Source organism: Doryrhamphus excisus, chromosome 17, assembly GCF_030265055.1.
Source record: "Doryrhamphus excisus isolate RoL2022-K1 chromosome 17, RoL_Dexc_1.0, whole genome shotgun sequence".
NCBI classification, from domain to species: Eukaryota; Metazoa; Chordata; class Actinopteri; order Syngnathiformes; family Syngnathidae; genus Doryrhamphus; species Doryrhamphus excisus.
In genome coordinates, this window is record NC_080482.1 from 3174547 (window position 1) to 3246635 (window position 72089).

General features: G+C 42.3%; 2 protein-coding genes across 4 annotated transcripts; one reads left to right on the forward strand and one right to left on the reverse strand.

The window, feature by feature from the left end:
* Positions 1-905: 905 nt before the first annotated feature.
* Positions 906-4575, reverse strand: LOC131105148 (prostaglandin reductase 3-like). Its single transcript, XM_058052976.1, has 2 exons — positions 3856-4575; positions 906-2095 (listed from the first exon to the last, which is right to left on the reverse strand). Exons 1-2 carry the CDS (start codon positions 4140-4142, stop codon positions 1165-1167), a joined length of 1218 nt encoding a protein of 405 aa, XP_057908959.1. The 5' UTR covers positions 4143-4575; the 3' UTR covers positions 906-1164.
* LOC131105147 (teashirt homolog 1-like) lies at positions 3547-39869 on the forward strand. 3 transcript variants are annotated; one of them, XM_058052972.1, is made up of 4 exons: positions 3547-3745; positions 5100-5279; positions 5433-5951; positions 35058-39869. In XM_058052972.1, exons 3-4 carry the CDS (start codon positions 5912-5914, stop codon positions 38591-38593), a joined length of 3576 nt encoding a protein of 1191 aa, XP_057908955.1. In that variant the 5' UTR covers positions 3547-3745; positions 5100-5279; positions 5433-5911; the 3' UTR covers positions 38594-39869. The 3 variants fall into 3 exon arrangements, with proteins under 3 accessions (XP_057908955.1, XP_057908956.1, XP_057908954.1); XM_058052973.1 differs by lacking the exon at positions 5100-5279; XM_058052971.1 differs by lacking the exon at positions 3547-3745 and having other exon boundaries at positions 3826-5279.
* The last annotated feature ends 32220 nt before the right edge of the window (positions 39870-72089 follow it).

The following is a 72089-nucleotide window of genomic DNA, read 5'->3' on the forward strand; positions in this document are numbered from 1 at the left end:
TGTTACAGAGGTGATTGCGATAATTAAATGATCACCTGCACTGTTGATCAAATAATCTTGTGTTTCTCCCTTAATTATACTCTTTAAACCAGTCAAAAAGGACATTTTTGACTTGATGGTAATTACGCACATGAAAGCTATTAGGGGCCTCAAGGACCCTGCAGTAACAATACTTAATTTTAATTAACCTCTCTTAGTATTTCCAGATTTTTTATTTTTTTTCCTCCACAAGTGCTGAAGCCATCTTGGCCAGGTGTGTTGGTTGATTTCCTGTCCCGTCTGGTGGTAGTCGCTGCCGTGCATGCTGGGTCACACCTATAATGTACATCACGCTGAGTTATATTGTGAGTGGCCACCTGGATGAGGAAATAACACGTGGATTGTACACAAAGTCTACATCCGTACTTGCCAGATAGGAAGTTTCATTCACTACTTCATGTAAAAAAAATATTTTCCTAAAAAAAAAAAAAATGTGGAAGCTCATTATACAATACAAATACACTAAGTGTCCTTTATGCAGCATTTAGTGTGGCTTGTATATGATAATGAAAATAACGTTAAAAAAAAAAACAATTCACAGTAATGTTCCTCAGCATTTTGAGTGCCAGTTAGGTGGACACATTATTTTTTTAATTATGTACAGCTTTGGGGCATGCGAAGGCAAAGATTGATGGTGTGGATTGTGTTCCTGTCAGCAACACACAGGCAATAAAATATAAGGCACACCTGGAGCAGTACTAACATTTGACATAACAACGTGAGCCCTTAAAAGACAAACAATGAAGTCTATAAAACATTTATAGTAGATAAAGTGCTGTAGAGTGCTAAAAGCAAGCAGAGTGAGGCATCTGCTCTGAAATGAGGGAAAGTGGGTATGAACATTAAGAAAATGTTGCATCATCCACTATAAAAAGATGTTAGCTCTATAAATTAATAGAACACTTTATCTATAATGCTAAATTGTGATTGATTGTGCAAAGAAAAGAAAAAAAATCTGACATTTACAAAATTTGACTCACTTTTTAATTGCAATTATATTCTCTGTATCACAGTCATTCAATCCTTGCATAGCTGTTATTAATATTGCAAAAATATATCTATTCTGATTTACATTATTAGATACCTTCTTAAAATCATTCATGATTTCAAAGTGAACGTTTAAATTTACAATTTACTTTGAGAATTAGAGGGAGGTGCCACTTCCACTACAACCTTGCCCAGGTTCTTCCCCGCGTACATGTAGTCTACTGCTCTGAAGACTGACTCCAGGCCAACAAACCTCCCCTCTTGAGCCAAATCCCCATAATCCACCTCACACACAAGCTTCCCCTTGGCAAACATCTGCATCATGCTAGCCAGAGCCTCCTTGTAGTCGCCGATGAAGTGGGGAAGGAAGAAACCTCGAATGCTGGCTGATTTCTGGAGAAGTTTTACAGGTAAAGTTGCTCCTCTGAACTGGGGGATCCCCGACGCAGACTGGTATCCTGAGATGAAGCCGATCACTATCAGCCGTCCTTTTTGAGCCAAACGGTTGACTGCGAGTTCAAAAACATTGCCTCCGACTGATTCATAAACCACGTCTATGCCTTTTGGGTACTCTGTCTTTAGGATCTTGGCCAGGTCTTCAGTTTTGTAGTTTATTGGCCTGTCGCACCCGATAGATTTAAGGAAGCCCGCTTTCTCATTGGATGAGCAGGTCCCGATCACGTGGCAACCGGCTTGTTTGGCAAACTGCACCGCAAACTGTCCCGTTCCTCCTGCAGCTGCCGTGACCAGAACTGTCTCACCTTTTGTGAGGTCACCCAAACGTTTCAAGGCAATGTAGGCCGTAGCGCTGCTAACCAGAAGGGTGAGGAACTCGGGCCTCACCGAGGGGACGGGCACGCTTAGCTTGGCGGGAACCACGGTGTACTCAGCAAAGGCGCCGTTGTTGAAGTAGGCCACCGCGTCCCCGACGGTGTACTGGGAGCTGGCACTGAGACCGAGGCCGACCACCTCGCCGATACCCTCAAATCCGGCATCGAAGGGAGGCTGCACAGACGGATCATAACGTCCTGCAGAATAATTAATATCGGAGGCGTTGATTCCCACAAAACTGAAAGACAATGACAGAAACAAAAAGCTTGGAATGAAAGATGAGACAGAAACCGTTGACGCGATGACCCGACTTGAGATACATCTGCACTTGGATTTGTTCTGGCAACGATCTGCTTTTTCTCTTGAAAAGAGTAGCAAACGCCACTGACAGGAAACGCTTGTATCACCGAATACAATGCATGAGATCGTGATTCATTGCCTTCAGACACCCACAAAAAACTGCACTTTGGAAACCATGCATAGTTGCCTCAACCCGAGGACTGTTTTCATCTTTGGCAACAAAAAAACATGTGAAAAGGAAAGTGTATAAATAAACAATTTACTGTCTTACATCAGCATTCAGATCTTATTATTGTGCATGTTGTATGTGCATTCGAGCCTGCAGATTACGCTCCTGCAGAGGAGACATGGGTCACAGTGGAAAAAACAACTTAAACATTGAAATAAATTTTATAAAACCATTACCATATTAAAACAGAAAATATAGACGTTAAATGAAACCAAATAGTTGTGACACTGTAACCACATTTATTGTAAACATTCGTGTCTCTTACAGCTTGAACACGAACCTGTTAAGACTTTATTGGTTGTCATTAAAACATACGCCATTCATCTATGTCGCTTATCCTCACTGGGGTCGCGGGTATGCTGGAGCCTATCCCAGCTGTCTTTGGAGCGAGAGGTGGGGTACATCCTGGTCTAGTCGTAACACATACACCACAAATGAAATTGTTTAATGTAAAAGTGTTGTTTATGGAAAAGTTCTTACCACAATTATTTTAACAGTTTATTTTGAGGCTTCACTGCGATATTTAGATTTTGTTTGGAATTTGGTGTGTCATCACAATGGTAAAAAAATAATGACTATACTCTCACAATGACATCATGCATTTAATATTAATTAGCCTCAATAAGAATTGTGCAAATGTTGATTCAATTTGATGTAAATACTTCCGGATTGCATCACTACTCGACCTCCTCGCTCCTTGCCTAATACCGTATCGTTGATACCAACAACGGCCAAGTAACCTGACGGTCAAAGGTCTTAGTTTACAAGCAAATAATCACAATCCTGCAAGGCTATATAATGTGATCTTCACTCAGACTGGTGCAAAACTACATTTTATTGGGCCGTAAATGCCACAATATAAAACCTAAGCGGATTGTGAAAGGCGTATTTAACATAAAACCCCAGGTCAAGCATGCATATCTAATAAAAAAGCAAAGGTAGGATATTGCTTTCAGCAGGATTTATCACTTCAATCCTACCAGTGTGTTTAGTGCCATCATCTTTTGACCTGAATTGTGAAAAAAATAGGTGCTTAAATTGGCTTCAGGCATATAACCAGTCTTCTGCCACTTTGAAAAGGAGAGAAGATGGTGCAGCATCTCCTTCCTCCCCCCATCATCTCATCTGCTGGTACTAGTGGGCCCCCCATGACTTTGTGTTTGCAGGTTGGTGACGTATACAGACATGAGGACAGAGAGAAAGGGTGGGAGGGAAGAGAGAGAAATGCCGAGATGGATTGATAGACAAATGCAGAGAGGGCGGAACTTGGAATTACAGTACAGCTCTTATTCCTCACGTATTTTTTGCCATCTTGTGATGAGGATGATTGCTGCTTCTGGCGGACATATCTGAATCGAGGTAAGTCAGGCTAAAAGCCCGATTCCTCCTCTACAACTTCTAAACAGCCACCTAGTCAGATGACATCATTAGGGTTTTTGTGTTTAAAATGTACAAATGTGAGAACTTACCGATTTCTGACGAGCAAGTCCGCGTCTCCGGGTGTAGGAACCGGAACAGTTTGCACCGACGCCGCCTCTCTAAAATTGGGACTCAGCTTGTTTACAACCACCTTTTTCATGCTGCTTGGTATGGAGGATCCTTTAAAATCAATGAAGTGCGCCGAGTAGGACATGTCGATGATAGGGCGCTTCGGAACCGGAAGAAGTCCACAAAGTGAATCGGTGCCTCTCCGTCTGGAACCGAGGGAAAACAACACCGCGCTCCTGGCGTTTCTTGCCCACATTGGACCGGACATTGCCCCCCGAAATGTGACAAAGTTCACGGCCAACTTGACGTGCTGTTAGCTTGCTAGAGGCTCGTCCTCTCCGGGCTTACATCATACAGGCCGCGGTCGTGTTCAAACAAGCCAATTATTGTTTTCTGCTTCGGATCGAAAATAAACGTGCTAATACCGATGGTTTGTAAACGAGTCCACGGTGCAGTGGAGATGGAGTTAAACCCTAAACGTTTGGTGGTGGTGAAGCCGCGGAGTAGAGCACATCAGCGCCACTGACTCGCTCGTCGTCGGTGTAGTCCTGTAAAGTCCCTCCCCCTTCCTCTTCTTCCCGGACACAACATTCACTTCCTAGTAAGGTGAAACAAACCACCTCCTCTCCCAAAAAAACAACAACAACGGGACTACCGTGCTTAATAATATAACACAATAAAGAAAACAACGTGTTTAAGTGACGTCTTGGAAGAGTTATGGGGCGTTCGCGGACCCATGTACCTGTAACCTTAGCTTGTATCGGTAATTGAATGAGCAGCTGTTAGCATGTTAGATTCACCCAACATATAAATATATGTGTTTTTATTCACATAGTAATATTGCATGTGTAATACAATGAACTCGGGCTTGGTCGCCGTTTTACTTTTCTGTTGTTTTCACGAATATGACGCGACTATTTGAATATGGTTGTGGTTGCTGTGCTGGCTTTTAATGGCTACAAGAGGATGTGCTGTGCTGCTATTGTCGGGGTTGATTTTTTTGCAGCAGGGAGAGAGAGAGAGGAGAGTGTTGGTTGGGTAAGGGGACAAGACAATTAAAAAGATTGACAGGTAGCCTCCTCTGTCAGGGCTGACGCTTGTGGAGAAGGGGAGGAGTAAAAAATGTAGCAGGAAAAGCCACTCGATGCGTCTGTCTATCAGTTGAGACGGTCTGAAACAGCTTCTGGATCCATTGCGTTTCCATTTTGACTTATTTTTTTTTTAGGAAGGGGGTTCGAGCTCGGATGTGTCCCCCCCTCCCTCCTTCCTTTTAAGAGACAAACGTGTTAGTAGTCCATGTCGCCAAAGCTTTGGATGCGTCTCAAGTGTTCCTTCTCACCGCATCAAACAGACTCCGTTCTCAAGATGCAGTGATATAATCATTCGTGCGGTTCCTTGAGCGTAGGTAAGAGATGTGTTTATATTTGGTATGTTTTTTTTTTAATCGGAGCGAAGCAAAGTCCGGACTAAGGGGGCTGAATCCGGGATGAGGTGGCGTAGTGGTGACTGGACTGACATTAACCCAACTAATGCCTGTGTGTCTTTTATCTCTTTTCAGGTTGCTGACTCTTATGGGGGGGCGAAACGGACTCGCTTCTTATCAAATTGGACTTATTTGTTTTGCGTGTAGTTATTTTTGAGTTTTGTTGCGCGTCAAAAGCGCAGAAAACTATCGCCCCTCAACAACTCCAAAGATTTTTTTTTTTAAATTCGAGCGGAAGTGAAGGGAAAACTTTGCCTTTTGAACTGTTTGTTCTTCTTTCCACGGGGGGAAAAATGAAGGAAGATGATATTTGATGGACATGAAGGTCCTCCGAGCTGCTCCAATCCCTTCGTAATTTTTCAGCTCCACGTCGCTGGAGCCGATCCAGCTATTAAGTCTAAAAATATCAACCAGTGTGAAGACAAGACTGACATTTTCAGCTCTGAGATCAAAACGTGCTCCCCCCCCCGTAAAGGGATGATTTTTCACCACTGACAGACTTCCAGTTCGTTGTAATTCCTGCATGAGAAGCACCGTGGAGGCTGACGGTCACTATGCCGAGGAGAAAGCAGCAAGAGCCGCGGCGATCAGCAGGTATAACCCGCCCCCTGCTCCAAAAATCATTCTCACCCCTTTAGCCGAGTTGCTTTTTATTATTCATTCATGTTGTCTATCTCTTCACACACTACTTTCTTTTGTTGTGCTGCATGCTTCAAATCATATGATTACGTGTGATTTACAGTTGTCTTACTCTAACTATGGCACTTGAACCTAACCTCTAGTTGTAATTGCAGAAATGACACACACACCCTGTAAGTTGATCCACGAAGAACATTCCCAAATTAAAATAACTGTTTTGTGAATTAAAGGGACCATTTGAGGTCCAGGAGTATGATGAGTGGGGAGGAAACTGGCGACAACATTTTTTTTTCTTTCGTATTATTTTATTAGAGGATTGCCGTCATTGATTTGACTGGTGATTGATCGCCTGTCGTGGGGACTCTCTGATCTGTTCATCCCTGATAAACTTCAATAAAGTCTGGCATCAATACTCTTGTCAGGTTTAGCACCCCCCCCCCCCCCCCCCCCCCCCCGTGATGTCTCAGCCAGGATGAGAAAAAGTTGGGTATTACAGTTGGAATTATTTTTTGTGGGGGAAATCATAGAAAAAGGATGGCGTGTGAATTCTACATTCTACTAAATACATTTTAGCAGATTTTTATTCTTATATTCTTCTGAATGTTGGGATCGTATGAGTGCATTCCCATCCAGATTCACCCCACATCCTTTCCAAGAATCAGTCTAGTATCGTAATCGATATCCAGTGCCGGAAGGGAGTCTAATATTTACTGTGTGGCCAGCTGATAAACCCAGGTGTTGGCAGAGGGCTGACACCATTGACTTCTAGTGGTTTGGATCTGGACTCCCCCCCTTTTTTTCCTCTCGTCTCCCTGCAGCCTTTAAACAAATGTAAATGAGTGACAGGGGTTTCTACCTCTGTGCTAATGAGGCCGACTCTTTGAAGTTAGGCATTAACAACTGGAGTGAACAAAAGACAGTTACAGAATTTTAAAGAGATTTTGAAATATGAGGTGCAAAGCGAGTCGAAGAGGAGGGCCAGCCGAGGAAGACTTTGAACTCGGCAGGTTTTTATCTTTAAGCGTGGTGCTGCTGGTGATGTTGAAGAGGAGGAGGAGGAGGAGGATGTGAAGGAGCAGAGAACATGCAACCAGTGCTCGCAGTTGACTTATTTTTCTCATGCCTTTCTAGCAAAAAGCTGTGCTCAAGTTCGAGTTTTTGGTCCGTATGGGAAGACTTTTTCCTTGCAGGGTGTATGCGTTGCATGTTGGAGTTTTGGTTGTTTCCATATACCAACCAGTCTGGAAAAGGTCACCCTGTTGGAATCGGAGTGACTCCCATTAGCCTTCTGCATGAAAACATGACATCTCTTTGACCCCTCCATTCCCCACCATCCTGCCCCCCCCCCCCTCCCATCCCTCCCTCTCTCATATCACACACCCCATTGATCCATCACATTGTCCACTCAGTGCCATCATATGTTACAGTGGTCTATCACAACTTAGCATACAGGATATGTTGTATTACGACAGTCAGACAGCGTCATTGATTTTTTTTTTCCTTTATGATCCCAGTATCTGCAAATAACCAGTACACACCAGTACTACTAATTTTCCCAATTGGAGGTGGTACTGACCTGTGGCTTCTTTTTAGTACATCGAAGACCGAGCTTAATGTATAGACAAAGATTCTAAGTCAGAGTTAAAAAGTACAAATTGTCACTATTTGTTAATGTATTTTAGCGATATTACTGTAAATATGCGTGTGTCAGAACTCCTAATGTATTTCAATTCAAGTGCTGCAGTGTTACATTTTAAATGAGTTCATTACCGGTATTATATTTAGTTTATCAACACGTCCATTTACTTGGTAAGAACTTGCTGGACAAATATAATCCTTCATTTACAGTAAATATTATTTTGAATTTTATTTTACAGGAAAATATTCTTACTGTAAAATAATACTCTACATAATAGTTGTTGCGTTTTCATATATTTGCAAAAATTGTCCAAAATAGAGCTATATTTTGTTGACGCTGTACTACTTTCTTGTCATTTAAACATTTTCCGCTATGAATTCAATATGATGAAAGTGCATCAACAAGTATGGCAAATAAAAACAAAAAAAATGCATTTATTTCCCAAACACGTGTGTGTGTGTGCTAACAAAATTATACACTCAGTGCATCCTTGAGCGACTTCACATTAATGAGAAGGCATAATGAATAAAACAAAATAGAAAGATTAGAGCATTGCTCTCTTGCACTAGGGGTCAGTTTGTTTTAAGGATGATAAATAGGAAGGTAAGAAGGACAGATAACACTTATTTCTGCGGAGCACGATGGTAATTATAAGACTGTGTGTGTGTGTGTGTGTACATTTGGAGTAGGGAGCGATTGGGGGTAAGGTTGCTTCCGTCGGCTTCATTAGAGAGAGCCCTAATTATCTGTGTGGCTGATGGATTTGTGACAGGGCCTAACGATTAATGCTGACAAATTCAGTAAGGTGTCAAGTCCGCAGCTGCCTTGATGTAATCAAGCTGATATTATACAGTCCCCATAGCCCCTAGTGCAGCACCAACTCAATTTGCCTGCGCAGGTGACAAATGGACTTTGCTACCTGACTAATCACGTCAAGAGACAATGCCAGTTAATGACCTTTAGTAAGCCCTCCCCACCCCCGCTGCCACCCCTCCTATAACCTTGTAATAAGCAAGCCGGTGCGACCTTAGCACAACACAGTGATCCTCTTGGATTTTGTACGGTTTTCCTTTAAGTGCTTCCATTTTCAAGGCATCTTTTCCAGTGTGTTTTCCTTTAATGAAGCGAATGTGGATGAACATTTCCAAAGGTTGCCAAAAGTTTTTTTTTTAATTTATTTTTGCTCTAATGACCACTCCAAACTTCTTGATGTATTCCGTGGACTGTTTTAAAAATACAAGCATTCTGTTGACGTGTTTACAGTTTTTGCATGTGTTGTCCTCCTCGGAGTAAATCACCACCCAAATCAAAACACGGCCGCCATGTACTTTGACTGCATGAAAGTAAAACTGTGTCCCGACTCAGTTCTGTTGCCGCCTTGCTGAAGGCCTCCTGTTTATTCCCAGCTGGAGGCTCGCTGTGCTCAGGGATTAATGATTTTGCATGCTTGGGGTGGCTAAGATTACACAGCGACCTTTATGCTCTTACTTGACGGTACTGTTATGTGATATTCTCCCCTTGAAATGATCAGCAATACCGGGATTTATGTACCCCCCACTTGTTTGTCTGCACCGGTTCCCCCGAAGAGCGTATCATCTATAGTGGTGCCTGTTCCTGTTGATAGTGAATATTATATTTATTGTTACATTAAAACGTACATTTTTAGCAAAAAAGCATGATGTGAGGTAATGTTTAAGGCTTTAAAACTTCTAAACGAAAAAGAGTGTCTTCAAATGAAATGCTAAACGTGTGTTTATGTGTATGAGAGTGTCCTTAGTCAGGTCTGGTGTTAGTTTTCCTGGAATGAATAACTTGATCGCGTGGAAAAAGGTAACCACACCGTGTTAGTTATCCTCTGCAGGAGGAACCGTTTTCAGAGTCATCCCTCCCCCCTTTTTTTGTTCTCCACCGGAACAAAAAAAAAAAAACAACCTCAAAGGGGACCTCCACTTATTTTACCTCCGACTGTCAAATCTGTTGACTCCTCCCAATCACGCGGGAGCTAGAACACGTATTGATCCGCTGCCGCCTGTTTTATTTCCCTGCTTTAGTCGTACAGTGTGTGTGTGTGTGTGTGTGTCCACAGTGGTCCGTCTGAGTGTGTGTGTGTGTGTGTGTGTGGCATTCAGACTCGGCTCGAGGTTACTATAATTGGAGCGGTCATGTTGTTAGCAGGTGGCATTGATCAGCCTCATCGATAGCCACTTTTCCTCCTGGGTCACCTCACAAATAAACTGTTACATTTACATTCGGGGCTCAGGCCATTCAAAGGTTAAACATTGTCTTACTTGTATATCACCACAAATGGGTAGTTTCATTTCTCTGCGCTCGCTGTGCCGCGCTAGTAAAAAATTATTAAAACTATAGTATTGATTATTAGTGACAAATGGTGAATATTACTGATTTTTGGTGTGTTTTTTTGTGGCTAAGGACATATATAATGCAAAATATTCAGTATAATACCCCTCCTTGTTTCACGGCATCCTTACCCAGAGCTGCCCCCAGGCCACTGCCACCACGGCTAGTAGTTGTGTTGCTTTTGCTGCACTTTACATACACAAAAACACACGCACACACACACACACACACTTCTACCTAAAGCTAAAGTGGAGCCGGCACATGTCTGTGGGGGGTCATAACGGAGGTGGGTTAGTATGACGGCAAATTGTATCATTAAAGTCGCCAGATGTGCTTTGTAGCCTGCCTTGCAGCGCACAAAAACACCACCGAGTCATGAGATCCTAAAAAAAGCTGAGAAAATCAAGTTTAAAACAGATATAAAACTGGCCTCTGGGCAGGCTGTAGTCAGGAGTCAGTCAGGAGTAAGGCGGCTTGTCAGCCTTACTTGACTGCCATAAAAAAACAATTTCTTCCTGAATAAAAAAATTATATATTTTTTTTACTTTTCAATGTTGCTGCAGCAGAACTAAACTTTTTTTTTTAACTTTAGTGAAATTAAGCTTGGATGGAAACCTTTGATACATGATCCATGCTTGCTGTCATCTCTTCTTTATTAATGGTTACTCTTTTTACTTCATATCAACAGCAGAAGTGTTAAGATTTAAGTTTCTTTAGAAAATGTTGATACGCTATGTGTTTCCACCCCCTTTGGCTTCTAATTTAAGACATGAGCGAGATAAGAGGGGAAGCGTTCAAGAGAAGTAGTCATGCAACATTTAAGGCGCAAAAAATGACATCTCAAATTTTCTTAAGTAAAGTATTACATATTTGTAGCCAGGGTACATTTGCCGTCTTGATCAGCGCTTTGGCCCCTCAAGAGGCTACGTGGAAGACAGCTAGAGCCAAATTTAACATGTTGCTTCTATCAATAAAATATGAGCAATTACAGAATATTTTGTCTAATAAGTATTTGAATTCCTCAGCGCAAGCAAAAAAAAAAAAAAAAACATGTAGCTTACCCACTCATTACATCAGTGAGCAGGGGGAGTGAGAGGCAGCGCTTTGATGCCAACAAACAAACAAGACAAACAAGACTGGCCCTCTACAGAAGAGTCCTATCCAGGGACACCCAAACCCTGCTCACTCCTCCGTCTCTTGATCCTCTAATGCTGCTCTGCCTCTCCATCTCTCTTTCCACCTCTCATCTCTTCTTTTTCCTCTGCACTTCCCGCTCCCTTTTTATTCCTCGCTCTTTTCCACTCTCCTGCATGATTTTCCTCTTACATCCCTCACCCTGCCGGATAAATACTTGTTTTCCGACACTCAAAATCAGACAAAATAGTCACCAGGCAGCCAGAGCTTGGGCTAATTGAAATACTGAGATTTACATTGAAAATTTTTTAACTTTAAAAAAGCGGCCCTTTGCTGTATATGATATGGTTATGCGGTTATTGTTTGCTTCTTTCGACTTTTTGATCCGCATACCAATTTTTGGCTTGAGCCCTTTATATTCCGGATGCCCATCCTGATATATACCATCCTGATGAATACCGATGATGCTTACTAGTGGAGATTCAAACCCGAGGCATCCGCTCCACAGTCCAGAACACAAATACTACACCACGGTGGGCACTATGGTTATATGGTTATTGTTGGGGTTTATTTTAATACTACCAAATATATGTCATGAAATAGTTAATCTTCTAAACAGTGTTCTCATGTATACAACAGTTAAACATTTCTTAATTTAACATTACTGTTTATAGAAGGGATGCAAGATTTATGATGGCAGATAGCGTCAAGCAGGAGCATCATGGATGGCTTGTGGTTGGATGCCATTGAAAAGGGTGGGGATGGGGGGGCAGCTTTTAGGATGGGTATTATCTCTGACAGATGAATGAGACGATGGACAAATTCTCCCCCAACAGCTGGGACCGCCACCATTATCTTGACAGGTGTCAATTAAGAATTACTGCTGGCCAAATGCCTCCACCCCACCAACTCCTTCGCCGCACACATACACACATGTAAGTCCCGTCATCCCAGCAACACGAGCGCCACACACAAACACACACACACACACAATGTCCAGCTGTCGACGTGCGAGAGAAATAACATTTTACCCTTGTCAGCGTTGTCACAGACCCCGAAGCCTACTCCTATTCCTATTTGAAGCAGCAGCCAGTGGCAGACGCTCGCTGATCAATAGCTCAGTTTGCTTGTGATCATGAGGATGGTTTTGTCAGTCTCTGGAGGCGGGGGGGGGTGTCCACTTTTTTTGACCCATCATGGCCAAAGTCTTCCTCTGTGTCACTCTGCTTACGTCGCCAGAACTAGGCAAATATGCAAGAACTCTGGTTAGTGTCGTTAGTCTGTTCCCATAGGTGCGACTCTAACCAAAACATACTTTAACCAAACCAACTCTTCCAATAATTACAGTTAATCTGGACTGGCAAAAATGTTAACACAAAACTTTTCAATACTTTAACGATTACAATTTTACATGCTTTTAGATGCATGTAAATAAATGAAAATAAAAATTAATTGATGGAACATTATGATCACCCTCATATTTTCAAACGCATACTGTAGTCCAGGTACACCAACAATCTTTCAGGCTCACATTCACACCTACGGGTAATTTAGAGTCCTAAACATGCTTGGTTTCGGGCTGTGGGAGGAAAACAGGCATACCCCAAAAAATCCCACACAAGCTCAAAAAGAACATGTCTGCCATATTCTGCCCATGTGGTCATAATTGTTGTACCAAGAAGTCTATGTTTTTGATATACGGTATACTGCATGTATGAAAATCAACTTACAACAAGACCTGAGCTGAAGGCCAGTCTTCATTGCTGCAAATAATAAATAGTTGTTAAGCTCATGTATTCCTAATCTACAGCTTTAGAGAAACAGAGAAGCCACATGGATGCTGCAAGTTTGCATTCTCCATATAGCATTCTACATTTCCAAGTTTTAGTTTCTGCTGTGGAAGAGGACTTAATGATGCCTTGCTTTATCAAAGTGCAGTGATTGTACAGTAAAACTCACAGATGATTGACTATTGTGGTTGTCTTCTGCGTAGCAGATACACATTATATTTACTGAAATAACCACATTTCTAATTATAGACCATATCAAACAGACCTTTTTAGTCTTATATGAACTTTTGGCACACTGATTTTGGTGCTGGAGTTCTGTAATTTATGCTGTATACTTCCAATGCAGACTAAGGATGAGGCTGCTTTGTAGAAAAAACAAAGTGAAAGAGAGTGACAGTGAAGGAGTGACACGAGGACATTATGTGGATTTGCATGTTCACTTGGGAGTTTTGGATTTCCGCTTTAGAAATAATGATCTTCAGATAAGATAGTATTGCTGTTATTTTTGCTTATTCTACTCAGTTTGCACATAGAAGGCTTTAAAGGGGCCGCACGGTGGAAAAAGTGGTTAGGAGATTGGGAAGACCTGGGTTCGATTCTCCGCTTGGGCATCACTGTATGGAGTTTGCATGTTCTCCCTGTGCATGGGTTTCTTCCCACATTCCAAAAACATGTTAGGTTAATTAGTGACTCCATATTGTCCATAGGTATGAGTGTGAGTGTGAATGGTTGTTTGTCTATATGTGCCCTGCGATTGGCTGGCAACCAGTCCAGGTTGTACCCCGCCTCTTGCCCTAAGTCAGCTGGGATAGGCTCCAGCAAACCCGTAACTCCAGTGAGGATAGAGCATAGAAAACGGATGGATGGATGGAAGCCCTAAAATGGAAATTTGGAGTTCCCTGTCTTTGCCCCCTTAGAACACACCAAACCATGTCCTTCCATTTCTTTGAATTATTTCTTTAAGACTATCTCTTCTGTCTCAAACTGGCTATGGCCTGCTCTGGGTGATTCTCAGACCTGAAAATATTCAGGCTGAAAATATTCTCCATCTCCATGCAAATCACTTAGCATGCATGCACTCTTATCATTCTTGCTTTGCTCCCGTTCACCCTAAACGTTGTGTGTGTAATCAAAGTAAACAGCGGCTAAAGCTAAAAGGGAAATGCTCTTTGTGGAGATGGATGGAGGGATTAAATATTAACCGGATGCGGCTGACTTAAGGCAAGTGTTTTACATAGCTGCTCTTGCCGCAGATGCCGTGCATTGATTCCATCTTTCTGGCGCCCTTACCCATTTGGCTTCTCGCCATTCATTTTTCACTATCATGGTACTGGCTAGGCTTTTAGAACAGAAAGGGAAACCAATGACTGGTTCACTCGTCCACCTCGAATCCCCCCCCCCCCACACTTCATTGTGTAGGGGCAGGTGAGATGGATGATAGCAATTTGAAATTTTGTTTGTGCGTGTCATCATGGAGATTGTTTTTGGTATTACCATGGTGTAACAATCCCGGTGATTAATAGAGGTGAATGTGCTCAAGTGGGAGAAGAGAAATAAGGGGCGACTTGATGCTCACAAGTTCTCTGTTTTCCCCGGCTCTTGACTTGTGAATGTGTTGTTTATCAGCTGACCTTGAGGGCTGACACTGCTGCCTCTGGCCTTGCAAACTACCGCACACTGCCCTTCTTGTCATGTCACTTCCCTCGTTTCCTCGTGCTGCTTTCTTCATCTTGTTCGGCTGTGATTATAAGAGAGAAGTCAAGTCAAACTTTTTTGCCACAGAGGAGACTAAATGAAAACAAAATGCCCACAGTGGCTTCAGTGTTTATGTAGGTATTAGTGGTATGAATGCTCCTCCAAGGGCGGTGACCATGCGTGTTTTCAATGTGTTTGTTGTCTACATGTGTACGCCAATATCCTGTGGGTCACAGAGGCAGCTTGTTAACAAGGGGGTGCATACCAGTGGTGTTTCAACCCCCTCTCAACTGTACACACACACACACACTTGTACATACTGCCGTTGACAGCATTGTGAGGGCCTTCTCGTATTTTTAAATGCAGTGTTGGTGCTGCCATACCCTGCAGTCGTCTGACATCGCCACCACTCATCACTCAGCCCTAATGATGCCTTGCCCCCCCCACACCCTCATGCACACAATCCAACCCAGCCAGAGAACACATCTGACGGGGTCGTGAGCGGGTCACGACCTCCAGGTGGCTGCGGTCCGGACAATCACTGAACTCCATGTTGTATGTGTTTTTGTTTTCTTTTTCTCTATTTGGCTTAGTTTTTTCCTCCTCGGCTCACTTAATATGTTTAGATAAAGCATACATTAGTAACTTTTATTAATATCTATTATTAATATGTCTGCTATTCCACCAAGAATCCTATATAGTATGTGTTTAAAGCCTTACAGTCCGTCTATTCGGCATACTGCTTAATCGGCGCATGGGCATGTAGGTCATATATGGCAGGGGTCTTAAATTAAAATCAAGTAAGGTCCATTCATGCATATGTTTTCACATCGAAGGTCCGAAGGCCTCATTTTGCCTCAAATTGCATCAAGTAGACCAGCTCATATGAATGTCAAAGTGGCGTTTGAGTTTGCCGTCCACTTGTAATATTATTATATATACAGCGTGGGACAAAAGTAGGGTTACATTTAACACAGTTAAGTTTTATGTGTGATATATGTGTGGGTTCGATTCCGCTTGGGCATATCCGTGTGGAGTTTGCATGCATGGGTTTTCTCCAGGTACTCCAGTTTCCTCCCAGATTCCAAAAACATGCTAGGTTAATTGGTGACTCTAGATTCTCCATAGGTATGAATGTGAGTGTGAATGATTGTTTGTCTATATGTGCCCTGTGATTGGCTGATGACCAGTCCAGGGTGTACCCCGCCTGGGATAGGCTCTAGCATACCCCTGCAACCTGGTATGTTGCAACCCTAATGAGGATAAACGGTATAGAAAAGGGATGAATGGATATTTTACATAAAGGTTCAGTATTATTATTATTATTATTATTAATTATAAGGTGATAAGGAAGTAACTGTAACCCTACATTTGGCCCACCCTTGTATTGGAGCTCCCATTCACTCTAATTGGTCATGGTGTCTGTAAAGGTCCATCACTGGGTCCGTATCCGGACCAAGGTCCACTATTTGGTGATGGTTTAAATATGGACATATGCTTCCCTCCAAAACATAGTCCTTTGTCTTGGTGTATTATGTGAATTGCTTGCGTATCAGATGGAACTTCAGAGGCGTCGCTAAGGAACATCCTTCGGTCACGGCTGACTCGTGCATGTTTTTTTTCCTCCCTTTTTGGCTGTTAAATCTCCAGAGCACTGATAACAGGTCAGCCGTTGAGAGAGAAACCGTGTGTGTGTGCGCGTCTCAGGAGGGAGGATATGATCAGAGAATGAATAAGAAAGTGTGTGTACAAGAAGAGGAAAGACAGAGATTGGTCTTATTATACTTTAGCCCACCCATTGTGTGGGCGATGTATGCTGCGGAGGGGTCAATCGGATGCTGTGATAGGCTGTCCGCCAGGAAGGCGGGTGGGGGCAGGTCTCTTGAGTACAGCTCATTGGCTGGATCCCTTTGCACTACAAAATAACATCTCTACATCTTTTAAGTGTTTTCATCGTTTGAAGATTGATGGTGCAGGCTTCTTGCTTTTCAAGTGCTTGTGTTTATACTGTGCCTTTGCGTGTGTGCGTGTGTGTGCGTGTGTGTGTGTGTGTGTGAGTGGCTTACTTTTCTAAGTTCACCCCCGGTTCCTGTGGGAGTGTGTGCGTGTTGTGTACAGTTTAGCTGCATGTGCTCATCCTCCAGTCAAACACATGGATGACAGATGACCCAGTGGGAGAAATCAATCATTCTGCACAACTGGAATTTTGTACCCCCCTTCTTCCTTCCTTGTTCACCTCCCCTCCACCTCCTCGCCTGCAAAAAATGTTTTCCTGAGGTTTTAGCCACAAATCTTTAATTTTACTGAAGATTTGACTTCTGTAAACGATCAGAATAGCATTGTGATTTGTTTGTTTTGTGCGCTTGTGCACAAGTGAAAATGAACTTTAGGCTCAAACTAGCTTCATGCATGCCTCTCTCTTACTGTAGGGGGAGAGAGGAGGTGGGAGCTCACTCGACCGGGGGAAACCTAAATCCTCATATAAAAAGGCCATGCACTCAGCTCGGGCTGAGCGGAGGCGGGAGAGAAGGGACGAGAGAGTCAGACATACACGGGCAGAAGGAGAGAGAGAGAGAGAGAGAGAGAGGGGAAAAAAGTTGATTTCCTTTTTCAGCAGAGCCATACATCACAGGGCCTCCCAGCTGCAGTGTCACAAGCTGACAGAATGACATGTGTCATTTATCAAAGGGGCCAGGCGGGGGCCTTGGGAAACGCGCACCACAAAGCCTGAGAGAGTTCATTCCAACACTCAACCCTCCCTCTCTCCCTCGTTCCCTACCTCCCTCATCTCGACTCCCTCAGCCCGCCCCCGCCGTTCACTCTCCTCATTTTCTCTCCTCGTTACACCCGCCCTCTTTCCCAGCGACTACCTCGACCCTCCCTGTTTGCTTGTGCCAAAAATTGGCCCTGTACTGTTTTTGTCTTCTGCGTTTGTACTCCCTAGAGCTGCGTGTACCAGTGTATTGTTGTGCTTACGATTACTAGCCCACAAATATGTACAGCGTGTTTTCTGCCTGTCCACCTTTCCATTCATTTTTCACCAACACTAATCAACACCGCTTTATTCCCAACGTTCCTAAAAACACGCCACCTTGAAGACATTTTTGAAAACCTTTTCGCCCTTCAACATCGTGAGCTTACATTGACATTCTGCATACCTGCCACAGAAGTGTTGCTTGACAAGGAGATTACTGCTTTACTGACAAGCTAGCCCCCCCAAACCCCTGCCCAGTCTGAAGGGTCACAGAACGGCGAGCCCTCACAGCCTGTTAAAGAACATATTACATTGCAAAACAGCATGTAAACAGGAGCGCCTGCTGTAACTGACACGCCACTTTTACAATGTCCGTCTGGGCCCGGTAACGGCATACCTTTACACAACTTTTGGAGTTCATGTCTTAGTGCCGCGTGTTCACTCCTCTTCCAGCTTCCTCTCATTCATCACCCGCTCACCTTTCATCTGGAGCCCTCATCCGCCCCCATCACCGGTTCCTGCCAGCGTTAACTCCATCGGAGCCACAGCCAGAATCATTAAATCAGCTCATATCCTTATACAGTAAACCTCGGATATATCGGACTCGGATATATCGGAAATTCGCTCACAACGGACAGATAAAAAAGAACCAATTTTTCTGTAATGCATTTCCAATAAAAATTCATTGCATATATCGGATTCGCCTATTTCGGACAAAATCTCCAGTCCCGTTCCAATGCATTTCCATTAAATTTCCCTCGCATATATCGGATGGCCGCATCGTGGCGCTCCGATTCGCCGAATCGTGACAGGCCGCTATACAACGTCGTTTGCAGCGTTGCCTGCGCGTCCAGGTACATTGGAAACATAGTCAAGGAAGTGCCTTTTTATAACTGATAAAATCCGATTTACGCATATACCGGATATAAATCCGATATAAGCGTAAAACGGACATTTTCCGGTATACGCATATAACGGATTTCGCTTATATCGGACAAAACCAGTGGGAACAATTGAATCCGATATATCCGAGGTTTACTGTACTTTTACTGCTGCAAAGTTATTATGATGTAACTAAATAATCCAGGAAATCTATCGAGACATCATTTTTTTTGCAGAATGCTACTAAATAGACAATTTCTGCGGACGTGTGAGGCAGTCTGATGAAACTCTGTGTGAGATTGTTCAATAATTAAGACTAACTTTGGACAGCACGAGGTGGTGAAGAGACAGAAAACTGACGAGAGAGCCTTCCTGTTTCCTTGCTTTGTGTGTGCGGTGGTTAAAAACCGTTATGGGTCATGAAAGCAAATATTCAGTGGCAGTGTCACTGAGAAGTGACCCTTCCTGGAGGTCACGGATAGTTCATTCTTTTTAACTCCCCAGTCGGTCCACTAAATCCTTCCCACCGCCCCCTCTTCTGTACACACAGCCCAAGGTAGTGTGTCATGTGGGAGTTGCGATGCTAAGATTTTGAGTCGTACAATGGCCAAGAAAAGCTTTTGGTCTAAAGCGGTGTTGAGTGTTGAGCTCAATGGTGGAACTAAATACTTACTCCTTGGCCAGTACTGACAATAAGAAACGATGGGGTTAGCGCCCCTTTTTACAACATTTTACTACTATGTGGGGGATTTTTTTTGTACATTATTTGGCGAGATTGGAAGTCACTGTTCGACAGGAACAGGAAATGGCAGCCTTCATGAGCCTGTTTATTTTCTCAACCAGATGTAAGATGATAGAAATCACTCAATCAGCCACCAAAACCCTAAAGCCCAAACATATTCCATGCTGCCGCCATAAGGTCAGACAAGAACCCCCCCCCCCCCCCCCCCCCCCTCCTCCTCTCAACTCCGCCTTCGACCCCTCTTGCCCCACCATCAGCATTTCAGAAGATGGATGTGTCTTTAAAGTAAAGATTGATTGCGGGTATCAGTTATGGCACCATACATCACCGCTGATGTGATTCAGACGAGCAGGGTTGAACAAAAAGGTGGGACTCCGGAGCCCGTTTGTGGGTTCTGGCGGGACAGCACGGATGCAGTTTAATAGCTTGAGGATGACAGCGAGCGCCTCGCTCGTACGTCCATAAGTCAGCCTTGCTTGGGAATTCTGGCGTGTGTTTGTTGTGTCTGGCTGTTTCTCATCTTTTACTCTTATCTGTATGCGTATGTGTGTGCGTACGTGCATGTCTGCATTGATCTCCTGTGATGCGATCTGCTTTCAGAGTCTTTGCTCATCTGACTCTGATTTACGGCTTCATTAGGATCCTTGCATTCCCGCCCCTTTCTTTTTTGTCTCCCCGTTTCCGCCAGGTCACTCTTGGCGACACACACATGCAAACGCAGCAATTATGAAAAGCTGCAACTAAAGGACATTTCATCCGCATACTTTGTGTGGTTCACTTGGGTACTGTTTGTCATCTTTTTGAATCATCTCTCATTGTTCGGTTTCCTTTGCACCTCATTGTCCTCGGCGAGTTAAAGCACTGTGTCGGTTTTGGAGTTGCTTCCCTACCCCCAGGCAGCCCCACTCCACTCAAAAGAGCTCTCATTGTGTGTGTCTTCTTTTATGGTGCTCTCTGAAAGAGAGGGATGCACTCCAGTCCGCATTCAAATGCACGTGGTAAAGCAGCCAACAGAGCAGGACAAACACCACAGGTTGTAAATGCTTTGAAAAGGTGTTTTTGTGTGTCAGGGTTTGCACGTGAGGATGTGTTACTTTGAACGCGTACGTCAGTGCGCAGGCTTCAGCGGGTTTTCACTTTCAGCACATAGCCAGCTTCTTTATTCTTTTTTTTTTTTTTTTTTTCCTCAATCCATCTGTTGTCTGTAGTTGCCTGGAATGACTTTCTTTCCACCTCCACGAAGCAATGAAGTTTTGCTTCTTATATATTTTTTTCAAACCTACACCATTATCAGAAGTCAAGTCATGCAGACGTGTAAAAAAAAAAATGAAGAAGAAGGTAATCACACTTTGTGCCGGTGCTTTTGTCGTCAGTCCGTGATGGAAACGGGTCTAAATATGAGATTAGAACCTGCCGCTGACTGATGCTATTAGGCAGATATGCCATAGACTTTACTATCTCCCATGAAGGATTAGTGCAAATTATACTGGGAGACAGGCCTGATTTCTCCTCTGCCTGCCTCGATGTGGGCATTTGAGGCACTCTAAGTTGACAGCGTCTGTCTCTGCTTAGTTCTCCGAGACAGGTTGTGTGACAGCTGATGCCAAGCGAGGGCTTAAAAAGTGCGTATGTGTGGGTGTCTGTTTGTGTGTTGGAGGATGTTTGGTCTGTGTGTGCACGCGTGCCCGAGTTTGTGCCGGTGTGTGTGTGGCTATGCAAGTTTAGAATTAACTGACGGGAAAGTGTGCTCTGCATCAATGACATTTTTGTGCTTTTTTTTTTTTTTTTTTTTTACATGAAGAAGGAAAATCAGGGGAGGCTCATTATAAGCTCAGTAGCTTTAATTCTACTCACTATCTGACTTTCTTTTACAATAATTGAAGTACCTTTATGACTGGTCAGTGATGCAATTTTTGGATGAGGACAGAAACCAGCTGCCTCATTGTAATATATTTGTAGGCATGCTGAACGAACAGGAAAACACTGATTAAATAACTGTTTTGTTCATAAAAGTCATCCGTAACAGTGAGTGTGTGGCATATATCATTTTGCATTTGTGTTTGAACTCTTAATTGATGTACCTTCTCCCATTGTCACCTCTGAGGAATGCTGGCAGAAACATGCAAATGCTTCCTGCTTGAGCCACGCTGTCTCCTCCGGGCCCGCTGATTTAGTATGGCGACATGCCCTTTAGTATTTGGTTGTAAACTGAGATGGATTTATAGGCCCGAGTCTTGTTTTTCTCCCTACTGTCTCTGCACTTTTGACAACAGACCAAGCTTCTCCTTCCCTGCCCTCAAGATGTTTTTATGCTCCAGCTGTTAGCCATTTTATTTGTGACTAAAGCTTAAATGCAAAAACAACAGGCAGCCTAAAATAAATATTTTTTTTCCAAGTCCATCTCTAAACGCTATGATTCCCCATTTGACCTTTTTCTCATCGGGTTTGTCCTTCTGTCTAATTGTAGTCAGATATCTGCTCTCACAAAATATCTCCTCTCGCCTGCTTAGTTGGTGAGCTGTTATGCTCGGCAGTGCAGAGTCAGCAAAACTGGAACAGTTGAGTGCAGAGGAACCCCAACTGTGAGGACACTCGATTGCGTGCACAAGTGCAAAGCAAAATTCTGCCTTAAAATAATAACAGTGTAATCAGTCTGTATTGACATTGTTAAACATTTAAGTCATCTTTATTTTACATATAGATTGCATTGTTGTAGAACTACGCTGTATTATACTGACGTGGTTCCAATATTTTTTATTCCATTTATTATCACATTTGCAAAAAACTTATTTTATTCAATCTGCTTTACTTTTTTATGATTATGACGTGGTGTAAGCAGGTGAATTAGAATGTTGTGTGAAGGATTTGGACTTCTACTGAAACATACCATCTCGGGATTGTAGTCTTTCAGTTTAATCTGATCTAGAAATAGTAAAACTCAAACCTTATGGCGCATCCGTGGAAGCTGGCTGGGTCAGCTTAGTTTAGCAGAGCATGCTAGTGCTGCTGTGTGTGTGTACACCATGTTGTTTTACAGCTTGTTAACGCATTTTAACACATTTTGAGCATTTTAGGATGCCCGCTGTCATCATGTACATTCTGACTGAAATAAAAGCCAAAGATACAGAGGGCACTTTTATATCTGCATCCAAACTTGTCTCATTTAAAAGTCAAGAGACATTCTCAACACACATTTTTTGTGGCTAAAATAAAGGTATCATAAACAGTCGCTTACATCAATCAAATAATTGGACATCTGTCTCACATCACTGATGTAAGACAGGATTACATCATCGGTGCATTGGTGATGTCATCTTCCTCAACGGTAAACACGGACATTACAATGTGTGCAGTGGCTGACGTCCCATTGGAAAAGTTAGCCAAGGTTTATCTGTTTTTGAAATGCTGGGTCAAGTTATCTAATGATGTAATGATGTACGACAGTGATTCCCAAACACTGTGTATCCCTTCACATATACCCGGAAGCTATGTACCCTGTACCTCCCCCCTGCACACTCAAAAACATCTTCATTAACTTGAAATTAATTGAACATAATTAATTGGTTAATTCCATACACCCATGTTCTATGCTGTTTATCCTCACTAGGGTCACGGGGGTATGCTGGAGCCCATCCCAGCTGACTTTGGGCAAGGGGCGGGGTACAACCTGGACTGGTAGCCAGCCAATCACAGGGCACATATCCTCATTTAATAATTTCATAGTAATTGTTGGTTAAAAATGTGTATTTGTAGGTTTGACATGAGTACTAATAAATAGATACTGTAAGTAATCACACTACATATGTTTGATTCCAGTCTGATTTTGGAATCCCTCTGTTTGAATACGTCGAATTTGAGCTTCACTTTGGTTGTTTTGTTTAAATTAAACACTCAACCGACCATCCGGTCCTTTCAATAATGCAAACTCGGCAACACACTTCCTGTATCTGGTACATCTGACCATCAAAATAAAAGCATAGCGCTAAATCATGCACAGTTAGACCACACATTCACGCATTAAAAAGAACCCTTAGCTTGGTGAGCGGATGTTGCACTGCCAGTTCGTTTTGCTATGTTACGGGGTTAGCAAGCAGCAATTAACCCTCTTAACTCCGCTGCAGCATTAGCTGTACGCTGCCAATGAGTTGATTGAATGCATAAGTAAATCCGTGCAAACAGGATGTTATCGTTGGCCGGACAGTGTTCATCATTGTGGTATAGGCGGTTACCACTTGGTGTCACATGTCAGTCACTGAGTTACATAGCAAAATGGTACGAAATATATTGTGTTTATTATATTTAAAGTTCAGGATGGAGTGTGTTTTGTGTTCTGTATTTGCAGTGCGCTGAGAATGCGAAAGCAGTGCGCGATTGTTTGGAGGGAACGCTGTTTCCTATTTTCTTTGCAGAGGATGCTTCAAATCAGTTTGAGTTTGCTTCTGCCAGCTTGGGATTCAGTGTTCATTTATTTATTTCCACAGCTCCGTGCTTTTATTTCCCCATATAAAGACAGTCTGTGTCCGAGCGTGTCACTGCTTGATGGATTGCATAGTCCTCTTCGCTCAGGAGAAAAAAAAAAGGGGGGATGGTGAAAGCAAGAAGAAGGAAGGCAAGGAGAGGAAGCATTGAGTAAGTGAACGAGGAAGAGTGGCGCGGTGAGGTGCAGCAGTGAAGGACATGGCAGCTTAGCGCTGGCCAAAAAGACTGTGCTGAACACCTGCTCCTGTCTCCAACGCCCCTTCAACCTCCTCATTACCTGTCAATCTATCACAAGGCAGCCAGATCAAATGTCCGCAGAAGCCAGGCTTCGCGCAGGGGAGGGAGGAAGACGAGGGAGGAGCAGTGAGGAAAGAATGGGGGACAGAAAGTAAACAACCTTTCAAAAATGGGATGAAAATTTGCATTAAAGTTTGCTATTATTTACAAAGGTAAATGTTATTGGCACACTAGTGTGTTAATACAATAATAATAATAAAAATAATAAATTAGAGATACACCAAGTACATTTTGGAGATGTAGATTAATTACATGAACCAAAAATGAAAGCGTAAAAGTAGTTATATCAATTCAGTGGTAGTTTGCCTTTTTTTTTATATATCTTGTCATCCCAAGCCACCCTTCCCCACCTACTGGCCTTTGATTGGCGCCTCTATGTAAAAGCATTGAATCCTCTGACAGACGTGCTTCAGTAGAAGGTGGAGCCTCCGGTTTCAGATTACAGCGATAATACAGCCGGAGTATAGCTGCAGGTGGACTTTTTTTGTCTGTTTTGTACACTACCTACACATGGTATTTTCCATTGTGCTCGTGCGTAGATTTGTATGAAATGTGTGTTGATAGGTGACAGTGCATTTGTTGACTTAAGACTCGTTGTATGTGTTCCTGGAAAAAAAAAAAAAAATGAATTTGAACTCTTCAAGGCGTATTAGTGCACACATGACTAGTGCTGGCCTCGCTCTCTCTCTCCTCCCTCCCTACTACATCCTTCTTTTCTCATTCTTTCCCCAGCTCTCCCACCTCTATCTCGCTGTTGGTGTGTGAGCTGTGGTGATTTACGGTAATTATCCATCGTTGGGTCATGTATCAGGCTGGCCGTTGCTAGGAGATGGAAGCAGCTGCTACTGGCTGTTGTCTTGTCCTCAATTGTGTGTGTGTGTGTGTGTGTGTGTGTGTGTGTTAAAATATATGTAATGTTTGTGTGCGTTCTGTGGGATGTGGTGTGTGCTTGGGGGTGTATTTGTTGTCTTTTGTTTGTGTGATCAATAGGGGTGCATGATAAATATAGGGTCGATAATTATTGGGGCGATGTGAGGAATTACGACGTCATATCAATAAATCTGATAACATGAAAAAATAGCCGATCATTTTTTTTAATGCTCCAATGAGGTGAGATTAGTGTGCTGTAGATTGAGAGGGTGTGCAGATCAAGCGCTCCTTTTATTTTTTACGTGTGACGTGCTGCAAACAAACATGGCGTCGGTCATGTGGGACCTCCCCAGTGCATCACACCTCACGTGGTAGTCCAATTCCTGTTCCCTGGGGGGATAGAAAATAATTGAGAAGCACTGCGCTAGTCAAACCAAATACTCCTCAAATACTTTTTTTACGACGACAGAAACATTGCCCCGACAGCCCACAAAGACTCCTGACCACCAGAGATGAAAGAAAGGTCCGGGAACCCCTCTCATAGCTGCAGATACTCGCACCCGTTGCAAGTCAAAACCACTTTGAGCCGCGGTTTATTCTTCTGAGCCGCTGCTATTGTTTTTTAAATGTGTCGTTAATAGTAGTGATGTCATAATATTTTATAAGAACAAATCTACAGATACATTGACATAGTTTGAGTCGCTCTTACCACTTAGGTGTGCACAAATCCGCTATTGGTTTTCGGTATCATCCTTGAGAAGTAGAAGGTTATTGGTATCAGCTTGAAAAAAAAACATACCGTGCATCCGTAGTGATGAAGTGATGCAGGGATTTAGGAAGTGCAGGCGGTTCTGAAGAAAGCAGCGCACGGAGGGAAAGATTACAGGAAGTAGGGATCACTTGGGTGATGATGGGGTCAGAAGTCGAGAGAGGCCGTTTGGAAGACGAGTCTGTAGTTAGAAGACAGGTGTCGGTGTGTGATAGAAATGGGAGCTATAATCAAAATGACACTTAAAATCCAATACAATTGTTATATCTGCTTTTAAAAAGATAAATATGCTGCATTTTTATTTGTATTGTCAGGGAAGCACAATTTAATGCAATGATAATGATACGTATTACTGCATATGCAAGTGTTCCTAATAAATTGTACAGTGATTGTATGTTTAATAATGTGAAAGCAGATTGGCGTTTTAAAAAGGAAGTCACACCAATAGGGATTTGTTTGTGATAAATAAGACAAGGGTGGTGTTAAGGGGCCAAAGTGGAGTGTATTTCCTATTGGCAGGCAGTCATAACACAGATGGGTGCTGGACCAGGTCCAAACTCGAGGACCTATTTGACTTCCATTTGGTGTTGTAATCCACCATAGCCATTGTGTTGAAACTGTTTCAGTTTTCATGACCTACACCAGGAAGCAGACGTCCAGCATATAGCCCACCCAAAGGTCACGGACACACACACTGCAAAATTACAGTGCATTATTATTATATATATACACGTATATATATATATGTATAAAACTGAAGTTGAAATGGCAATATGTGTGAAATTCATGTGTATTCAAGCCACATGTCCATATGACACAGCAACTGTAAATACAGCCTCCACTCTCCCATACAAGCCTAATTAGCACCAGTTAGCATTTGTCATTGTGTTTAGGGGAGAAGATTAGGAACACCTCTCAATTAATCTGCAATCAGTCTGTTTGTTAATTAGCTAACCTGTTCTAAGTGGCCTTCAGGGCTCTTGTGTAATTAGCTGGGCTGCTGGGAAGCAGGCCTGCATGTTGACATTGACCTGAAATGTACACACATGCATGCAGACGCATACACGCGTGCACACACACACACACAGAAATACAGTTGATTGTACAGTATGTACGCTAAACGCACAATACATGTTTAAAGAGAAGGCAGCGATTGTGCATTACTCACATTCTTAGAAAAGCAAAGCGTAAATACGATAAATACACATTTGCACGTACACTCGGACGTATTTCATCCTTTTCAAGTGCAACAACATTCACCAAATCCAATATCTATGTCAAAGTGTTTTTTTAGCTCACTTCAAAGCCATTTGTTTACTCTGCTGCCTCCTGACATTGTCTATGGTAATTAAAGGAGCGGCCTGAAATTTATGGTTTAATTATACAGGGCTTGTTATGCAGAGAAGACCAGGATGGAGCTGATATGCTCAATAAAAATAAATAAATTCCTCACTTGTTTATTGAACCTTCATTCCCATGGAGGCTGCGGTCCTTTCACATGTTCAGGTGCGTTACCGCGTTTATGTGCTTATGGGTATGCCTGTGGGTGTATATAGTATGTTTATTTATGTGCTGTGGCACGGTGAGTTCTGTACATTGTGAGAGTGGGTGAGAATAAACATGTAAAAAAAAAAAAAAAAAAAGCCAGATGAATTACTATCGATTGCTGCTGGTTCACTGTATTGATCCCCTGCATATTAAAGCCTCCTGTACTCATGAAGAACACTCAGTCAGTCAGGGTAGGTAAAGAACAGTCTTGCTCAACTGACACACAGCAGTATAAGCTGTGAATACATCCGTGTATTGTTATTACATGCAAAAAGAAGACAATATTTCTTACAGTACCAAGTATATACGTATATATGTGTGTGTGTGTGTGTGCGCTGTAATTGAGAGTGATCTTGACTATGGCCCACAAGCTGCTTCTCTGAACCGATCTTTGAGGTGGGTATAAATAGTGCTTACTCTATAAATAAAACAGCAGTACCTTTCACACTTTCTTTCTGCACTCTCTTTCTCTCTCTGTTTGTCTCTGTAAAACACACACATACGCAAACACATGCTAACCATATGCACATGCGTCTCGGATTGGGATTCCCACCTGTGTACACACACAATCCTATATGCACAAATACTCCTACATAGACAGACCTTCCGTTAATCCATAAATCACTTTTTAGAGGTCAGGTGGAAGGATGTCTGAGCTGTATTGATGTATTTACATTAGAGCGTGACCTCCACAAGCTTAGCACTGACTACCTGTCTGACCTCTGACCTCCTCTGCATGACCTACAGTCGTGTATTTCCAACATTTAAGCCCCAATGGATACATTTGGGCATGATGCTTTTATTCAAGGTGAGCAAGACGCTGATGGAGGACTTTCCCATCGCATTAATAGTAAGACAGCTGTTTAAAGACATTGAACTTGAGCCACCTATGGAGATGTTTATTCACCCTCTCCGGTTGACTTTACACACAAACTATGAGCAAACTGTAATGACTGAATACCTTTGCCAGTATGGCGGAATGGTATTTGCACAGTGCTTATTCACGTTCACATTCACACACCATTTTCTGCTTGGGTCCATTATGCAGCTCTATGTATCCGCAGAACAACATGTCCCATCTGCTGCTATCTGCTGAGCTCAACTCAGGCTAGAGGTGTTTTCAAATGGGCTGGAGAGAGGGGTGAGAGATAAATTGGTACATCGAGCTGGAATGCTGCAGCAGTTATTTAAGGCCCTGTAGGTGCTGCCTAGGCCATATGCTCCCATTATTCCGCTTGGGAGGGGCTCATGTGAGCATGTGAGCACGTCGAGGGGGGAGGAAGAGGATGATGGGAGTAAAAGAGAAAGAGGACAGGATGATGGGAGTCAAAGGCGGAAAGGTAGTAGAGGTGTTATTTCAAGGAGAGCACCGACGATCTAGCTTTTAAGAAAAAAAAAGACCGGGATACCGGAAGACGGCTGCAGCGAGATGAGAACGAATTAGTAAATGATCGCTTTCAGCCTCAATATCCGACTCTTTCACTGTCGTCTTTGCATAATTAATCTCATCAAATGTTGAGGTGTGACAGAGTATAACTCATGAACTCATGAACTTTGTGGTTGGTGCATCTCAATCATATCCATCAAAGTGCAGTACAATATACATATGTGGCATATTATTGTTTTTTTTAGAGATAATTGATGACTCAGTGTAGAAAATACGAATACAGTATCTACACTGTTGAGTATTTGCTTTGCAGATATCGGTCACTTAAGAAAGCTTTTGTTATGAGCTTCATATCCCATCTCCTTCCTGTCTGTCCTCCACCTTCTCTATGCAATCTCCTGTCAAAATGAGGCCCAGTGTTCCTGAGCAGGGCATGGCTCTCATGTTAGCCGCTTCATGGGAAGCACATCCCAACATTCCCTCTGACACGCCAGCAGCAGCATTACCATAATTGGCTTTTCTACATGACGGGACAGAGGAAATAATAATGTCATTTTATTTACAGCCCTCTTGTCCCAGTCCGAGAGCGATCACCCCCCCCCCCACCACTGCACTCTCTCTCCTATCTGCCATACAAAACTCCTCCTCTTTTTTTTTATATCACATCTCCCACTCCCCCCCACCGTTCTCTCCCCGTTCAGGGCGCGTCTCTTTCTGCCACCGCTTGTAGGTCAAGTGATGGCTTTTTGATCAGCTCCTGTCCAAAACCATCAGCGTTGAGAGGCACGTAATGGAGAGCGGGGTGACAAACAGAATCTGGGGAAGGAATAAGACTGCCAGTTTCCTATTAGGAGCCAGCCTAAACGGCACGGGTGTACGCCCCCCCCCTCCCCGCCACACACACCCACCAACCACCTCCAGCAGCATTCTCCACAACAAACGCACTCTTGCACTGGCTAAATCACATGAGTGAAAGGACCTGTGATTGGACATTAGTGCTGCAAATGACTACCGTGATTGCCCCCTCTTCCCAAACGCACATCAAATAAATAAAGAAATGTGTGCAAATAAATAGAAGAAGGGGTGTTGGAGAATCGGCGTCGGTGAGGAGACGCTGACTGGTTTCATCGCTTTCTTTTCACTCTTGTTTCATCGCCTTTCTGCCTTTCTTATCTGGTTTGTTTGGCTTTGACAGCGGCCAAATGGTGAAGCTTTGCAAGCCTGACAGAGAGTGTTATTGATTTAACAACCAAGCAGACTCTCTGCAAAGAAGAGGAAGAAAGCGGGGAGAAAAAGGATGGGTGGAAAATAGATAGCAAAGTTTTGAAACTGAGTGATGTGTTGTTTCTTCAATGCTTGCCAAAATGCAAGACGTGTGCTTTGCTTGGATTCAATGTGGTATCGTTTACAGAAATCAAGTCATAAAAAAAAAAGTCAAACTGCGTACGGGAGAGAATGTTTTAGAGATGATCTTTTCATAGGTCGGACATGTTGTCACACTTTGAGGCCCAATGTTGAGGCACTAAGAAGGGCGCTCGCTGTCCCCTCGAGACTGCACACTCAGTTTTAATTACATAGCATACTATGCACAGTGTATATATATATATATATATATATGAAGAGCTTGCAACCAAAAGGCGCTAAATCCATTTTGACTGATTTCGAGAAAATCAATGATTTTTAACTACGCACATATCAATCTATTTGGTCATCAAGTCTATATTGCAAATGAAAGAGCTATCAATATGGGTCATAAAAATGCATGCTATAAAAATCCTGCACACACCATGTATTTTACATATTTTTTTTTATTAATTTTTTTCCGGATTTAGCGCCTTTTGGCTGAAATAAATTTGAAGTCACCTTTAACTTCTTCAATGGCATTGTTGTAAAAGAATGTAAGGTGCTTTAATGTGCTATGCTAATAAAATAATTACAACACGGAAGCCATTCTCAACATACAATACAAAATAATTATTATTAATGAAATTAATAAAAATTTTAGTGCTCATATTTGACTGCACCATGAAGGTGACAGTGACAAAAATCATCTCATTACAAACTCTTTACATTGTATGTTTTTTAGTACAAGTAAAATAATGTTTCTCGTGAAAGTTGGAGGTGTCAAGGTAGAGACATGCCTTTTATGGCGTAAAAAAAAAACTTCCATGTTACAGAATACTGTAAAAACACAATTTGTGTTCTCCTGAATTGCATAACATACCGTAACTATCATACGTGTACTTAATGTACACAAACAAAACAGGATGCGCACTGATACTGGCTTTCTGTATGTGCAGTGCCAATTGTATTCTTCTCTCTGATTGGTCAGATTATCAATAGATGGGAAACTTGGGCCAATCAGAATAAAGAAAGGGATTTAGCTCCTTTTGGTTGAAATCTGAAATGGAAATAGCGCCTTTTGGTTGAAAGCATAAATTCATTCATTCATTCATTCATTTTCTACCGCTTTTTCCTCACGAGGGTCGCGGGGGTGCTGGAGCCTATCCCAGCTGTCTTCGGGCGTAAGGCGGGGTACACCCTGGACTGGTCGCCAGCCAATCACAAGGCACATATAGACAAACAACCATTCACTCTCACATTCATACCTATGGACAATTTGTAGTCGCCAATTAACCTTGGAATGTGGGAGGAAACCGGAGTACCCGGAGAAAACCCACGCATGCACGGGGAGAACATGCAAACTCCACACAGAGATGCCCGAGGGTGGGATTGAACCCTGGTCTCCTAGCTGTGACGTCTGCGCGCTAACCCCTAGACCACCGTGCCGCCCAGCATAAATTTCATATCACTTTTTTTCATATTTTTTAAAATGATTTCAAGACCAAAATATGTGATTTGGACACACATGACAGAGGTCTATTAAACTCATGAAAAACATGCAACTTAGCGAAAATTGGATTTAGCGCCTTTTGGTTGCAAGCTCTTCATATATATAGGTTTTCTTTCCTTTTATTTAGAATAACAATCACCTGATCAGTCATCCTCTTATAGCCGACCAAGTGTCCTAAACCCAAAGAGCATTATCTAGTCTGGGACATGAGAACCTACTTCATACGACCGTAATGTGCGTGTCAATCCATTTTCGCATTACGCTTTCCAAAGGGTCTTTTTACGACATGCAGAGGGGCTACTAGAAACCTTTTTAGTACTTAACATATTTCAGATCCCGCCACGTACGTACGTAGCGACTATATATGTGCAGAAGCCGAAGATGAGTGATTCACCGGGGTGCAAATATCCCGCCCCTTTGGTGTGTGTTGCCGGTGATCTAGTATGGCTGGTGGCAAAGCTTGATTGCTGCAGTTTGTGACAGTCTGTCTGTGGCGCTATCCTGGCCACACTGCCGCCTGTCTCCTTGATGGCGGCGCATTCCCGAGCAAAAGTGACAAGCGCTTTGGTGCCCGTGCAGATGGCCCTACTCACAGCCATCACCCACTCTTGCAAACCAAACCGCCAGGGATGCCAGCCCGAGCCCACCCTAAAGCCCGCCCCTTCCTGCTGGTGTAACATTGCATATGTGTGTCCAGAGCACAAGGGCGGCGGGGCGGGGGGGGTTGTAGGCTTAATCTGTTTGCCAGTTAGAATCACACATCTTCAAGTAGCAGTGATTGAAGCGACACGTTTGATGTGAAGCACTTAATATTTTTACCTCCTCATTGCCAATTCAGATTTCAGCGTCCTGTCAGATGAGCGTTTTCAAAGGCGAGGCAGAGAGCGTTCATTTGAGGCTAACTTTAACCATGTTTCATCACTAATGTACATTATGGTTTGCAAAACAATCGGGTTTGCTGTCTATGATTTTTACAGATGTCTCTCTCCGGCGCTCTTTTGTCTGCACGCTTTTGATAGCTCCCTCTTTGTTGTTTCCATGACAACATGGCAGGACAGGCATTGATTGACAGGGATCATCAATGGGTTCCCTGGCGACCTGCTCATCGCTCCAAGCCCCTCCCTATTTGCAGGCTGTGTTTTGTCACTCATACACAGATTTTTCCTCTGCAGCGTTTGTGTGCGTATGGCTAAATATCGGGGGTTAGCGCTTTCTTTTGAGGCGCAGCTGACTCGAGTGACTCAGATGGGTGATTCCTACTGTATGTACATCGGGGCGCATGATAAATGGACAGGCTTTCTGCAGGATGCACGGCATATTTAATGGCTGATGCGCCTTGATAGCCACATTCTCTGCAAGCAGTGCAGAGTGGGAAGGCACCCTCGCAGAAGACACCGAAGACGTGCAGATGTGTTGGTAGAGAGTACATCACATAATGCTAATCTGCTGTGTTAGGGATTTTCAGGAGTTTTAGAAACTGTCTCGGTCTCAGTCTGTCAGCGGGATTGAAGCGTAGCCAGGTTCTCCTGTAGCGCTCTCATTTCACTGAAATCCTGTCAGGCATCGGGCGGAGTAAGTTGCTCATTTGGAGAAGGGTGTATCAGCAGCACACAGCACGCTCAGATTTATAGACAATATTATGGTCGGCCGTCTCGACGTTTGCACCGTACGAGCGAGCGAGCGGGCGGGCGGGCTGAGTAGCATAAGCGGCATTGTGAAGGTGAGCGTGCAGGCAAACGTGCGTTACCAAACAGGCACTTACCGATGCGCTCACATGCACATCATCACATAGTGCAACGGTGCAGCTGCTCACCTCCCCCACCTCCTCCACCCATCTCCTCTCAGGCAGCAGTAAATGGTGCCAGTGTATATATATCAGGTATTATGTCCACTTAGATTATGATATGACAGGTTAGCGTGCCGTTTGAAGCTGACAGCACATCTGTTTCATCAGGAAAGATTGATACTGGCATCTAGGACACACATCTCACCATGCAGGAAGGAGATAAAGGAAGAAGCTAGGGGGCTGTCTTTCCTGTCTCCCTGCCTCCCTCGCCCTCTCTCTCTTTTCTTTCTCTCCTATCCCTGCCCCCCGCCCCTTGTCGCCGACAAAACCCAGCACTTCATTCGTACTTTTGCTTCATCTCCCGTGTCTACTTTTCATTCACCTTAACCACTTTGTGTCTTTCCTACTTACAGTTACTTGTTGTGTACGTTCTTCCCAGTATGCAAACACATGCATGGAATAACGTGTCCTGGTTCACTAACCGATGCTCTTTTATATGTTTTTTTCCCGAACGCATTGTCTGTCTGCTCCATATCCCCCGTCCTTAACAATCACTTGCAGCCTGATTCCAAACACCATTGCTCTGTCAGTTTCTGTGCTTATTATCTCAAATGGGAGTGACCTTCTGCTCAATTTAGTGGCTTAGGAAAAGCCGCAATACCGTCCAATTAGTGTTTCCACATCAGCTGTATAATCTTAACATTTGAGGAGTTGAACTTCACGTGGCGGATGATTGAGAGGCAATAAAGCTTAGAGAAGAGAAAAACAAAAAGGAAAAAGGGAGTTAGACATGCAAGCATGCAGCTGGCTAACAAGGCCAAACAGCCAGTCATTTCCCGGGGAACATGAGGGATGTGTGAAGGAATAGGGAGTTGGGTAGGAAAAGGACAACTGTCAGAAGCGCCGTGATTTATATTTCCCTTGGAGGCTTTTTTCACCATGTGCTCTCAGAGCCACATGTGTGTAAAATATAACTCGTGCGAGCATACGTGGAGACACAGACACACAATTGTAATGGTTAAGAGCAGGGGTCTCAAACTCGTGGCCCGTCGGCCAAATGCAGCCCGCGAGATGCTAGTTTGAGGCCCCCCACCTTGATACCCAAAGTTTAATGTTGAAATGACAGCTCAAAGCTGTGTGCACACCGGACACAATTAACATGATTTTGCCCCGCCCATACTGTTACCCGACCCTGTTACCCCGCCCTGTTTTGTTTTGTATTAGCAATGAAGCTAAAGGCTAAATGCAGGAAATGATTTGGAATAAAACGGAAAATACACGTCAAGATAAAGCATCTCATCAAACATGTTGTTAAAGTTACGACGCTGCTCCCAGATGGAACTGAGTACGATGCTAACTTGCTAATGTTGGGTAAAAATGTTAAAGGTTAAATAACTGTTAATACTGTACATTTGAATCTGAAAAAAATAATTTCTCTACCAACTGTATGTGGTTTCTTACGTTTTTCTTATTTGCTGTTTTATTATTATTTTACTTATTTATTACTGATTGATTTATTTATTGTCTTTATTCTTAATTTGTTTATTTATTTTTTATCTTATTTTGTGTATAGAAAAATAAAACTTAAGATATTTGAGAACAGTAGAATGTTTTATCAGATATTTTGGTGTGGAAAACCGGAACCAAAGTACTGAAAAAGTGTCGGGTATAGCAGAAGTAAAAGCATTGAAGATAGTTTTTTTTTATTGTTTTTTTTTTTTTTTAGTTTTTAATAAATGCGTTTTGGGTTTTTTTTTGAAAACCTGATGCGGCCCGGCTAGCTCCGGTGGCCCCCAGGTAAATTGAGTTTACTCTGCTAACCGCCACCCTCTCCGTTTCTCCCATTTTGTCTTCTAGCGTACATGCCCGAAGATGAACTGAAGGCACCCACTCACGATGACGAAGAGCACCTTCAGGATGACGGCCTCTCATTAGATGGTCAGGACACTGAGTTTCTGTGCAATGAGGAAGAGGAAGACGTAGAAGGAGGGCAGCCGCCCAGCTACAGAGACTCGCCACTCAGCAACGGCACCAATCCTGATGCCGGATACGGGTCCCCGCTTAGTGATGCCAGTGACCGACTTACAGACTTCAAAAGCACCTCCTCTCGGGAAGGTCAAGAGAAGGAGGGTGCAACGTTGCCCTTCTCGCCCAGCAACGGCCTCTCTTTCCAGGACAGCCTGGCACAGATGAAAGCCGTCTATGCAAACCTCATTTCAGATGCCTCTTGGTCCAGCATTACAATGGACATCATGAAATCCAAGTCTGCTGCAGTCGGCAGTGTCAGCAGCGTCCTCGCCAATTCAGAAGCTGCCTCTACTGCCCCGGTGTCCGCAAACGCGACAACACCTCCGAGTAAGAGCAACGGGATCAACATAGTCAACAGTCACCACAACGGCAGGAGTTCCAGCGCCACTGTCAGCCACACCGGCACCACAACTGTTAACACTAATAGCACAGCGGCTAGCTCGGTTAGCAGCCACAGTGCAACCAGTAGCAACGGGAGCAACGGCGGAGCGGCCAATAACGGCAGCGGCGTGGCCTACGACTGGCACCAGGCGGCGCTTGCAAAAACTCTCCAGCAGACCCCCTACCACCTTCTACCAGAGCCTAGCCTTTTCAGCACCGTGCAGCTCTACCGCCAAAACAATAAGCTGTATGGCTCCGTCTTCACCGGTGCAAGCAAATTCCGCTGTAAAGACTGCAGTGCTGCATACGACACGTTAGTGGGGCTGACGGTCCACATGAACGAGACCGGCCACTATCGGGACGACAACAAAGACAAAGACGAGGATCACGGAAAGCGCTGGTCCAAACCGCGCAAGCGCTCCCTGATGGAGATGGAAGGGAAAGAGGATGCTCAGAAGGTGCTGAAGTGTATGTACTGCGGCCACTCATTCGAATCACTGCAAGATCTCAGCGTTCATATGATCAAGACCAAGCATTACCAGAAAGTGCCTCTCAAAGAACCAGTGCCAGCCTTGGCCACCAAGCTCGTACCCGCATCCGCTAAAAAACGAGCGATCCAAGATGCTATCATTTCGCCGTGCTCCCCGGACTCCATCCACGCTGGCGGTACTGGTGGAAATGTGTCACTCGGCGATGTCAGCAAAGACGCAAAAGCAGCGGCTAACCCTTACGTCACGGCAAACAACCGCTACGGCTACCAGAATGGCGCCAGCTACACGTGGCAGTTTGAAGCCCGTAAAGCTCAAATCCTCAAATGTATGGAGTGCGGTAGCTCTCACGATACGCTGCAACAGCTCACCGCTCACATGATGGTCACCGGTCACTTTTTGAAGGTCACTAATTCCGCATCCAAGAAAGGGAAACAACTGGTGTTCGATCCCGTCGTGGAAGAAAAGATCCAGTCCATTCCGCTACCGCCAACCACCACTAGGCTGCCCGTTCCTAATAGCGTCAAGTCCCAGCCTGTGTCCCCTGCGCTCTCGTCCGGCTCTGAGGAAAAGCGGGAAGTGAGTGAGGATGAGAAGGTGGAAAGCGGGGAGCCGGTGGAGAAAAAAATCAAGGAGGAGAAAGATGACACGGGTGAAAAAGTCGAAACTGACGCCACATCATATAAATATCTTCGAGAGGAAGATCTGGAAGAGACTCCGAAAGAAGGTCTAGATATACTCAAATCCCTTGAAAACACAGTGTCGAGCGCCATTAGCAAGGCTCAGACAGGCACTCCGACTTGGGGTGGGTATCCTAGCATCCATGCGGCGTACCAGCTCCAAGGTGCTATCAAGAGCTCCTCTGCCGTTCTGCCCCCCACCATCCAGAGTGTCCAGATGCAGCCGATGTTCAACAGTGGCCTCCGAAGCCTTGTGAGTGACCCCAGTTCGGTCATACACTCACCTCACAGCCCCTCTTCGCCGACTCCACTCAGGAGCAACGTCACCGCTATGGAGGAACTGGTCGAGAAAGTGACCGGGAAAACCGCCACTGTAAAGAAAGAAAAGGAGGAGAAGGTGGTGAATCTGGAGCGAAGCCGACCTCCATCATTGGTCAAATCTCCTTCTCCTGCACTGAGAGATCAAAGAGAACAAGTGGTCTCCCCGAATGAATTCACTAGCGGTAAACCATCTGGTATGAGGAGCACCAGCCCAGGAAGTGTTGAGTCAGAGTTCATCTGCAAGAAGGAGCCTAAAGAAAGTCTTGTTGACGTCCATAATAGCAATTCAAGAAACGGCCCCGAGGCGTGCCAGTCTCCGGTAACTAACGGCAACAGTCTTGGCATCATCACCGATCACTCACCGGGAAGTCCTTTCATCAACCCTCTCAGCGCACTCCAGTCAATCATGAACACACACTTGGGTAAGGCGTCAAAACCAGTAAGCCCAGCTGCAGATCCGCTATCCATGCTGTATAAAATCAGCAACAGCATGATGGACAAGCCGGCCTTCAACCCGCCATCTCAGGGCAAAACCGCCGAGCCCAGCAACCACTATCCTCTGTATGAAAACAATGACCAACCCATGGACTTGAGTAAACACAAGTCTACCGTTAAAAGTAACAGTCACAATAACAACAGCGGTAGCGCGGTGAAAAATATTGTCAACGGTAACAAACCCCTAATCGCTCTTGCTGACGCCGTTTCTTCCCCTCTGAGAGAGAACGCTCTAATGGACATCTCTGATATGGTCAAGAACCTCACTGGGAGACTTACTCCCAAATCCTCAACGCCGTCTTCGATCTCGGAGAAGTCAGATGCGGACGGAAGCGCGTTTGAAGACGCTCTAGAGGACCTCTCGCCCGTGCAGAAGAGAAAAGGGAGGCAGTCCAACTGGAACCCCCAACACCTCCTCATCCTGCAGGCGCAGTTTGCGTCCAGCTTGCGAGAGACCCCGGAAGGCCGCTACGCCATGACTGACCTGGGCCCTCAGGAAAGGGTCCACATCTGTAAATTCACCGGCCTCTCAATGACTACCATATCCCACTGGCTAGCTAACGTCAAGTACCAGCTGCGACGGACCGGGGGCACAAAGTTTCTCAAGAACATGGACTCCTGCCAGCCTGTGTTCCTCTGCGGTGACTGTGCTTCCCAGTTCAGGACTCCCTCCTCCTACATCAGCCACCTGGAGTCTCACCTGGGCTTCAGCTTGAAGGACCTGTCAAAACTGTCAGCCGAGCACCTACGGGAGCAGCAGGCTGCCTCAAAGGTGATCACGGACAAAATGACATTTGGCAGTCCTCTGTCAGCCTTGACCACGCCGGAGGACGATATGGGCTCCGTGTACCAGTGCAGACTTTGCAATCGGACATTCGTTAGTAAACACGCAGTTAAACTGCACCTCAGTAAGACCCACGGAAAGTCTCCCGAGGACCACTTGGTGTTTGTCACAGCTTTGGAGAAACTGGAGAAACTAGACAAAATGGAAGCAGTCTAAGGAGGGTCTCGGTGACGGACGGCTACGGAACTGACTATAATTTCATTGCACTAAAAAACAACATTGTTCACCATTACTGCACTGGGCCGAACTGAGCCAACAGAAAAAACACACACGAAAAAAAAAAAAAACGAACTGGTATTTTCTGTTGTGATTAATGCCTGACTGGACCATGTTTGATTTTCTTTGTTGTTTCTTTGTTTTGCCAAACCTTTTTTACACTTATTTTGTAATATATTTATATGCTATTTGTCTGATCTGTGCATGTATTTTAGTGACTCGAGGTTAAACAAATGATTTTAATATTCTCATTGCAAAAATACAACTACTGTGTCAATGGTAAAAGTGAAAATGCATCGGAAGAATGGAAAATCTGTATAATACTTGATATGAAGAAGAGGAAAATTAAATGTATACACCAAAATAATTGAATAACCCCCCCGCCCACGAAAGACTGAAGTAGCACCTTAGATATTTGAATTTTGCATATGTAAAAAGAACACGTCCTGCATTTGAGATTGATACCTCCCCCTCATCATGTTGGGTTCCTTTTATTGAAACGTTTTTGAAGAAGAATGGCTTGCTCGTTATATATATATAAATATATTGATATATATATATATAAAAGATTATATGAACATTTGGAACAACTGAATTGCTGTTTCCAGTGAGTCAAAAGTGGCCATTGTATGCAAGTTTGCTCAAAGAAACTTTTGTTGTTGTGAAGTATCACCTATTGTCACATTTCATTTTGCTTATGTTTTTTTTTATTTTTATTTTTTTTAAACCGGTGTTGCTTTCAGCTGTAAAGAGAAACAGTTGTAAATGATTACCAGTGAAACGTCAGTACTCCCATAAGACATATCTCATCATTTGAAATGACTCGGCAGTCTTTGTATCTTAAGGTGTGTGCATTCTCTAACTTTTATATTGTCATTTTATGTACTAAAATGATTAAAAACAAACAAAAAAAACAGATTGTGTACATAGATATATGCTGTAGAGCTACAAAAATGTCTTTTTTAAAGAAAATGCAAATTTAGCTTCTTTGGCTTGGTTTACAGAAATAATTTTAATTATACTTGCATCCAATTTGATGCATGGAATGGTGTGGAAAATAAGCGATGCACAATGACTGTACATTTCAATGTTGTATCAACAATATTGTAAAAAAAAAAACGAAAAAAAAAACACAAGAAACATTTTTAGCGCCGCTTAGATTGTTTTTTTCCTTTCTCAATTGTAAAATAAACCCCAAAGCAGTTGTTAACGGTCACACGTTTGTGGTTGTGTATTCATTTGTCATGATGATGCATCAAGTTTTGTAGCAAATTAAAGAAAACACGGTAAAAATCCACCCACTAGCCCAGTCTAATAATTTTTTTTCACTGACTTTTTAAAATATTCTTAATTCTGGCTAGTAATATTTGTATTGAACAACAGAAAGGCAACTTGGTGTCATGGTGCGACTGATGCGAGAGCTGCCTCATACCACCAATGATAATAATAATGCTTAAGATGACAGGAACGATAAGCCTTTAAAGAGTGCCTATTGTGCTGTGAGAAACCCATGGTAGGCTTGTGACCGGCCTTCAGAGGGCATGCTCTGTAGGGCCAGTGTTATATTAATGACAGCAGTGTACTCTAACCAGTGATCACATCAGATGGGTGTCTGTTCTGCTTGATGTAGCCTCCTGACTGGTGACACTGAAACGACTATTATAAAAAAAATAATAATAAATACATTTTGATGCGACACAGAACAGAGCCTGGCTTTTTACTTTGCTCGGTTCACTTTGGTCGTGTTTTTGTGGCGGTGACACAGGTGAGACGCGACTCGTGAAGTGTTAGCAAAAACTTGGACCATGTTATGCAACTCTTGTGGAATGTTTTTTTTTAATCCATGGCAATAATGCAGTAGTAGCAGTAGTATTAGGGGTGTAACAGTACGCCATCCTCACGGTTCGATACTGACCACGGTATTAAGGTATTCAATTTTGGTTTATTCCATCACTGGTTTAAACTGAGGGTCGGGGGACATGTCCCCTGCAATTTTCCCAAAGGCAGTTTTGTCCCCTTGTATATTAAAAGACTATTGGTCAAGCACCAGGACCGAAACAACAAGACTATCCACATTTCTCATTCTTTACCAGTCTTAGATTAATCTGTAACCCTAAACCTAAGTTAACTCTATTTTAACCTTAACCCTTAAAGTATCTTGCGTCCTTATTTTGTTGCATTCCTTGCAGTATTTTCACGTCTTTCTTATTTTCACTTTCTATTCCTGGTATTTCTGACTGTAATGGTAATGGTTTTATTTCATTTGAACATGCATCAGATTACAATTGAGTGTATCCCATAATCAGTTCAATGTGAGTGTGAATGGTTGTTTGTCTATGTATATGTGCCCTGTGATTGGCTGGCGACTAGTCCAGGGTGTTTCTCGCCTCTCGCTCTAAGACAGCTGGGATAGGCTCCAGCACCCCCCCGTGACCCTCGTGAAGATAAGCGGTAGAAAATGAATGAATGAATGAACATAATCAGCTCACAGTTCCACATGTCCAAAAAGGAGTAGGAAGAAGCAAAGCTTATTAAATCCTACCCCTCCATTTGGTAGTTTTTCAATCAGTAACTGTTACATTTGTTCACTTCCTGCTTTCCTAATATAGTTAATTTTTTTTTTGTAGTTTTTTGTCACGTACCGAAGTACGAGGTGATATGGACACCAGTGACATCTTGAAAAAGAGCAGACAAATTCAGTATACAGGACTTCCAGATGACTCCCAGTAAAAGGTAGAGTACGTTGGGGTTTCTTCTTCATCCAGTTGGCTTGCAGGTAAAGCATCTGGATCAGGAATATGATCTCTCATTTCACCCCGGAGTCTGGAGTTCCTGATAGAGTACTTACAGTCGCGGCCGAAAACCATCCTGCAGTTACGACTTCCATCGCTCACTCGTTTTGGTTGAGTCAGTCACGGACCTCCGCTCTCACTCCCCCGGTTGTATTAGCATGAGTGTCTTTGTGCAATTACTCGATGGGGCTTCACCTCGTTGTGCCGATACGCGGATTCGCCGACAAAGGAAACACAGGCAGAGGGCAGATTATCCCGCTGAAGATGCGGCTTCCTAAAAACGGGCTGCTGGAGTCGGATTCTAAAACAAGCAACATTTGGAGGAGATAGTGTTCACTGCACACCCGGAAGAAATGCCTTGTAGCTTTAATACCCGACCGCTAAACCTGTAATTTTGCTGCGGCGTCAGATAGCTGCTGAGCCGATAGAGACTCCTCTCTGCTTTGTTAGAGATCATCGCACTGTTTCCTGTGCGTATTCTATGTAAATTACATGCGATAATCGCCACGCACGGCACAATGCAGGTTCCCGTGGTGCGAGCGGAAACCGAGAGCAGATAAACGCAACCTGGGAAGATTTGCATAGTCTTTGTGTTTTTGGGCGCCGCTGAACGCGAGCCCCAAGGATTGGTCGGGCTTTCCTGTAGGTTTTGTACAAGTAAATGCCTGCTTCCTCTCAGGGCTGCTACCATTATGTACAGCAGACAACACTGGGTGGAGACCGAGGGCACCAACGGAATAACAAAAGCATCGAGTCTGGTGGGAACATGAGGAGGGGAGTAATGGCCGCTTTGCTGTAGTCTGCCTCTTCCTGGAGAGAACCGACACATCAATACTATTCAGTACATTATTGGACCTAAAGAGCCATGTAATCTGTTGGAGATAATGCTCAAGAAGTGTCACTCAGATGTGAAGGGGAACACAGAGGGCATGTTAATCCATGTTGGGTCTTTTTGTCGGGAGCTCTGCAGCGTCAAGGTGTGCATCACCATGAATGCATATTTGCTCTGAGAAAAAAAAAAACAAAACAAAGTATTTTCTACTGCTTTTATATGCTGTTGCTCCTGGTTTGTATATGATAGCGGAATGACGATCATTGTCACCGTGAAACAAAGACAAAGCTCCCACGGCGTATCTCGCTGCGTGTGTCTATAAAACCTCCAACTTTGGAGCGCACAAACCCCCCCCCCCCCCCCCCCCCATGCATGGTTTAATACCCTTCCAAAACACTTCCAACCAAACAAACAATGTCTGACAGAGAATCAACAAACAAAGCAACAACGGCTGAAAGACTTTGTTCTGGATCTGAAACTAAAGTCTGGGAAATCTGTTTGGCTCGCGATACGCTTCATTGTGGAAATTGCATTCAGGGACAAGTTATCAGTATTCACATGTTCTACCTGCCTCGGCCTATTTTTATGTTGATTTAAGTCGGCTTGTGGACTTGATTCAATTATGTTGCCAAGCCTCCTTCTCTAAAACGTGTCGGATCTGTGCACCAGAGAAAGAGTTGTATTTATTTTTGTGGCAAAAGTCTTCATCACCTTTTAGATGGACTTTTAATTGATATTTTTCCAATAATTAATGCTTCCAAAACAGACATTAAAGTGCTCAAATCAACATACACACATACCGCCATACCGTTTACCTGCCTACTGTTTACATGTGGAAGTTGGGCAGACATACAGTAAATACTAGATTGTGAAGAGACGGTCATATTAAAGTTAACATCCTTTGTAGTTGACCCTCAGTACTGCGCCAATTGTGATTTGGTTCATGAATAAAAATGAAAAAAAAAACAAGTAGCGCCAAATACTCACAATTACGAGTGTGCCTGAACGCCTCATGGCACGAGGACACCGGAGCAGGAAACAAACAGAGCGTCAAGTTGTTCGTTGCTCGGTGAACATCACATCAAAACAACAAAGTAAGACATCAAAATAAGCAAGTTTGATTATTTTGTGCGTTAAGAGTGTTTTATCTTGAAGATTTGAGTTATAGTTGTACTTTAACTTTCGCCACACAGTTTAAACATGTTATTGTGAGGCTTTATCCTCTGTTGTATGTATGTTTGTAATTCGGACAGTGCTTCTTTTTAAAGTTGGGACACCCTGGAAAGATATTTGTCTAATAATGGACATTTTATACTAAACAAGCATCATCAAAACTAGCAAACTGCTGTGAGTGCTGAGCTAGCTTTTTCAATGAATGGTTCATTCGGGTGCAAACTCCTCCGGCACGAGTTGCTGCTGCATTCAAGGACACTTGGAAATCACAGAAAACACACCCACACATGCACACAAAGCCCAAACCAACCACTTTTTACTCATAATAGTAAGACAATGTTAAAAAAAAATGCTGTACTTCAAACAAATGGACTTTTGGACGGTTACTAGACTAAAAAGTGAGGCTCAAATTAAATCCACTCAAAGATAAGAATAGCAACATCAGAGTGGAATAAAATATATGTAGGATAATTAATATAGTTTATCGATCAGTATAGCATTGCATTGAAATGTGCTGGTGTACTAACGAAGTGGACAGCGAATGCGTTTAATCCCGCGTGGACAGAAGTGACTATCCATTTAACAAATGTTGCAATATTTAAACAGCTTGTGTTGAACTATCAAGGTCAGCACTTTACAATATGACGCTAAAGCTGATGTAACAAGTACAGCAGCCTCTTGTGTGAAGAAAAATATTAGTGTCATTTTTTTGATAGACAGACGGCACTTTTTCCTCGATGGTGTGTTTATTGAGTGGGAGGGTTGATATGACAGACTTGTCAGTGGAGACTAATAGTGTTAGACAGCATCAGACTTATGGATATAGCAGATCAGCTCAGAGGCATTATTACTTCTGTTCAGGTTGTGGAAGAGAACTTCAGGTGTGTATTTTATCTGAAACCAGTGTATAACCCACATATATATTAATTGATTGTACTGTATATATATTCTGATGTATGTTCCGATTGGTATCAGCCGATGTTAGTGAAATCCACGGTATTGATATCGGACGGTACTTGCTTTAAAACAGAGCTTGACAATAATGAAAACTATATTACGAAATATATACAAAATATGACACAATGGAAGATGGATGACCTCATTACTGACACCTAGTGACGCGTGTAGAATACTACATATCATGTCTTTTGAATGCCTTACATTTGGATTTTCTGAGGACAAGCGCCTTTTAACATGTATTTATTTGTATTTTTGTTCATTTTTTTGTTAACTTAGCAATGTTTACGGTTAAAAATGCACATGCATATTTTTGACTAATAATAGGCTGTATTCCACCACAAAAATCAATTATGTATTTTGAAAATATGTGATAGCGTGAAGCCATGAAATTAGATTTATAGTTTTCAAATGTAAACATTGAGATAAGACACAACACTTAACCTTAATCTCTGAATTTAAATATAATGGTTGAAAATTGTCTTGATCCGGGGTGCCGTGCGTGGCTACAATCATCATCAAAGATTAATGACATTTTGTATTATTCAGTGTGTGTACTGTATATACAGTATTATTCCGTCAGTGACCTCTCAGGATGGTATTTGAATACGAGAACGAGCATGTCCCTGTCATTTCCTATTTCAAATCAAAGAGGTCAACATGGAAAATGTCTCAAAACCAATTTGTGTTTGAAAAAGACCCTAGAGAAATAGTGGCTTGTGTTGTGTTTGATATGCACAAAGACACTTATCCCTTATCTATCTTTTCAGAGCAAAAGAGAAGAGGATGGAGGGTGAAGTGCTCCAGGAATCAGTGCTGCCTCTGTGAGATATGATGCTGCTTGATTTTGATCATTGACATTTGCTTTCTCATGCATCCCGAAAACAAAGCCTGCCTTCCATTAAGGAATTATTCAAATAACCTTCAACAGTGCATGTTTTGCTACAGTTTTGTTGCAGGAATATGAGAACACATACTGACATCTCAATTACTTATGCAACGCTGAGAGTAGGCCCAGTGGATGCAATCACCGTGTGTGCGATCCTCAGTCACTCCGAATCACAGAGGCTCCCGGACAGACACACATAATTCAGACAAGTCAGACAGGATTTGCATACAAAGACTACAAAAAAAAAAAAAAAAACATAAATAAAAAATGCACCGTCTTGAGGGGGGAGTGAAGATAGAGATTCAAGAGAAGGGGGATAGTGATGGAAGGAAGGAAGCTGAGTAAATTGTTTTAAAAAGGTCTAACATGTCAAGTTTTATACGTAAAAATGCTAGCTACACTGAGCCGCACATAAATATGAAAAAGATCGGAAACCGGTACGCCAGCTGCACACTGGACCAGCTATTGCTGTCCATCTTGATTCCTTATAAAAAAAATTTTATACCCTTTCAAATCTTCTGGAGGTGACACGCCGTCTTGTCGGCGGGTGATGGGTGTGTATGTGGGGTGTCGGAGGAGTGGGTGATGGGGTTGCGGGGACGAGGTGGTATAGGGCAGGCGGAGAGAAGGGGTGGGGTGCACGGGGAGGCTAACCCGGCATCACGTCATTAGCGTCGCGCGGCGGAGACGCAGGGGCACCCTGACACATGTCACGGACAGCCAGCCGAAAGCCCACGTATGAGGCTGACACACCGCGCATAATTTATCCCGTGACATGATCTGCATGCAGAGTTGTTGATCTGTTGTGTTTGGTTTGGACATGGGTGTTGTGGCAGGGAAGGCAGGGTGGGGGTGATTATGCGCGGGGGAGGGGGCGGGGAGAAGAGGGCGAGGGTGAAGGGGTGGCAGGTTATGTATGTATGTGTGTGTTTTGTTAAGGGCGCTGGGAGGTAGCATCTTGGTGTAGCCCACACTGAAGGGGCGACACGTTTGTCATGTCCACTGAGGGGCTACATAAACAAGTGCATTCAAATTCGCCGATACAGACACCCACTTCCCAACACACAGACGCACACAGACGCACACACACAGTTTATTCACGCTTTTGTGATATGCATGTTGAGTCACAGTCAAATTGCAGCCATAATCTTGTGCTTGAAGACATCTGTTCATGAGTGAAATGACTAATACTATTGAACTGACCCGCTGTCATTTTATTGGATGATTGTTTTCCAAGCTGGTGCTGCAGTGTGGTATTAACACACGGCTGCCACCACTTCTCATCAGCTTCACATTATTTTTGCTCCAGTGATTCAATAAAACATTTCACAATAAATACATGAGTGTGTGTGCGTCTGTAGTGTTTTCTTTCCATGCACCTTAGAGGCATAAAAGCAATACTGAATTCCTATGACCATAAAGTCTACGGCAGATTTTAATTGGAAATGGTAAACGGGTGTGTCTCGATGACTAATTAGCATTGTAATGACTAGTGGTGATAGTCAGGTATTGTGATACACATATTTGTGCGTCTCCCATCCATCGGAGAAAAGCTCATCAACCGTCAGCTCGTCCTTTGCCCCTCCTTGCTTTTGCTCGTTTGCATGAATTATGCATACAGGCAGTCTCGTTAGAAGAGCCCCTCCCTCATCATCCTCCTAATCCCTACTGTTGCCGAGGTAACCAGATTAGACATCATTGAGGTACAGTATGGGTCCTCGGGTCTTTTTTTCCGGAGGTCCTGTAGGCCTGTAGGCCACTTGTCCACTACCGTTATGGGACTGGTCGGCTGATGGGAACGACTAAGATTGTTACTCCGAGGTCTTTTGTCATCGAATCTTAACAACAGCCTAAAACAACAAGCAATGCTATAGGTATGCATTCTTAACCGAGAGCAAGGGATCTAATTTTGCGACTATAGGCAGTGATTCTCAACTTGTGGGAGGTGACCCAAAGTGGGTTGCTGAGCCGTTTTCAGTGGTTCATGTTTTTTTGCCTACAAAAACTACTGTAATAACCCACTCTTTGTGAATGTACCATGCGTTCTTGTCTGTGCTTTTTGCTTGCTACACCCCCACGAGGTGCGCATTATCGAACATATTTGAAAAGTTTGAGTTGAAAATTTTCCGAATTTTGGTCGCTGTTTGTCGGTGAAAGGTGATGGTGCGTTCTGCAGCCAAACCACTTGGTATAATGTACTTAACGGTGATTAAAGTCCTCCTCCTCAAAATCTCACTCACTGGCTGGCCACAACATTAGATATACTTGATGCTGCACAAGGGCGGCATCAAGCATTCTGCCTATGTGTCTAGCATAAGCGGGCAAAAATATTATAGACCCCTCTCAATACATTGTAATATACACCTTGTAATCTAAAACTTTCATCAGTTTCATAAAATACACAGTATTTTTAACAAGACGACAGGCACGATTGTGCATCGGTCACAGACGTTTTTTTATCTGCTTGCTTGCTGGTGATGTAAACAGATACAGACAGGGGTATGCTCACTCATCCCTAGTAACCATACTCAATAGAAAATGCACGATTGTGCATCAGTCACTGACATTTTTTATCTGCTTGTTTGCTGGTGATGTAAACAGATACAGATACAGCTAGTGGTGTATTCACTCATGCCTAGTAACCACACTCAATAGAAAATGCACGATCGTGCATCAGTCATTGACATTTTTTTATCTGCTTGCTTGCAGGTGATGTAAACAGATACAGATACAGCTAGTGGTGTACTCACTCATCTCTAGTAACCATACTCAATCGTGCATCAGTCACTGACATTTTTTATCTGCTTGCTTCCTGGTGATGTAAAGAGATACAGATACAGATACAGATACAGATACAGATACAGATACAGATACAGATACAGATACAGATACAGATACAGATACAGATAGTGGTGTACTCACTCATCCCATACTCAATAGAAAGTGCACGGACGGTGCATCAACACTCAATTTTGATGAATTCATGCCAATGTTATTGTTTAGCATATGAGCTGTTTGTACTAATAATCAAGGGTTGTACGGCAACCATAATTCATTTGTATCTTAACTCATCAAAAAATGTATGTGAGTAAACCGTATAACCTCAAGTTATAAGAGGATTCAATAAGTGTTCAAAAAGAGGGAAAAAAAAGTTGAACTACACACTGATGATATATGAAAACGTTTGATGTCTGCATCAGTACACGCTTTCTCGACAGGGTAGACCTCAGAAGCTGTAACCTCAGCTAGCCCAAAGGTGTTTACAATGTTGCTAATATTACAAAATGGACAAGTGGGCGGCTGCTGAAATAACTCCAATGTGGTGTACAGTATTTCTTTCAATAGTCAGTAAAACCCGCAATGAATGCTTTCATGATTTTCAATGCGGATTTTAGGATCCCATAAAGCTCTAAATGCTGTTTCCAAGCCTTATATAAACTGATAATTTCCCAAAGGATTTGGACATCACACACATTGTTCGTTCATTCCCGTTCTTGAGAGAAGTAATATGTGTTTCTTTGAAATCAGTTTTCTGTGTTACACTTTCAATCTTGATCACTGCTCCCTGGCGGAGCCTGATTCAGATCCCCTGAGGTTGCCGAAAGGCAAAATAAACAATGCATACAGTATGCACCATTTCATGCACTAGTTTTTTGTTTTATATTTGTTAAAAATTGTTTAGTCTACACGGTACTACTATAGTATTATTCATACAAATTGAATTGAATCCAGGGCTGCACGGCGGTCAAGTGGTTAGCACGCAGACCTCACAGCTAGGAGACCAGGGTTCAAGTACACCCTCGGCCATCTCTATGTGGAGTTTGCATGTTCTCCCTGCGCATGCGTGGGTTTTCTCCAGGTACTCCGGTTTCCTCCCACATTCCAAAAACATGCTAGGTTAATTAGCGACTCCAAATTGTCCATAGGTATGAATGTGAGTGTGAATGGTTGTTTGTTTATATGTGCCCTGTGATTGGCTGGCGACCAGTCCAGGGTGTACTCTGCCTCTTGCCCGTTGACCCCCGCAAGGATAAGCGGTAGAAAATGAATGAATGAATCCAGCTTCTTCCATCCATAATGTTGTGGTAAAAGAAGCATATTGGCTTTTTTTTGGTTTGAAATGAAAATGTTTGTTACAAAAATTAAGTAGCTCTTGGCCATCGTCATTTTGTAAAAGTAGCTCTCACAAGAAAAAACCTCAGTGACCCTAATATAGCCACATTAGTACTTAAAAAAAATCTATGTGATTGGCGTTGGTATCAGTATCGCCCGATTTCAGGATAGGTTCCTGTGCTCACAGATCCCAATTGACTGAGGGTTGAGCAGCGCTAGCCAACGAGTAAAAGCCCTAAGCTGATAACGCATCATCCAGCACAGTCCCAAGAGCTAGCATCCATTCATTCAACATATCAGTAAACATAGTCAAAGTTTATCAAGGGTCCTCGAAAACTATTTGGCCCCACAGAGGTTTGTTTATAACAAACAATCCCGAGTATTTATATAAATATAGTATAATTACATCATTTGTGCTGAAAAGGCTTGTGGCAACTTTTTCCCATACCGAATCAGTTCCCCGAAGAGCAAGGAACTGTTCCCACGCGGCACTGAATGAAAGCGCACTCTTTGCTTTGAATTTTTCCATGTAAAACTAAGTTGATTTCAGTCAATAATTTTGGTCCAGTTGCTGGGATTTTTACCTGATTGTCATCTACTAAAATGAATTGGACTTACCAAAAGAGCACACCCCCCCCCCCCCCTTCCTTCACATACGCCTACGCACCCATACACACACACCCCACCCCACTACCCTGCCTATCCTTTGTTAAGCCAAGCTCGAGTTCCATAGACACAGATGAAGGCGTGGAGAAAACACATGCCAAAAAGGCCCCCCTGCCACTCTCACTCTTGCACAGCGACAATGATAGGCTGTCATCACACAGCGATCAGCACTGTCACCCACAACATTGCCGTGCACAAACACACACACACACACACACACACACACAAATATACAAGACAACATGCACACAAATGCACAATCACACCCGCGAAGCTAACAAACACGCATGCGGGCACGCACACACACACACACACACACTCGCGTGGATACACAGGACCCACGGCTGTGAAACTCCACAACAGCCTCGACAACACTGACAACCAAGTCACTGCTGTCACTTCAGTTATTTTTACACCGGGGCCTGACAACACATCAAAAATCCCTCTCGCTATGGGAACAACATGAGACCACTGCATCAAGCCCATTAGACGCCACGTGTCACATCAAATATCTAATTATCTGCTATTCGATATTCCCAATTAAGTTAGAGATGTTCACTATGCACACGCACGCAAATCATTTACCACAGTCTGGTGCATGCTAACTAAGACGATATGTATAAGAGGAACGACTTGCAATGGCATCCTGCAGACAGGCTGAGGTGGATCATCTGACCACAAACAAAGTGACTAAAAGAGAGTTAGTTATTCTCCTGTTTTACTCCTGACCGGAACGGGAATAGTTAACTTTCTTGGCCCTGGCTGCTGTCACCGAGCAGAAGGCTGCTATGTGATGAGTCTGATTGGCGGCCGATGGTGGTGAGATCAGTGGCAGGGCTGTGCGATGGATGCCATCTTGGCCGCCTTGTGATGTGCAGTTTGTCGCCCGGGCTTCACTAGGAAGCAGAGCCTTGAAAATACTGCTGGCTGTCACTCAAAGAAAAATGTGGTGTCGTTCCAAAAAAAAAAAAACAAAAAAAAAAAACCTCAACTACCTTTTGTGTCTGCTATTGCTGGCTTTTAGGGACCCGAGTATTCACTGCAATGCATACAAATATCGGTCACAGCCATGACACCCCCGCTTGAAGAGTTAAAACTAATAAAGGAATATATATGACACATTCCAAAGTTTCTTTGCAGTATTCAACATAAAAAACATATAATTGTACAATTTTATGTTCACGAAAATAAGTGCAAAATTACCAAAATATATGTCAGCAATAACAGTTGTGATGATTTATATATGAGCACATAAATAACATTTTATTTTTGTGGTTTAAAAAACAAGAAGACAGGCAAAGACAAGAACTGGAGGTAGCAGAGATGAGGATGCTGAGGTTCACATTGGGAGTGACCAGGATGGATAGGATCAGGAACAAGTACATCAGAGGGACATTAAATGTTTAGAGGCCTTGGAGATAAAGTCAGAAAGGCCAGACTGAGATGGTTCGGACATGTCCAGAGGACATTTAGAGGACATTTAGAGCTGCCAGGTAGGAGGGCAGAGCCTGTCATCATGGCAAATAAAAAAACGAATAATCTTAACATGAAATATTTATACTGATTTGTATTATGAATGTATTTTTATTTTTATTTTTATTTTTATTTTTATTTTTATTTTTATTTTTATTTTTATTTTTATTTTTATTTTTATTTTTATTTTTATTTTTATTTTTATTTTTATTTTTATTTTTATTTTTATTTTTATTTTTATTTTTTAAATTTAATTTAATTTTTTATTTAAATTTTTTTTAGAGCTTAAGCTTCTCGAGATACAAAATATATGTCTTTCAGCAAACTTTTTTTCACACACCTAATTCACAGGAACATATTTTGAAGCTTTTTGAAAAATAACTCCTATGATATTTATTTATTTTATTCATTTTTAGAAAGATGTTGAGTGGATAAACACCAATTAGGATCAGAGGTGGATGAGAGGGATGATCCATTAGGGAAACATCATATAGCCTTGGGCACTGGCTGTAGACTACATAAAGTAGTATAACACTGTTGAATGAGCCGGTGTAGCATGATTATTAAACATGTCATAAAATCACATTTACCGTTAATGATGCAAGAGGGTAATCTGCAATTTGTCTCATGTATTCGCTGCGTAAAAACCTTTAAAGTATTTCAAACAAAAATGTTTCATGCCATTCGGTAGTTTCATTGGTCAATATGGCTGCAGCGTCTGTTGATCTTGTAAATACAGATGAGACTCCTCAGATCTACACGGTTCTCCAGGAACTAAGGGGAGCTCAAATGAGGTCCGACTTCCCTACCGCAACGTCTTTCTGTCCACCAAACCAACCAAAGGAAAGGTTAGTACTAGATTTAGACCTTTGCGCTGGTTGGATCAGTCCAAAACTTTCATTCATTCATTCGTTTTCTACCGCTTATCCTCACGAGGGTCGCTGGAGCCTATCCCAGCTGTCTTTGGGCGAGAGGCGTGGTACACCCTGGACTGGTGGCCTAGCCAATCACAGGGCACATATAGACAAACAACCATTCACACTCACATTCAAACCTATGGACAATCTGGAGTCGCCGATTAACCTAGCATGTTTTTGGAATGTGGGAGTAAAACGCGGAAAACCCACGCATGCACGGGGAGAACATGCAAACTCCACACAGAGTTGGCCGAGTTTGGGATTGAACTCGGGTCTCCTAGCTGTGAGGTCTGCGTACAAACCACTCGACCGCCGTGCAGCCCCAAAACTTTCATTTCATTTTGAATTAACTTTGAACTGAATTTAAGTTTGCAGTGCCCAAAAAGAGACCAGAAACAGAAAAACTGGTCTAATGGTCTACATGACTGGTTGGCTTGGGCCTGTCTCGGAGATTAGCTAACTCCCTTTGTTTGTGTGGGCTAAACAAAAACTGTAAACTATAAGAATATTTCTCATTCCTATCCTACATGTACATTTGTATGAATCCTACAATGATGGAAAATACAATCATCCAATGAAGAACCAGCATTTGTTTACATCCCCCATATGTGATTGGCTCACCTTGGAACCCTGGTAAACCAGGTATTAGAAATAGTGTTTGCTAGTACCTGACTTTCCCTGAGGAAAAAGGTCCATGCAAAGCTACTAGAGCGGTATCAAACCCAGTAGACCCAGTACAGTGGACAAAGGACGTAAGTCAACATGGATGGATATCAGCTACTAAATGGTAGAGACAGACAGATTTGGTCTGGTAGGGAATTTATATGTACTTTATTTCAGAGAATTCTGCACTTTCGGGAACATTTCCTGGAAAACAATACTCCCAATCCAATGTTTCACCCCATCCGCCCCACCCCCATTAATCCCTCGCTTGACTGGGGTTAAAATCAGAGGAAGCGGTTACACTTCTGAGAAACTGTTGTATAAATTTAACACGAAAACAGGCGAATTAAGTCTTTGCCCCCATAACCGCTTTCCCAACCTCCGGACCCCCCCCCCACTTCCTCATTGTATGCTCATTGCTCATAGCCTGCAGCAAGGATTGACGATTCATAGCAGACAGTTGGAGGAGGACGACAGGGTCATCTTTGCCTACAGGCAACCCGGGCCCCTCGTAGCCGAGGCAGCCGTTCATTTCAACCCTCAACAACACGGACAAGAACAGAAGCCCAGACTGCTTCTCCTGACCAGGAAGTTCCACGGTATCATCATCAAAGAGGAACAGATATCCAGGGACAGGACCTGGCAAAGTGGAGGAGGTTGTTTGGAATTGAGTCTATAGTTTTGTTGATGTACACTCGCATGAATTGAGTACTTGGGAGTGGTATGCAGTTTTGCGTGCCAATGAGTTACCGATTTGCATATTAAAATACAGTATCATTTTAATATATAATACAGATCACCAATGGACACCGCTTCAAACAGTGTGTTCGTCAAAGCCTTGTTAGTTAGCACAAGAGACACATGATCAGTAGAAACACTACATGGGCGACGTTGGTTATGTTTAGTTGGGTCTAAGTATACACCCGAATACAAATAGACGGTGTAGACATTAAAAGGGTGAAGGAAAGTAAATTTCTGGGGATCACAATAGATGAAAATATGAGCTGGAAACCTCATATTACAAATATATGACATAAGGTGGCTAGAAATATTTCAATATTGAACAAAGCAAAATTTGTTGTCAATCAGAAATCACTCCACGCTCTTTATTGCTCTCTGGTTCTACCATATATTATTTATTGTGTGGAAATATGGGGTAATAACTATAAAAGCAAAAAGTACCCATTATGTCATTGTATGGTCATATCACCTCGTACTATGTGACGTATGTGACAAAAAATAAAAAATAAAAATGAAAAATGAAAAATAAAAAATAAAAAATAAAAATAAAAATAAAAATAAAAATAAAAATAAAAATAAAAATAAAAATAAAAATAAAAATAAAAATAAAAATAAAAATAAAAATAAAAATAAAAATAAAAATAAAATTTAAAATTTAAAATTTAAAATTCATTTTCTACCGCTTTTCCTCACGAGGGTCGTGGGTGTGCTGGAGCCTATCCCAGCTGTCTTCGGGTGAGAGGCGAGGTACACCCTGGACTGGTTGCCAGCCAATAAATTAAAAATTTTAAATTTTAAATTTAATTTTAAAAAAATAAAAATTATATCAGGAAAGCAGGAAGTGAACAAATGTAACAGTTACTGATTGTAAAAGTACCAGATGGAGGGGTAGGATTTAATAAGCTTTGCTTCTTCCTACTCCTTTTGGACATGTGGAACTGTGAACTGATTATGGGATGCATTCAATTGTAATCTGATGCATGTTCAAATGAAATAAAACCATTACCATTACCATTACCATTACCATTACCATTACCATTACCATTACCATTATCATTACCATGTTTTCAATGCAAAAAAAGGCATTTGATGAGGTGTGTTTGCAGTATATTTTTATTTTATAAGAGCTGCAAATCACTGTAGTCTGTGCGTCATGCCTCTTAAAGCGACGCCACCCTCCCTGGTACCCCGTTCAGGAGAATCAGCCACATCAGTTTGCTTGAAATCAGTTAGAACGTTCATGTTAGTCGTGTCTTTCTGGTTTTTTCGGCGTTGGTGCCAGCTACAATAGTAAAGCATACAAAGGGCATATCTATATATGACTTTGGCTCCTAATGAGGCCTGCTCTGGCTTCTTAAAAAAACGGAGAGACAAGGCCCTCATCAGACACTTTCTCCCCAGGGACTGTCACCCTTTGCAGAAAGCGTTTCCACGTAAGAGAGCTTTCTCTGACACAAAGGCATCTCTCGTCTATCTGCAAAGCATCTTCAAGTGTTTATCCACTAGAACTGACAGAGAGTTGACTTTAATTAGCACCGGCTCCCTTTGTACCCCGGCTCAGCACCCCCCCCTCCCCCCTCCCCACGCCTCATCACATTGCGTAATACTGAACTCAATCTTAGATGAGGATTTTAGTCCCTGATATTTTTTTGAAGAACCAGTTCACAGACAGAAGGGGAGCGAGGCGGCCGTTCCCTTCATTTATGGCGCATAATTAAAACTAAATAAAAATTCCACTCTGCTATTTAATTAGCCACTTTAGATAACACAAACACACGTACGCGCAGTTTGCTGAAGAAATACATACACACATCGCTCAAGTGTACACGATTAGTACACCATGTTGACTCGGTACACACATACACAAACTGGTGCAGGAACAGATCACCTCCCTAAAGTCTTTTAAAATCCCATAATATTTCTATCTGGGGCTTCCCTGACTTAGATAACATTTGTAAGGGAAAGCTGCCCCTCCCTCGACGCTCTTTTGGGGGAGGGTTTGTCAGTCAGCATGACACCCTTGTAAATAATCTTTGGAGCCGCTTTTTTTTTTTTTTTTTTTTTTTTAGTCCCCCGGTCCAATCATTTGTGAGTTTTCTCAGTGTTAATGATGAAGGGTTTAATTCATCATAACAGTATTCGCACAACCTCTAATTAGCGACAACACTCATATAACAATGCCAGCATTATCTCCTCATGCAAATGAGCTCTCAGTCTGCTGCTGTTGCTAACTGCGGCGATAACTACATGGCCTGTGCTCATCATCCCCGCGTTTAACCCTGCTTTTTTTTTTTTTTTTTACTTAATCCGCCATCCATACTAAACAAATAGCAAACAATAATCCTATTAGCAGCTTGCTGATTCATGCAATCCCATTTCAGTTATCGGCAGACATAAACAGCAATAGATGGAGACTTTTCTCCAAAGATTCTATTTATGACACATTTTCGGATTTATCCCTTCAAACCCATGATGGAAGTATAACACGCGTATAATGTTTCATAATTGAAGATGAATGGCTGATTGTTGGCCATGCAACATAAAAAATAATTGATACCTTTTATTCAACACAAAGGTGGTATTTAGTAATTTATTCGTAGTATAAATTGCTGATGTTTGCAAAATAATGTTGTTGATAAAAGTTAGTTGTGTAATTTAAAAAAAAAAAAATTTCTTTATATGCCACATCAATAAAGAAGATTCACATATCCGTTTTAGAAGTTCTGACTGCAACCAAAACAAACGCTAACCAATTTTTTCCCTAGAAAAAATAATGCAAATCCAATCAATCAGTTCCAGAAAGCTAAAAATGCTAACACAATTTTTTTTTTTTTTTTAGAATTGCCCGGAAATGCATATAAATGATGACTGAAAATGATAAATCGACATTTACTTTTACCTTCATTTAAGACGTGATACTTGACACGACTGTTCCCAAAGACACGATTGGCACCAAGATCAACACCAACAGCCAAGAAAGTTTGTGCTAGCATTTGATAAAGAAAGTCAGAAACACTGTGGAATTCAAGAAAGAAGTCATAGCAAAACACTGAAGTGGAGTCCATATTGACCTTTGGGAACAGTCACGCCTTCACTGAAGGTAAAAGTATACTTCATTTGTTATTAATATGCATTTAAAATTGTTTTGTGCATGTTAAACTATATTTGTAAAAACTATAAAAATGTATTTTGTGCTACCATGTTGGAGACTGTTGATGACATCATAGACGAACGACAAAAAAGCATTTGGCAAAATCATAGCATTGCATAGCATGGCATTGCCTCAGGGCGGTATATCATTGAGAAGTCTGGGGATCCATGTTCGAATCTCTACTGGATCATCTCTGTGTGGAGTTTGCATGTTTTTTTTTTTGCGTCAGAAAAACATGCATGTTAGGTTAACTGGTGTGACTGTGACTGTGAATGGTTGTCTTTGTGGTCTATATTTTTTCTATCTCGACTAGCCACAAGTCCAGGGTATACCTAGCCTCCAGCTCCAGTTCACCCTTGACCCCAAAGAGGACAAGCACTGTAGGAAATAGATGGAAGATGATACTATTTTAGTTTTTTATCAATAACTTCAATGAAACCCAACTGACCAGTAATGTGTCACCATGGCAACATCACACAAAAGAACTGCAAGAAAACAAAATAAATAAATGAAACGCACGCTTAATGTCAAGGTTATTTTCAGAACTACCAGGCGGTAATAATAATAATAGTAGTAATAATAATAGTAATAACAAAGCAGTTGGTCGTTGATGGAATGTTTGTCGTCATTAGCGGCACTCGGCAGTCTGTCCCGATCATTGCATGTTGAGGTGAGACCTTGTGATGAAATGTCAAAGCACGGTGTGTTCGCCTAACTGGGTCAGAGTAGACAATTACAGGGCTTTTGGGTGCCGGTGTCAAGGGTGAGATATTAAAGACGGGAAGTGATGCGGGGGTGAGGGGACGGCGGGTACGGAGCCGGGCATCTAATGAATCGGGCTCGTGCTGATATCGCCTTTTGTCGACACCCTTCCCCCGCTCGAAGCCCGCCAGCCCGCCGTCCCTTAAAGATGTAATGACACGTCATAATTAGCATAATGTCCCAACTTGTCTGCTGATTTTGGCTGTCACACTGTATTTGTCTGAATATGGCCAATTACAGCAGTGATGTGTGTAAATGAGTGTGTTGGGGTGGGGCGGGGCGGGGGTCTACAATAGAAGAAAATAGAGGTTCACATGACTGGTCACATCTCAGCAGCTATTAGTCCCAATAGGAGAGTAATGCACTGTTTATAATACCAGGCAATTCCACAATGGAGAGGAAATCTGCATTGGTGATTGGACGTGGAAGGCTTGTTCAACGGAATGTGGTCACTTCACATTATCATCACACATGTCATCAGCCTCCCCGACGCTGATTGCATGAGTTGGCCGTAATGTTGGACGCATTAACGTTGATGAGTTTGGATGTATGAGTGATCTAAACATGTTTTTCTTCCAATACAGGTGACTTTTTATTGGATGTGTATTCACTAGATTTTGGGAACTACATACAAATCTGACAAAAATTTTTTTTTTTACAGAAAAGTACTGCAAAAGTACAGAAAATTGTACAGTATCACACTTCCACAGTCCTACATGCAAATCTCTTCTAAGGTCACCCTGTTGACATTTCATCAGAATGAGATCTGGGATTTTGTTTTCCAAAACATACATCCAAACAACTCCAAAGGCATTCCGATGTATGATGTAGGTCATCAGTGCATACATTTATTTTCCTCACGAGGGTTGCTGGAGCAATCCCAGCAGGGTACACCCTGGACTGGTCACCAACAATCACAAGGCACATATAGACAAACAACCATTCACACTCACATTCATACCTATTTTGGAATGTGGGAGGAAACCGGAGTACCCAGAGAAAAGCCACGCATGCACGGGGAGAACATGCAAACTCCACACAGAGATGGCCAAGGGTGGAATTGAACCCTGGTCTCCTAGCTGTGAGGTCTGCGCGCTAACCATTCGACCGCCGTGCCGCCCGTCATCAGTGCAATGAAAGGTAAAATTGCTGCATTTTCTTCCAAAACCTAATTCCTTACAGAAGCGCTATTACCGCACTAGTAAGAGTAATGATGCAGTTGTCACTCATTTATAGCGGTTGGGTCTGGAACGATTAACTGCAATAAATTAAGGAGGACTAGATATCATAGGGAACCGGTTCATAACTTTATCAGTACGGTTTTAGTGAGGATAAGATCCATACTGGATGGACGGATGGATGGACGGACAGAAGGACGGATGGACGGACGGACGGACGGAAAGTTGGAAGGACGGATGGACGGACGGACGGACGGAAAGTTGGAAGGACGGATGGACGGACAGACAGAAGGATGGATGGAAAGACGGAAGCACTGATGGACGGACGGAAGGACGGACGGACAGAAGGACGGACAGACGGACGGATGACTAATAGGCCACATCACTGACACTAATCCAACATTCATGTTCATGTTCAATGTTTGCGTATCATTTTTGTGACATGTATAAAGTGTATCACATAGATAATGAAATCCATAACACAAAAAAGTACAATTCCTCTTCCCCAAGAAGTAGTAATCTGCAAGTTGGAAGTCGAGTAAACAACAGCAATGGGATAGGCTCCAGCACACCCCCGCGACCCATAGAAGTTTTCAGACTGAAAATCCGGACTCTCGGCAAACAGATCGACACAGAATCCGGAGATCAAAAGTTTGTTCGTTTTTGGAACGTAGTGTTTATGGCAAAATGTGCTCTCTAAAAGTACAAGAACCGAGGGACATCAGATGATAAACTTTTGCTTTTTGGCAACGCTAATTCAAAAAGTGGCCCAATGAAAACAATTAAAAAATTGATATTTTTATCGCTTTCTTTAAAAAAAAAACAAAAACGGGATCGGGAAAGCAGGATGTTTGGTCCCTTGAACTTACCCCAGTTCCAATGGTTGGACCGATGTCAACACTAACCAAAACTGAATGCTGCAAAACATTTGTCTCTATATTTTCCCCATTATTAATATATCACTGTGTGTTATGACACAAAGCTCTGACAAATGGAACTTTTAGCAGAAAATTGATTGATTCAGTTGCTTCAATTCCGCTTCAGCTTCATTGCCCGGACATTTGCTATGGTTGACTTTAACTGCACTTTAATACAGTCAAATAAATCGAATTATCGTGATGTATTTCATCCCGACATGTTGTCTTACGGAGGCAAGCAGTTTGTCAGATAGCTACTAAATCCATTCTACGTTTCAGACGCTGACGTTTTTTTCTATTCATCAGACATGTTTGAATCCATCTCCATATTATTCCCGGTCTTTCGGCTGCACATCCAAGTCTCGGCAGCCTTATTTATAATGTATCTGAACAGAAAAGAAATGGAAGTGACAGAGTCAGTAGTTACTATGATCAAATATCGTAGCTGCAGGCTAACTGGGCATCAGGGCCCGCTGACAGACACAAGTCCGCCGGCAGGGAAGGGATAGAGAGAACAGGAAGTAGTGAGAAAGATATGGTGGCTGGAGCAGCAGGTAAAGGATGGCCGTGTGTGCTTGTAAATCACCATTGCATGGGCTAATCTTTCAGGGGCCGTGGCAGGATAAATACTTTGCTTATATATCCAACACGCCCCAGCCTCCGACACTCATTGGGCACGCTCAGTAGGCACAAGGCCTCCCTGGGCATGGTGCTTGCCTTCCTTCCCTCTAAATCATCGCTCACTCTCATCTTTTTTCACTCCTTTTTTTTTTACACCGGGAGGCTGGCCGGGTGAGTGAAGATGGAAAGCTAATTTTTCTTTATTTCACTTGGTAACACCGCAAATAAAGGAGGTCTTTCTCATGTTGAGTCTTTGACGCTCATCTGTGAACTTTAGGTCTCATCCGTCTTTTGGACAGCCGGGTGATTCTATTTGTTGTCGTTTTAGCTGTCATGACTTTTTTTTTTAGAGGGTATGAATACTACATCCTGTTTTATAAGTACAAAACATGCATATTTAGTTGCAATTATTCTTCAAAAAAGCTTGTTCAAAGCTTACAAATAATTTAGTGTCCTGTACTGAAATATTTCAATATTGAACAAAGCAAAATGTATTCTCAATCAGAAATCACTCCACACTCTTTATTGCTCTCTGGTTCTACCATATCTTACTTATTGTGTGGAAATATGGGCTAATAACTATAAAAGCAATCTTCACTCGCTAAATGTACTGCAAAAAAGGCCAGTAAGGATAATTCATAATGCCGCCTACAGAGAACATACTAACTCCTTATTTCTAAAATCACAAATACTTCAACTTGCTGATATAGTTCATCTTCAAACAGCTAAAATAATGCATAAGGCTAAAAATAACCAATTAGCTAAAAATGTCCTCCAATATGACCTCAGGGAAGAACTACATTTTAAAATAAAAATTAAAATTAAAATTAAAATTAAAATTAAAATTAAAATTAAAATTAAAATTAAAATTAAAATTAAAATTAAAATTAAAATTAAAATTAAAATAACCAATTAGCTAAAAATGTCATCCAATGCTTCTCTACAAGAGAGGAGAAATATGATCTCAGGGAAGAAGTACATTTGAAACACTTCTATGCTAGGACTACGTTAAAAAGCCATAGCATTTCAGTATGTGGAATCAAACTATGGAATGGATTGAGTAAGGAAATCAAACAATGCACAACGATGAGCCAATTCAAGAAACAATACAAGCAGTTGATGTTTGCTAAATACAAGGATGAAGAGTCTTGAACCAGTCATGATGTGCTATATATATCACTATATTGACACTTACTAAGGTACCCATTATGTCATTGGATACTCATATCACATTATTTAAAAAAAAACAAAAAAAAACTTTAACTGTATTATAGAAAGCAGGAAGTGAACAAATGTATTGTAAAAGTACCAGATGGAGGGGTAGGATTTAATAAGCGTTGCTTCTTCCTACTCCTTTTGGACATGTGGAACTGTGAACTGATTATGTGATGCATTCAATTGTAATCTGATGCATGTATAAATGAAATAAAACCATTACCATTACCATTCCCATTTTCCTGCATACAAGTGTAAACGTTTCAATACAATTAGTTGCCAGAGTACAACATGCTCTTCTCTGAACCCTTATATGTACCATCCTTTTGTACAGCTCATATTTGCATGTCCCTTGTTTCACCCTCTTCATTTGGTGATTGTGAGATAGAGACAACCGCCCCCCGCCCCCGACCACGTCCCCTCTACCTCTTCTCTTCCCTTTCCCTCCTCCCCCACTCTGTGTAATCTGGCCCTGTCTGTAGTAGTGAAGGTGCAGGCTGATTGAAACAAACGGCTGCTGATTGCTGATCAGCCAGCTGTAAAGGCTGGCAAGGATATGAGCTAATGAAAAAATGGACCTGATTTGAGAGGCACCGAGCGTCGCTCACCCCACTAGCCCTGCTGTCCCCTGCTGTTACCCTCCATCCCAGCTTTTTCTCCCTCGTCTTCCTCAAATGACTCCCGTCCAAGCCACCCCGCCTGCCTATCAATGTCACGGAGAGTTTTTAAGGGAACAATCAGACGTTTCTTTTTGAATTCAAAGTTAACCAAATGAGTCCTGTAACGTCTGGGACACACACACACACACACAAGAAAACTGTGACTGCAATACTGATATCCAATCCAACCTCGGTTAGCGTACGCCCTGGTTAACAACACCTTTGTGTTTTTAATTTTCTTTCTAATGTATTTTTATCACAAGACGTCCTTGTTAGAATCTTGTTAGCTTGCCAATACATGGAAACAGAAAGCGGAAGTCAGCTCTGTCGCTTGTCAATGATGTCATCAGCAGCTGACTCTGTAGTTCTTTGCTAACTAACACAGTTATGCCACAAGTTTCTGCTTTTATTTCAATTACGGCTGCAAAGAACGTTGCTATGGTCAGGACTTGCATGAAGAAGGCGAGAAGGAATGTTGCGTTCGGGAAAATAATACATGGCAAGATCAGTTTAATGTGTTAATATTTGAATGGGCCGTAGAAAAGTTGGTGCCAGAGGTCAAAAAGGTTGAGAACAAATTTTAGACTTTATGAAGTGGCCAAGTGATAAGAATACAAATGTTCCATAAAAATGAAAAAAAAAAAAATCAAAATGTGAAACTTTTCCAAAGAAAAAAATGAATCATAATTTTGTATTTTTTTTTATCACTTTCAACATTTCCCTGTCAGGGAATTTCATATTACATAGGATGCCCTTCCTGACACATCCCTGACCGGGAATCAAACCCATGCACTCTGCCATGAAAGGTCGACACATGCACGTTTATACCACCGGGTATATTTCATTCTTCATTCATTGACTTAATGAATAAATTTCTCAATATTTCATTGTAAAATACAAATATACTTTACTATTGTAGGCATGTGATGTCCATTTTTACTCAAATTTAAGTTACCAAATATGGTTCCTGTGATAAGAATAAATGGTTCATTACACAGTGTCATGTTTTTGGATTCCTTTGCAATAATCTTTTTTTTTTGTAATAACAGTCCAAATTGTGTTATAATAGCACAGAGAAGTACATAATGGAGCACTTAAACACAATGGAGATCCTGTGTTTGTTTTTGCACTTTCTGATAATTTCCCTTCCCCATTTTGAGGCATACAAAGACACAAAGTAGCACACTCTGACCCTTTCCCCATCTTGTAGGGTCAGCGCTAAAGTGGGCAATAATTGCCAGTGGCAAGTCATTAGAATTGGTGATTTGGTAAAAGTGGAAAATAAAGGAGGCACACAAATAAATGCGTGCCCATTTACACGTGTAGCGCACATACATTGCACAAAAGGAAAAGTACACGTGCACGCGTATTGTATCCACACACACACACTACAATGCCAAGACAAAAAAATTAAAATTTCCATGACCCTGTGTACATAAAATTAGCCACAGGGCCAACAGACCTGCATTAGAGCCGTGCATAGTAACAGAGAAGAAGTCTAATTGGGGGTCATTATTTAAGCCCGGGAGAGGAAGAAGGCTGAAGACTCATTTTCACTACTCTTTCTCCTACTTCTTTTTTTTTTTTTTTTACTTGACAGGCGCTGTAAATTAAGAAAGTGGTGATATTTAATACCTTTTAACCTCCCCGAGACAGTTTCTGATCAATTACTAGAGCAGCCTGTAATTGTTAGGCTGGATAATGATTCCACATGTGAGAAGAGCGCCGCTAAGATGAAGCCCTGAGTGCAATTACCTTAAACCCCTCAAGTGTACGGGTGTCTTGAGAGGACATTATAGGGAGGGAGATTTAGTAAGACGGGCAAAGAACCTGTGGAGAGTCGTATGAAGTAGAAGATGATGTGAGTTCATCCAGCAATGAGGAATAAGCTCCTCTCATAAACATAAAATGAGTCATGTGATCGGAATCAGCTTAGCCTTGAACATGTGTTGTTTTAAAACGAACGGAAAATTAAGATCGGGGTGCAGCTTGTACCCACAATGTACGTGTATGTGTGTTAATTAGTGAAATGCAAGCAAATGTTACTTACTATGCATTATAACTGCATTATAACTGTTATCATAACATGGATTAGGTTGTGCACAATTCATTATATATCTTTTTTACCACCCTTTTTTTTTAAAATACTATTGCAAAGCTGATAATAAGTATTTATTTATCTGTACCTAAAAAACAGACAGCATATGTGATTCAGACCTTGACTATGAATGCTGTATGGAGCTTAGCAATATGAATTTTTTTTTTAAAAAAGCAGCAAAATCTCCTATTTTTGCTTCAGTTTTACTGGCAAAAAATTATTTTCTACATTGCAAAGCTTGACTGGTTAGAACCCGCGCTATAACTGTGGCGCTATATTTATTTGGACTGTGTTTATCAGCTAAGAATAATTATTATGACTTTAGCCAGATTTTAAAATTAGATTTATACACAAACACGCCGTCTGTGGCGCCTTCCCTCATTGAGGTGCGTTTTTAGCATCTTGGAAAGCAATGCAGTTGTGAATATTCATTATAAACACCAAGTGAGAAATGCCAAATTTCTCACACGGGTGCTTAAGTGTAATTATCACAAGTATTCAAAAAACTGGAGGCTACACGGTGCTTATATAGGTTGGGTTTTTTTTTTTTACGCCAAATATTTATGCCAAAGTGCTTCCAGTTGCCGCTGATTCAAGGTCAGAGTTTGCGGTTTGGCTGCGGAATACCTAATGCATCACAGTTATTACAAGCATGTTCTTGATTCCAGCGAGTGAATTTATTTTCCACAGATCCTCTACCAAACAGGAGTCATAACAAAGGAGCTTTTTACTTGGCTGCGTGAAAAAAATAAATAAAATAACTTTCTACCCTTGAGCTGGTGCGCTGTTTCGCACATACAAGACCCCCTCAGGGGATGAATTGAATACAAACAAATAAAGAAATACCAAACCCATGGAATGCATGATTTCTTCAAATATTGAACAGTTGGTGGTGTTATCTGGCTTGGTGACCCAGCACTCACAGCCGGCAGGACGGAGTGGCGTGACCTGACCTCCTGTCTGCACCGAGGCGGACTGGATGCTGAGGAGAGAGAGAGGGAGAAGGAAGAGAAGAGACAGGCAGAAAAGGACGAGGGCAAATAAAATACCAGATGCCTGTTCTGAGAAACACACACACAACTAAACTAGCATGAACTTGCTGCCACGCTCCCCTCACCTCCACATCAAATACTCTGGGGCCATCTGTTTTTTAACATGAGTAAACAACAATGCTCTGTCAATACCGACGGAGCTCGGTTGCTATGCTTGTTTAATATTGAAAGAGTGTAAATAAATGTGCTAAAAGCTAAAGGTCTTTCAGCCATTGCACGCTATGGACTCTCTCTCGTGCAATTTTAGCACAAAAAAAAAAAATCCATTTAGCACCACGTTTGTCAAAGAAACATGTTCTGGCTTGTCTTCTTTTCACACCAGTGCATTTTTGGTGTCACTTATAAGGACAAGCATGCTGCCGAACCGTTTTCCGTCAACCTTCGATGTCTCCCACCATCTGTTATTGTCAGAAACTCGAGAAGTTTCTTCACACTTTGCAAAAACAGCACCCTCTTTCTTGCAGACATTAAGTAATATCGCCACAATTTGAAGACCTAACACCGGTCGTGAAAATATTACACCTATGTGTAAATGTCTTAAGCCAGGGGTCTCAAACTCAATTTACCTGGGGGCCACCGGAGCTAGGTTCTGGGTGAAGCAGGGCCGCATCAAGTTTAAAAACAAAAAACCCAAAAAGCATTTATTAAAAACTGGAAAAAAAAAATCAATAAAAAAGCTTCTGCTATACCCTACACTTTTTCAGTACTTTGGTTCCGGTTTTCCACACCAAAATATCTGATAAAACATTCCACTGTTCTCAAATATATTAATTTTTATTTTTCTATACACAAAATAAGATTTAAAAAAAAAATAAACAAATTAAGAATAAAGACAATAAATCAATCAATCAGTAATAAATAAGTCAAATAATAATAAAACAGCAAATAAGAAAAACGTAAGAAACCACATACAGTTGGTAGAGAAATTATTTTTTTCAGATTCAAATGTACAGTATTAACAGTTATTTAACCTTTAACATGAACATTAAAGAAACTTAATAATTTTACCCAATTAGCAAGTTAGCATCGTACTCACTTCCATCTGGGAGCAGCGTCGTAACTTTAACAACATGTTTGATGAGATGCTTTATCTTGACGTGTATTTTCCGTTTTTATTCCAAATCATTTCCTGCATTTATTTGTACCCAGCGTCATAAGCCTTTAGCTTCATTGCTAATCCAAAGCAAAACAGGGCGGGGTAACAGGGTAGGGTAACAGTATGGGCGGGGCAAAATCATGTTAATTGTGTCCGGTGTGCACACAGCTTTAAGGTGTCATTTCAACATTAAACTTTGGTATCAAGGTGGGGGCCTCAAACTCGCATCTCGCGGGCCGCATTTGGCCCACGGGCCGCGAGTTTGAGACCCCTGTCTTAAGCCATTGCTAGTGCAGTGGATCAATTCTTAGTGAATGAGTATTCCGCAATCTCATCCCCAATCCGGAGAAGTCAGGCCCTTCCAGTCACTTCACACTCGGCTGCGAACTGATCCAGTGAGAGCTGGAGATCATGGCCCGATGAAGCCAACGGGACCGCGTCATCATCCATCCGCAAAAAGCGGTGACCCAATCCCGCAGCTGCCAAACCAGATCCACTCAATGCGCCTGGAAATTCTGTCATAAAAGACAGAACAGAATTGGTGAAAAAGAGCAACCCTGGCGGTCTTCAAACACTGGAAATGAGATTGACTTATTGTCAGCAATGTGGACCAAGCTCTGGCACCGGTCAACAGCGAACAAACTGTCTGACTTAGGTGGTCCAGGGCCCCATACTTTCAAAATACTCCACAAAGTATTCCTGAAAGAACACGGTTAACTGCCTTAGACTTAGACAGTTCCAGGACCAGGACAAAAGTCACACAACTATCTGGTGGATCCACATCTCCAGAACCCCTGAATACCTCAAGTCAGGGTTCTGGGATTGCCAACCACTTTATGGCCATACGTCCAATCAGCTGCCTACACAATGAAGGCACAGCATATACCCCACTTGGACTCAATGTCAGTCCCTCCAGGAAGTACTCTTCAGTACTCCCTCTGACTCCAAAAAGGGTGGGTATTCAGAACTGCACTAGGGTACAATAAAATACTGCATGTAGAAATGGCGTACAGGAAGCACTTGCAGTACTGATGCTTCCTGTCAGGCGTGCATGAGCTGGAAGGTGCATGTCATTTGCGCATTGGAAAAGCCAGAGTTTTTTTTTTTTGTAACTTTATACACAACCAGCAGTGCTGGTTACAGCTCCATTTACCAACAAGTCAAATGTAAGATATTTTATCCTAGGATTAAGTATATACCCAAACTCATCAGGAGTTGATCAGACTTTTACAACAAAGTTTAAGAACTTTTCTGGAGATACTTAATATAAAAATATCTAAGTATAATTAATTAATATTAAGTATATTCAAGTATATTAGATTTTTGAAAGTGTATCCACATCATGAGAGCCGGTATCAAACCGTCTTGCTAGCAACGCACTATACCGGTATTTACTCTTCTAATTCAGTAGAGAACTCCAGCACATTAAGTGGGATAGCCGCGGTTGCGTAAGATTGCCGCGACTACGTTATTTTGCCAATATAAGTCCCCTTATCTTTAGATACACACTCACTAATACGCCTGGCTTACATTACTGCTAATATCTTTGAGATAGTAACAAATTTACACTGGTGCTTGTAAACACAAGGATGTGGCAAGCATGAATAGAACGTCTCGGTGATAAAGGTTCCGACAACTCTAAAGCAGTTCATAATGAATGTTTATCTAATGACATGACAAAAATGTAAAACCTTGTAAGTGAAAAACATCTACTTACCATTCTGACATCCAAAACAGACCCACTCTTACTGTATATTTGACAGCGGCCTTGCCAGGATGTCCGGGAATTCTATTCTGAAGGCCTTTGGCAGATACCATTAATATGTCAATACACAGAACCTGACGTCTGATTGGACAAAACAAAATATAACACACATCCATTACTGGAACCGCTGCAGCCATCGCGAGAGATGCTGGAGCCTATCCCAGCTGTCTTCGGGCGAGAGGCGGGGTACACCCTGGACTGGTCGCCAGCCAATCACAGGGCGCATATAGACAAACAACCATTCACACTCACATTCATACCTATGGACAATTTGGAGTTGCTAATTAACCTAGCATGTTTTTTTTGGAATGTGGGAGGAAACCGGAGTACCCGGAGAAAACCCACGCATGCACGGGTAGAACATGCAAACTCCACACAGAGATGGAATTGAACCCTGGTCAAATAGCTGTGAGGTCTGCGCGCTAACCACTCGACCGCCGTGCAGCCCGGCATGAAATACTGTTAGTAAGAAATGTATATACAGTACATTCATGGAACAAATACTACAATTAAAGCTTTAAATGTAACTCAGTGGGGCGGCACGGTGGTCTAGGGGTTAGCGCGCAGACCTCACAGCTAGGAGACAAGGGTTCAATCCCACCTTCGGGCATCTCTGTGTGGAATTTGCATGTTCTCCCCGTTTTTGGCGACTCCAAATTGTCCATAGGTATGAATGTGAGTGTGAATGGTTGTTTGTCTATATGTGCCCTGTGATTGGCTGGCGACCCGCCTTACGCCCGAAGACAGCTGGGATAGGCTCCAGCACCCCCCGCGACCCTCGTGAGGAAAAAGCGGTAGAAAATGAATGAATGAATGTAAGTCAGTGCGTCTGGTAGTGGTTAAACCACGGCCAGCAGAGAATATATAATACTTCTGACGCTAGCACTGTTGGTGGTCAGATCCGCACCAAAAAAAAAGTAACATTCTGCACATTCAGACAGTCTAAGGTCAACGACCTTTTAGAAGAAAGAAGTGAAAAAAATGCTTAACTTTCAGAGGAGTTACAGTCTCTTGACTTTATAACAGAACCAGACAAGGATGATTTACCTTCACAGCCACTGAGATGATGCTCACAGCAGATGTTTTACACTTTCTGACCATTTATTTGTGTGCGCAGGAAAAGGGTGGGGGCTTTGGAGGGGTATAATTAGGATTTATGGAGTGAATCTGCCGAGTTGCAAAGGCAACTGATGAGCCTTCCTGTATGAAGTGCTTTTGTCTGCTAGGTGAGGGATAACGGGCGGCGCCATGTTGACAAGGGCAAGGACAAGATGCAAGATGTTTTAACGTCGCTCCCCGGGTCCTTCGTGTGCTAAACACAGATGAACACATACAGATATATGTCTATGCAGTCCACAGAGCCTCACACATACAGACATATATAGTATATTAGTACATAGTAGTACATAGAGCCTTAAAAAGTCAGGTATAATAAAATAACCATGGTCAGATGCAATAAAGGAAGCCTGTCGGGACCTTTGCTTCTTTCTTTTCCTCAAGAGTGGTGGACAGGGCAGCACAGGAGTTGCACAGTAGTTAACCTCCTTAAGACCAACGAGCAAGGCAGCATTTTCATGTTGTAGGACCTTGATATCATCCTCTGGAACCTTGATATCATTGCACAGTAGTTAACCTCCTTAAGAGCAACACACAAGGCAGAATTATCTTTCAATAGTGCCTTGATATCATCCTGTAGAACCTTGATATCATTGCACAGTAGTTAACCTCCTTAAGACCAACAAGCAAGGCAGCATCTTCATGTTGTAGGACCTTGATATCATCCTCTAGAACCTTGATATCATTGCACAGTAGTTAATCTCCTTAAGAGCTACACACAAGGCAGCATTAGCTTTCAATAGTGCCTTGATATCATCCTGTAGAACCTTGATATCATTGCACAGTAGTTAATCTCCTTAAGAGCAACACACAAGGCAGAATTATCTTTCAATAGTGCCTTGATATCATCCTGTAGAACCTTGATATCATTGCACAGTAGTTAACCTCCTTAAGACCAACAAGCAAGGCAGCATCTTCATGTTGTAGGACCTTGATATCATCCTCTAGAACCTTGATATCATTGCACAGTAGTTAATCTCCTTAAGAGCTACACACAAGGCAGCATTAGCTTCCAATAGTGCCTTGATATCATCCTGTAGAACCTTGATATCATTGCACAGTAGTTAACCTCCTTAAGAGCAACACACAAGGCAGAATTATCATTCCATAGTGCCTTGATATCATCCTGTAGAACCTTGATATCATTGCACAGTAGTTAATTTCCTTAAGAGCAACAAGCAAGGCATCGTTTTCATGTTGTAGGACCTTGATATCATCCTCTAGAACCTTGATATCATTGCACAGTAGTCAACCTCTTTAAGAGCAGCACACAAGGTAGCATTATCATTCCACAGTGCCTTGATATCATCCTGTAGAACCTTGATATCATTGCACAGTAGTTAATCTCCTTAAGAGCAACGAGCAAGGCAGCGTTTTCATGTTGTAGGACCTTGATATCATCCTCTAGAACCTTGATATCATTGCACAGTAGTTAGCCTCTTTAAGAGCAACACACAAGGCAGCATTATCATTCCATAGTGCCTTGATATCATCCTGTAGAACCTTGATATAATTGCACAGTAGTTAACCTCCTTAAGACCAAAGAGCAAGGCAGCGTTTTCATGTTGTAGGACCTTGATATCATCCTTTAGAACTTTGATATCATTGCACAGTAGTTAACCTCCTTAACAGCAACACACAAGGCAGAATTATCTTTCAATAGTGCCTTGATATCATCCTCTAGAACCTTGATATCATTGCACAGTAGTTAGCCTCTTTAAGAGCAACACACAAGGCAGCATTATCATTCCATAGTGCCTTGATATCATCCTGTACAACCTTGATATAATTGCACAGTAGTTAACCTCCTTAAGACCAAAGAGCAAGGCAGCGTTTTCATGTTGTAGGACCTTGATATCATCCTTTAGAACTTTGATATCATTGCACAGTAGTTAACCTCCTTAACAGCAACACACAAGGCAGAATTATCTTTCAATAGTGCCTTAATATCATCCTCTAGAACCTTGATATCATTGCACAGTAGTTAACCTCCTTAAGGCCAACGAGCAAGGCAGCATCTTCTTGTTGTAGGACCTTGATATCATCCTCTAGAACCTTGATATCATTGCACAGTAGTTAACCTCCTTAACAGCAACACACAAGGCAGAATTATCTTTCAATAGTGCCTTGATATCATCCTGTAGAACCTTGATATCATTGCACAGTAGTTAACCTCCTTAAGACCAACGAGCAAGGCAGCATCTTCATGTTGTAGGACCTTGATATCATCCTCTGGAACCTTGATATCATTGCACAGTAGTTAATCTCCTTAAGAGCTACACACAAGGCAGCATTAGCTTTCAATAGTGCCTTGATATCATCCTGTAGAACCTTGATATCATTGCACAGTAGTTAACCTCCTTAAGAGCAACACACAAGGCAGAATTATCATTCCATAGTGCCTTGATATCATCCTGTAGAACCTTGATATCATTGCACAGTAGTTAATCTCTTTAAGAGGAACGAGCAAGGCATCGTTTTCATGTTGTAGGACCTTGATATCATCCTCTAGAACCTTGATATCATTGCACAGTAGTTAAACTCTTTAAGAGCAACACACAAGGCAGCATTATCATTCCATAGTGCCTTG

Coding starts and splice junctions, on each gene's coding strand:
- LOC131105148 (XM_058052976.1), bottom strand. CDS start 4,142: ATGTCCGGTCCAATGTGGGCAAGAAACGCCAGGAGCGCGGTGTTGTTT. Junction 2,096..3,855: donor GACTTGCTCGTCAGAAATCG/GTAAGTTCTCAC, acceptor ATTGTCTTTCAG/TTTTGTGGGAATCAACGCCT.
- LOC131105147 (XM_058052972.1), top strand. CDS start 5,912: ATGCCGAGGAGAAAGCAGCAAGAGCCGCGGCGATCAGCAG. Junction 5,952..35,057: donor AGAGCCGCGGCGATCAGCAG/GTATAACCCGCC, acceptor TTTGTCTTCTAG/CGTACATGCCCGAAGATGAA.